The 72,089-nt window shown below is 40.9% G+C and overlaps 1 protein-coding gene across 1 annotated transcript; it reads right to left on the bottom strand.

The window, feature by feature from the left end:
* Nucleotides 1-17,501: 17,501 nt before the first annotated feature.
* Nucleotides 17,502-42,019, bottom strand: E2F8 (E2F transcription factor 8). The gene is made up of 14 exons (XM_036765112.1): nt 41,735-42,019; nt 41,189-41,655; nt 37,215-37,221; nt 34,911-35,183; nt 34,398-34,554; nt 31,266-31,577; nt 30,902-31,063; nt 27,348-27,485; nt 24,530-24,733; nt 24,128-24,215; nt 23,311-23,878; nt 19,220-19,352; nt 18,618-19,015; nt 17,502-17,817 (listed from the first exon to the last, which is right to left on the bottom strand). The coding sequence occupies exons 1-14, from the start codon at nt 42,017-42,019 to the stop codon at nt 17,635-17,637; spliced, it is 3,375 nt and encodes a 1,124-aa protein (XP_036621007.1). The 3' UTR covers nt 17,502-17,634.
* Nucleotides 42,020-72,089: the final 30,070 nt, after the last annotated feature.

The raw sequence follows: 72,089 nt of genomic DNA on the forward strand, positions 1-72,089 counted from the left end.
TAAGAGGAGGAAGGAAGTGCCTAGGACTGAATCCCTCATCAACCACAAGTGTCCAGTTCAATTCATTTTGAGACTGTGCCTGCCCATTGAAGGCCGAAATCAAGCCAAGCACTGGAAATTAAAAGGATGCTCATTAGTTGGGGATGGGTGAACAAATTAAGGTAAAATGATGAAGCAGAATGTTCTTGTGATATGATAAAAGAAAAATATGACCAACTCAGAAAAATGTGGGCAGACTTATAGAAACTGACACTGAGTCACAAAAAGAGAACCAATAGAATAATTTAGGTGATGATCTCATTATCAATAAAACAATCAGTAATCATTTGTTAAGCATCAGTGGGACAGGCATTATACTTGGTTCTAGAAGTACAGAGACCAAAATGAAACTGACCCTGCCTTAAAAGAGCTCACAGTCTATCTGGAGAGACAATCAGGACATATATAAGTAAAATATATGAAAGAAATAGCAAACAACCTTGAAATAATCAGAAACCCGAATAACAAGTCACTAATCTAAAATTTGTGAAGACGAGGTGAAATTTATATATTCTTCCACTTAGTAGAGAGGTGATGGATTATAGATATGGCTTGAATCATATATGATCAGATATGGGTAACATGTTTGTTTTTCTTAATCATATTCTATCTATCTATCTATCTAGCTAGCTAGCTAGCTGTCTGTCTGTCTGTCTGTCTGCCTGTCTACCTACCTCCCCATCTAGCTATCTTTTAATTTATCTACCTCTTTAAATATCTTTATGGAGTGTTCAATTTGGTGTCTGGAAGTACTGAATTCAAATCTCGACTAGGATACTTACTGCCTGTGTGGCTCTTACTTCCCCTCTCCAAAATGAGGATCACAATCACTGGAACCACAAAGCACTCAAATGAGGCTCAAATAAGATAACACTTGTAAAAAAGCTTACAAATTGTAAATTGTTTTACAATTTTACTCTGCTTATTTGTTCTTCATACTTGAAGAGGACCAATGATATCACAATGTTGAGGTCCAGGTACAGTGTGTTTGACAGTGGATGATCAGTCCAGTACAAGCTTAAAAGGCTCTACCACAGGTCAGGCACAAATAGTCCATTTGAACATTTACGATGGAGATGTCCCTAAATTTGCACATCTCATGTCCATTGTGCTACTGCAATTCTGTTTTTTTATTTTTATTTTTTGGAGGGAGGAAGGCAGGGCAATTGGGGTTAAGTGACTTGCCCAAGGTCACACAGCTAGTAAGCGTGTCAAGTGTCTGAGCCTAGATTTGAACTCAGGTCCTCCTTACTCCAGGGCTGGTGACCTACTCATTGCACCACCTAGCTGCCCCATGCAATTCTATTTTGCTCACGGAGTACAGCACCTTCTTTGATGAGGGCTTGCCATGTTGGATGGTCCTGTGCCAGCATTTCTGGTATATAGATACAATTCTTTAGAGAGACCTTGAGAGTGTCCTTATACTACTTCTTTTGACCTCCGTGTGAGTCTTTGTCTTGTGTGAGTTCTCCATAATATAATCTTTTAGGTAGATATACTGTGCTTGTAACAGTGAGAATGAGGATGATGCTTTAGCTTGGAGAGAGCAGGGCACAAGATGGGATGGAGAGAACTCTACTAGGTTTAATGACTTCTCAGATTCCCTTCAAATGCTAACAAAAACTAGCATTCATTTTACATATGAGGAAACTGAGGCAAACAGGGTTAAATGACTTGTCCAGAATGGTAAGTATCTGAGCTAGTAAGCTGGTAAGTATCTGAGGCCAGATTTGAACTCAGGTCTTCCTGACTTAGGGCCCAGTGCTCTGTCCACTGAGCCACCTAGCTGCCCAGTTCTAGCACTTTATCAATCTGCTGTGCCAATGTCAATTGTAACTCTGTGACTACAGAAGGATCATAAAATCCATTGCGGACTAGGTAAAATCCACCTCCTAGTTGTTGACATAAAACTACCTAATTTCTCAATAACTTAAGCTTGATTACTACTCAGGGAGTAAATGAATTTGGTCACACAAAGATTTAGGCTCAAAATAGCTACCAGCCCTACACTGATTTTTATCCCCTGTTTAAAGAAGGCAATGCCACACTGTCAATAATAAACGGAAACGTTTTCAGTGAGCGTTATCCTGAACTTTACTCCTCTCATCCTGCTGTCCACACCCCTCCCCTCCACCACATATCTTTACCATTACAGAGATCATAATGTATGTACCCCTTGGTTGGAGAAGTTTCAAAGAATTTCAGAGATGGTAAGGGGAGTAATATCTTAGGGTTGCCTTTAAACAAAAGGCCCAGAAAGCCATTTGTCAGTCCATTAATGTTTCCTGACTCCTTGGTCAATTTTACTGCCAGAATTTTGAAAGTCTGGAGCACACACAGCAGCTGAACTTAGCCCTAAGTGCCCGTCCCTTTTCAAATGTACTGTGTGGAACTCAGCCACTAGCAGCTGTAGACATTTGACCCAACCTTCCCAGGTTTCTATGAAGAAAACTCATCTAAAATCTGTCTTGCTAATGGTATACCACATAAGTCAAAGTACCTAAACCCTGCTACACTAAAAAAATGTAGAGTCCCCCTTCTTGGAGCTCCTAAAGCTAGAAGATAATTGTTAAATACATAGGAGCTGGGGCATGGGTGGATCCATAGCAAAGACTGACTCCAGTTTCTTGACTGAAGCTCTAATCCTCTTGAGTACACATGGTGTTTCTCTTGGCTAACACACCAGGGAAAGGATTTAGAGTTTATTGATGCTATTATTGTAAAAAGCTGTAATCTAAATGGAGTTAAAGGTTGGGATTCTAATCTCTGTCTTGTGAACTTTTTATATCCTGACTTTGCCTTGTAACATCTCTATTTCTTTTTGGCTTTGTGGAATGGAAAGTATGACATGACACTAAGAAAAGATTCAGCTAAAGCTGTGGGGTCAAGAAAACACAAAACCTGGATTAATTGGAGTTTAAGTAATGGAGTATTGTATATAGTTTAATTTTCTGAGCAACTGAAGGTTTATTAGAAAAAAAAATTTGTTTCCACTCTTGATAATCTTTCCAAAATCTCCAATCTGCTTCCATTAATTACTGAGGACTTTTGAGTAACTTGATATCTAAACATCAGTTCTCATTAGAGCTGTAACTAGAGTAATTAGGACCTCTCATCAGGGCACTAAAATTAAGAGGATGCTAGAGATTTGAGAGTTAATCAGGTATATTGAATAGGGAGGGTGCTGGACATGACGTTCTGGATTCAAATCTTGCCCCAGATTCTATCTATGCTCTGGGTAAATAAATTAATCTCAACAGAAATGTTCTTCAGTTTCTTCATCTGTGAAATAATGGATTGACAGTTTCTCAGGTCCCTTTCAACTCTATTATCCTATGTTAGTATTGGCATTCCTTTGGAAGGTAAAAGTCAGTTAGGCAAAACCATTAGCAAGAATAATTAAAATAGGAAGCTACCAATGAAGGTTTTATTTGACTCCTTGGCCCAGTCCCACTCTGCTGCAATCCTGGCCCCTCAATGGCAATAGAAGTCATGCTTCTTAGTGGAAACATTGCAGTATGCTAAGGTGTTTCTTGCCATGGGTCATGTTTTTTACTGCATTTTTCTAAAAGTGGATTTGTGAGAGTATTTTATGTAACTTTTCCTGTGTTACAAAATCACTAATTATTGCTCACTATTCACAACTGTCAACGGAACTCTAGATGTTGTAGGAGATTAATTCGAATGGATATAGAAGCCTTGATATCACCTGGAAGCCGTCTTTATAATCCCAGCTTAAATAGCACCTCTCACAGGAATTTTGGATTCTGTTTGTGGGCCAGAGAATTTGGAGACTGATAATTAACTACCTTTTTTTGAAGGAGTCTTATGGGAAGCATTGAGAGAGAATTGTTATTTCTAAGAAGACTGACAGGTCTTTGGACAAGAGTCTGTCAGAGATTTGGATAGCTAACTATCATCTTTGAGAGACTCTGACATTATGTGGCTGAGCCATTTGTTGTAAAGACATTCCGTCAAGACATGTTGAGGAGAAATCTTGAGGGAAACTGAGAGACTTTAAGCCTGAGGCAAACTCAATTGCCCTATGTCTCTGAGGAGAGATGAATTGTTGGACTATCCTTTCCATATTTTGGAGAAGCCAGCTGTTGCCGGTGTAGGTGAGAGACTATAGTTGAAAGCTGTCTTGTCCCTTCCCTTCTAGAGCGCAGATGTGACTCTGGCTGTAACCTTTCTCAATCCTATAAGTTATGTAAATATTTACTTATGTTTTTGTATTGTTGGCTCATATCAATAGTTATATGGATATTAGGCATATTTCCAAAAAGGAAGAATTACAAGACCCATTTGTACAAAAATATTTACAGCAGTACTTTTTGTTGTAGCAAAGAAAACACATATGTGAGTTGTCTATCAACTGGAAAAAGGCTAAAGGAATTATGGCATATGAATGTGCCATAAAAATGACAAAAGGAATAAATGTAGAGAAACCTGAGAAGAGCTGTATGAACTGATGCATAGAGAAATAAGAACCAAGAGTTTACACAGTGACTACAGCAATGCAAAGGAAAACAAATTTTAAAGATTTAAGAACTCTGATCATTGGAATGACTAATCCCAGAGAGATGATGGCCTAGAGGTTCAGACTGAGGCATACATTTTCATACATGGCCAATACATGAGTTTGTATTACTTGAATATGCTTATTCATTACAGGAGGCAGATTTTTATTTCTGGGGATGGGGAAAGAGAAGAAGTAATTATAATGTTTAAAAAAGAAAGCAAAGTGTGTCAATGAAATATCTAAAAACGGATAGAAGAGACCAGAAAGCTTTAAAGGAAGACGCAGATAAGCAGAGAAGATTTAGAAATACTGTGTTAAATTTAATACTTTGTTTTTAAAATTTTTAATTTTTTTTCCAAATTACATTTAATAACAATTTGTAAGATTCATTTTTAAAAATTTTGAGTTCCAAATTCCTTCCTTCCCTCCTTTCTCCCACCTCAAGAAGGCAAGCAAAACACATGAAAAACATATTCCCACATTAGCTATGTTGCAGAGGAAAACTCAGACAAAAAAAACAAACAAGCAAGAAAAATAAAGTTAAAAAATATGCTTCAATCTGCATTTATATTCTGTCAGTTCTTCCTCTGGAGGTATATAACATTTTGCATTATAAGTACTTTGGTTGGTAAATACTTTAAAAAAAATACTGTATTCAATAGAGACCCACTGTTTCATATGCCATTCTCCTTTTCCTGTAGTGATCCTGTTTGTTGATGTTTAATAAGTTCATAAAATTAAAGAAAAGAAAATGTAAACAATTCCATCAACAGTAAAATTAACATTTGTTAATTTTACTATGAGTTCAGGGGTTGAGAGTGAGGGAAGGAGACGGCTTATGACAAGTTTTTCACGTATATATACATAGCTTTTATGCAATGGGGTAGAGTTGTTATTCAGTTTTTTTTTCAGTTATGTGTGGCTATTCATGATTCCACTTGGGGCTTTCTTGGCAAAGATACTGGAGTAGGTTGCCATTTCCTTCTCCAGCTCCTTTTACAGATGAGGAAACTGAGGCAAACAGAATTAAGTGACTTGCCCAGGGTCACACAGCTAGGAAGTGTCTGAGACCAGATTTTGACTCAGGAAGAATCATCTTCCTGACTGCAGGCCTGGCACACTGTGCCACCTAGCTGCCCCCTGGAGTAAAGACTCACGTCTAATTAATGAAAGAAATTGTACATTTTAATTACTTTTCTGAGATAATTTTCATTCATACCTACTAGATTGTCACTGAGCCTGGGGAAAGGGTAATAGCATGCTGAAAGAGAGGGGTTGGGAGTGATGTTCCTGAGAACACCTGGAAGTATTGTTAATAGCTTTCATCACATCTACCCACCCCTCACTTCATGTTTGGCTAAGTTAATGAAATGTGAGTTAGCACAAGTCTGCTACGCTATTATGAATCCATGGTATCAGCTTTTCATAGTTTTCAAAATTCAACAGATTTATTAGATCTGTATCACTAATATAGACCACAATTCTTCCATGTCTTAGTGGAAAATTTTACAAAGGCTTAAAAAAATTCAGCACATAGGGGCCAACCTTCAGATAATCAATCCTTCCATTTCTCCAGTTTATCTAAAATGGTTCTCAGATAACAGAACTAGTCTGTTACTGGGCCTCTACATAAAGCTCTCTAGCTTGGTAGGACTTTTCTTTCAGAGCTTGCATTCCATAGAGATAGCCTTTGATAACCCAGAGACACATCCACAATGAGCAGGAGTTTAGTGGAGGATCAGTTTAGCATAAAATGAAAGAATTTTAGAGCTAGAAAGGACTTGTCCGCTGTCACATCCTATAACTCCACATACATACCTTCACTCAAACCATTCCATTTACTAACTTGTTGGTATCAACTTGCGCATAACCTTTATCTTTTAAAAGCATATCCATCTCTCAAAATAAATCAGTCTCAGATACATGTCCTCTATGAAATTTTCATTGATCCCTCCAGTCCCCCATCTAGCTCCCAGAAGTGATATATCCTTCTTTGGATCTCTCATAGTAATTCTTATGTCTTCTATGCACCTGTCACTGTTGTACTGTGGTTATTTGTGTGCATATGTTGTCTCCCCCACTGGACTATACAATTCTATTTTTTTACTCTTTTTTCCCCTGAAATGTATTTTCTTTTTTCTATTAATTAATTTATTTTTAGTTTTCAACCTTCACTTCTACAAGATTTTGAATTCCAGATTTTCCACTCATCTCTCCCCTGCCCCAACCCCCAGACAGCATACATTCTGATTACTCTTTCCCCCAGTCTGCCCTCCCTTCCCCCCTTCTCTTATCCCCTTCCCTTCTATTTTCCTGTAGAGCAAGATGGATTTCTATACCACACTGCCTGTGTATCTTATTTCCCAGTTGCATGTAATAACAAATTTTAACAGTTGTTTTTAAAATTTTGAGTTCCACAATCTCTCTCTTCCTCCCCACCCACCCTCATTGAGAAGGCAAGCAATCTGATATAGGTTATACATGTGTAGTCATGCAAAACATTTCCATAAGAGTCATGTTGTAAAAGACTAACTTTATTTCCCTCCATACTATCCCATCCCCCATCTATTCAATTTTCTCTTTTGACCCTCTCCTTCCTCAAAAGTCTTTGCTTCTGGTTACCTCCTTCTCCCATTTGCCCTCCTGTCTATCATCCCCCCTCCTTATCCTTCCACCCTAATTTCCTGTAGGGTAAGATAGATTTTCATACCCAATTGAGTGTATATGTTATTCCCTCCTTAAGCCAAATCCAATGAGAGTAAGGTTCACTTATTTGCTCTCACCTCCCTCCTCTTCCCCTCCATTGTAAGAGCTTTTTCTTGCTTCTTTTATGTGAGATAACTTACCCCATTCTACCTCTCCCTTTCTCCATCTCCCAATACATTCCTCTCTCACCCCTTAATTTTATTTTTTAGATATCATCCCTTCATATTCAACCCATACACACAGACGCGCACACACACACACATATGTATATATGTATGTATATATATATATATATATATATATATATATATATATATATATGCATGTGTGTATGCATGTTTGTGTGTGTATCTATATTCCCTCCAACTACTCTAATACCAAGAAAGGTCTCATGAGTTACAAATATCAACTCTCCATGTAGGAATGTAAACAGTTTAAAGTTATTAAGTCCCTTATGATTTTCCTTTCCTGTTTACCTTTTCATGCTGTTCTTGAGTCTTGTATTTGAAAGTCAAAGTTTCTGTTCAGCCTTGGTCTTTTCATCAAGAATGCTTGAAAGTCCTCTATTTCACTGAATGTCCATTTTTTCCCCTGAAGGCTTGTACTCAGTTTTTCTGGACAGGTGATTTTTGGTTTTAATCCTAACTCCTTTGACCTGGGGAATATTATATTCCAAGCCCTCCAATTCCTCAATGTAGAAGCTGCTAAATTTGTGTTATTCTGATTGTGTTTCTACAATACTTGAATTGTGTCTTTCTGGCTGCTTGCAATATTTTCTCCTTGACCTGGGAACTCTGGAATTTTGCTACAATATTCCTAGGAGTTTTCCTTTTGGGATATCTTTCAGAAGGTGATTGGTGGATTCTTTCAATTTCTATTTTCCCCTCTGGTTCTAGAATATCAAAGCAATTTTTCTCCAAAATTTCTTGAAAGATGATGTCCAGGCTCATTAAGTCATCTCTCTTGGATCAATTTTCCAGGCCAGTTGTTTTTCCAATGAAATATTTCACATTGTCTTCTATTTTTCATTCTTTTGGTTTTGTTTTATAACTTCTTAATTTCTCATAAAGTCATTAGCTTCCATTTGCTCCATTCTAATTTGTAAGGAATTAGTTTCTTCAGCAAGCTTCTGGACCTCCTTTTCCTTTTGGCTAATTCTCCTTTTTGAAGCAGTCTTCTTGCTGGCTTTTTGGACCTCTTTTGCCATTTGGGTTAGTCTTTAAAGTGTTATTTTCTTCAGCATTTTTGGGGTGTCCTTTAGCAAGCTGTTGACTCATTTTTCATGATTTTTTTTGCTCACTCTCACTTCTCTTCCCAATTTTTCTCTACTTCTCTTACTTGAATTTCAAAATCCTTTTTGAGCTCTTCCATGGCCCGTGACTGATTCATATTTTTCTTAGAGGTTTTGGATGTAGGAGCTTTGATTTTGTTGTTTTCTTCTGGTTGTATGTTTTGATCTTCCTTATCACCAAAGTAAGATTTTAGAGTCTGATGTTTTCCCCTCTGTTTGCCCATTTTCCTGGCTAATTGCTTGACTTTTTTAGCTCTTTGTTAAGGTAGGACTATGATTCCAGAGTGAAGAGTGCACTGTCCCAAGCTTCGAGGGTTTTGCACAGCTGTTTTCAGAGATATTTCTAGGGATCTGTACATTTTTAATTCTTCCAACATTTCATGATCAAAGAAGAGTTGTTTACTCTTCTCCTGGCTTGTGTTCTGGTCTGTGAGTGATGACAAGCACTCTTTTCTGCCTTGGAACTATGAGGAGGATTCCCTTTCCACCACCTCTGCCCTGCCAGTATTCCTCCTTGCCCCAATACCACTGCCCAGGACTGCAACCCAGATCCAAGCAAGGGCAAAGCAAGAGAATCCTGCCTCAAGACCAGCAAAGAGATCCCTGTAATCCCACTCTGATCAGTGCTTCATCGCCACACCATCTGTAGGCCAAGAGCTCCAGAAGCAGCTGCTGCCACTGCTGCCCCCACCACTGCACTGCCTCTGCTCTCACCCTGGGACTAGGACTAGATGGTGCTCCTCTCATGCAGGTCCAACATACCTTTCCTGCTGACCTTCTAAGTTGTCTTTGGTGTTTTTGGGTTGAGAAGTCTGGAAGCCACCACAACTGTCAGTGATTCCATCCCCTGAGGCCTGCTCTGGCCCGTCTGTGCCAGCACTGCCCACACTGGACTATGCTCCTCTCCCAGCCTGGTGCAACAGATCTTTCCTGTCAACCTTCCAGGTTGTCTTGGGCTGGAAATTTGTTTCACTCTGTCATTTTGTGGATTCAGCTGTTCTGGAATTTCTTTAGAGTCATTTTTTACAGGTATTTGGAGGGGTTTGGGAGAGAGCTCAAGCAAGTCCTTGCTTTTACTCTGCCATCTTGGCTCTGCCCCGATACAATTCTTGATGACAGAGGTGAGGTGTCATTCAGCATTTAGCACCTCAAAATATATATGGTAGGACCCTCAAAAATCTGGATACTAATAATTACTTTGAATGATTGCTGAAGCAACTAATCTGATTCCTTCTCTTACAGAGGAGAAAAATGAGAATTTAAGTGACTTCCTCAATGTCACATGAAGAGTTAATAGTAGAGTAGCAATAGAACCCAGGGCACCTAATTAATTAGGAAAGGAAAAAGAAATATAAATCCTGTTTGGCATTTAAAACCCTTCACAGCCTGACCTCATGCTTCCTGTTTCAGCCTTCTTATTCCCATACTCCTTGCTCTTCCCCAAACTCAGTATTGCACCTTCCATCGCCATGTCTTGGCATAAGCTGTCCTTCATGCCTATAACTCATTCCCTCATTTGCTTTCTTCATTACTCAGTTCAAGCTCTACCTCCCCCTTTCCTGATTTTCCAATGATTCCCCCTACCACATCACCTCATAATTTATTTTGTGTAGATTTTGTACACACTTATATTTGTAGATTATGTTTTCCCCAATAGACTGTGAGTTCCTTGAGAGCAGGGACTATTTTTTTTGCCTTTCTATCCTTGGCATTTAGTACAGTGTCCAGCATATAATAGGAGTATGATAAATGTTTATCAACTGACCGGGTTTGTTTTATTTCTTATACCCAGTACATAGTACAGTTCATGGTACAAAGTAGGTGTTTATAGCATGATTGTTTTCATAGGGAATCTCTTGAGACTTGTCAAAGCTGATAACTGAGTTTTCCTCTTGGCATTTTCCAGAGGCACAGAGGCAGAAGGAACCTAGAAAGCATTGTTAAGTACAATTGAATTGGGGACTTAAAAAGAGATGATCTTAGGGACACAGATGGTTATATTTTCATCACTATTGAAAATTAGAAACTGGGAATTCGAAAGAAAAATGTGGGTTTGGGAAATTAGCAATGGTTAGAGTGTCGTCTGAGAATAGTATGCAGATTTGAGAACTATTACTTAAAAGGCACAAATGATGGGCATTAGGCAAGGGATGGAGTGTACCAAATGAGGACCCATTAAAAACATTTGTCCAGAGTTTTGAAAATTTGATCAAGGGAGATTTAAACTGAAAAGGCAGGGGAAGAGAACAATGAGAGACAGAATATAAGAGTGAATAGATTGTTGGACTTGGAGTAAGGACACTCAGTCTGAATCTGGCTTAGACTAGATTATCATGAGCAACTTATACGACCTTTCAAACCTTCTTCCCTAAGATGAGAACAAAAATATGTGCACTATTAACCTCCTAGGCCGGTGATGAATATTCTCTGCAAACCTTAAAGTGCTACATAATGTTATGATTATTAATTAATCACCAGCAGGCATATATTAAGTGCCTACTATGTGCCAGGGATGGCGCATAGTGCTAGGGATCTAAATACAAAGAATGAAACAACTCCTATCAGGTTATGATATGATATGTCATGATCATTATTATTATTTGACATCCTGGGATTAAAGAAAGTAGCAGGGACAATATTGGAAGAAGAGTGACATAAGATGGGACCATTAGTCCACACAAAGAGCACTAGAAATAAAAATCCTGGCCTCATCTGCCATATTCAAAGTATGGCTCCTAAAGAAGGTGAATTAGAACTTCTAATGCAAGTGTTCTCATCTTTTTTTGTGTGTGACAGAACACCCCTTTGGCAGTCTCGTGAAGTCCATGGACACCTTTTCAGAATGTTTTTAAATAATTGAAGGAAATGCTAAATTTCAGTGAAAGATTAGTGAAATAAAGATGTATTTTTTTTCCTATCCAAATTCATGGACCTTGTTAAATTCAAGAGGGCAAATTTGCCCTCCTAGGTATCACTGAGATGTGGTGGGACATACTTAGTGTTGAAATTGATTCAGTAGAATGAGGATAAACAAAAGGAGCATCAGATCAGTATTGTATATCAAGATACATGAGTAAATGAGGAACTTGATGGGGTAAACACGGTGAAGAGCATTTGGTAGAGGAGCAATGAATTAAGAAACAGAAGCAAGGCAGACACACTGTGGCAGAAAGAAAAATCAGAAAAAAATTTAGGGAAATGAATTACAAGTTTGGCCTGGAGGCCTGTGTGCTGTGATGAGGGACCTTTATCTGGATATCTGTTGGAGTTCTCTCTCTGGATAGAGCCTAAAAGTAGAGAAATTAGTAACTTGCCTTAATGATACTTTTATCCTTCAAAAGGTGTATTTGAGACAAGGGGAAATACAGTTGTGGGTCCAACTCTCATCAACAGGGAGGATCCACATCCTAAAACAGAAATGACGGGAATCTTGGGGGCAAGTGACCACTTCATCATAGAGTTCAGAGGAGTAAAGGAAATCCTGGCACTATCTGACACGCATTCCAGATTTGGTGAGAGCAGATTTCATTAGCTTCAGAAAAAGATTGGTAGAATCCAATGGCCTAATATTCTACAGAACATTCTATAGTGATGCTGGATAAATGAGGCATTATTATACCTAGAATGATAATATATAGCATTTACTTAAAAATATTTGGTTGAATTGAACATATAAAGAATACCTTGTCTTAAAGCTAAACTTAACAGTCATATACTTTGCCTTCTAGCCTTCCACAAATATATATATATATGTATATATATATATGACAACTTAAAGATTTACCAATATTTCCCCCAAATATTAAATTTCTATTTTTAGACTCCTATATTTACCACTCAACATTTAGTTCATTATATCATGGACTTAAATGAAGTTAAATTAGGCTTTGAGGCATAAACATTAAAACAAATTCTTTAATAACTGATCAGCAAGTTAATTTTTTCCTCCAGAACAATGACATTTTAATTTCCACGTTATCTATTACTTAGACCCCTAGATCAGAAAGCTGTAAGGATGTGAAGAACATTCTAAGAATCTGAAATCAAGTTATATTTCTTTTATACCAATAATGAGATTATTATCAGAGTACTTATCTACTTAAGTTTCTAAAATCTTATTATCTTCCACTTGCAAGAACACTAGTCACTTGAAAAAGTAAAATAGAATTCATCATATCATAGGAGTATAGGGTTTAGAGCTGGAGCAGGGGTGGGGGTAGGGGAGGACTTTAGGTACCAGCTAGTCAAGTCCTTTGCTTTATAGATGAAGACAAGGAGGCCTAGAAAAGTCAACCAATTTGCCCAAGGCCGCACAAGGAGTAAGTATCAGAAGCAAGATTTGAATCTGAGGGAGCTTATGATAAAATTATACTTTGTTTCTCAAAGAATACTGCTTCTGTTTTTGAGGTTACTTTCCCCCGCCTCTTCTGATCACATGCATTTTATTGTTTCTGTGGTATTACAAAATGCTTCTCTACCCACTTTACATTTACTTTCACGTAGGTAAACAATTTTCATTCTCTGGATGGGCAAGAAATTTGTTACCAACTTTGGTATATATGCCAGCTGGGTCTACATACCCTAAGTATGTAGGAAGCCTTCCTAGATTCACCCTAGCCCATGGTGATCTCACCTTCCTCTGAACCCCTATATCGTTCATTTGGATGCTTTCTGATACTTCTGTTATTGAACTATTAGCTTCTGAACTGATTTAACATTTACTGTGTTTATGTCCTATTTCTCTAACATGAAGTAGTAGCATAGAATAATAGAGAGCTGGAAACTAGGATGATGTGAGTTCCATTCATGTCTCTGATAAATATTGGCTCAGTTATTGCTACTGAGTGCTAATTTTACTACAAAGAATAATGTATTACTTTTAACAAAACCGGCATTTATATATTGGTTTAAGGTTTACAAAACCTTTTAATATGTTATCTCATTTGATCCCTAGGAGGTCGATGTTGTTATTATCCCCATTTTATGGATGGGAAAATTGAGGTTGAAAGGTTAAGTGATTTCGTCAGGGTTCCATAGCTAGTAGGTTTCTGAGGTAGGGTTTGAACTCAAGCCAGTTAGTCCATCCATAAATGCTTATAAAGTGGCTATTATGTTCCAGTCATCTGAAAATATAAAGAAAGATAAAAGAGAGTACTGCTATGAAGGAGTTCACAGTTTAATTAATGAGGGAGACACCCTTCAAAGAGCCATGTACAAACAAGCTATATACAGGTTAAATCAGAAATAATCCATGGGGGAAGAGCCTAGAAGCAGGAGAGGCTGGGAAAGGCTTCTAGTGGAAGGTGGGATTTTAGCTGGGTCCTGAAAGAAGCCAGGGCAGCAGAGGCAGAGATAAGGAAGGAGAAAATTCCAGGTATGGGGAACTGCCAGAGAAACAAAAGGAGGGAGATCGTGTCTTGTTCCAAGGAACAGCCAAGAGGCTGTTGTCACTAGACTGAAACATGCATCGTGGTATGGCAAATCTGCCTGAGATTCCAGGTTCAGTGTTTTAATGCATCAGATTTCCTTTAGTCCTTTGGTTTCCTAGAATTTTAAGACTATTAGCTTCAATGTTGGTTGTTGTTGGTCAGTCGTGTCTGACTCTTCATGACCCTGTGGATCATACTGTCCATGGCAAAGATTCTGGAGTGATTTGCCACTTCCTTCTCCAGTGGATTAAGGCAAACAGAGGTTAAGTGACTTGCCCTGGGTCACAGAACTAGTAAATGCCTAAGGTTGGATTTGAATTCAGGTCTTCCTAACTCCAGGCCCAGTGCTCTGTCCACTGTACCACTTAGCTATACTTAGCTGCCCCTAGCTGCAGTGAAGACACCAACTTTCATGATTTCCTCATTGGGAAGCCCCCTAAACGAATGAAATCAGAGGTCCAGTTCTGATCCTGATCCCACTAATTTGAATGTGACATTTATAAAGGTAGGCACTGTCTAATACACCCATATCTTTGTATGCCTCACAGCACCTGATGTGACTAGAATATTTTGGGAAGGTGATCAGTAAGCATTTATTCATAGGATTTAGGGGTGGAAAGAACTTTAGAGATGCTCAAATCCAACTTCATGATTGTTTAAAATGAGGCTGGCAGGGGAAAATGACCTTTCCTGGGTCACACAGCAGTGGCAAAGCTCTAATTCAGCTTCCTATGTCTTCTGGGTCCAAATCCAGGAACTTTTCCTTGATATCACGCTGCTTTATAGGGAGTGTAGTGATCGATATATACTAGACGCTATTTGCAATAAGAATGAAATTCATAAAAGCACCTTTTGTTGAAATCCTGCCCCTAACGTTCACCAGCTAAGTGACTTTACAGCAAGCCACTCGGCCTTGGTGAGCCTTGATTTTCCCATCTCTGAAGTGCAGCAATACCTATAGTGCCTCAGTTATTTGAGGATCAGAAGAGACACTATAGGTAAGGCACCTTATAAGATACAATGTGTTACTAAATTTCAGCTATTATTTAGCTAAATAACCCAAATATCAGCTGTTCTGAGCTAATAGAATCCTAGAATCTCAACACTGGAAGAAGGAGTCATAGAATTTAACCATCCAACACACCTGCCAGAAGTGAGAACCCCCCTTATACCCAACAGCTAGTACCTAGCCTTGGCTTCTCTTGGCAAGGCAAATAAAATAAAATAATACTATATCATAAGACTCTTTCATCTCCACAAAATCTTTGAGAATGCTCCAGTTGAGGATATCCTTGACAAAAACATGGGGATGGGTAGACTTATTCAAAGGTGACTTACTTTAGTAAGCTACATCTGAACAGTCACATGAGTTCCTGGAATGGAAATGTCAAGAATAAAATATACCACTTAAGAATATTTTAAAGCTTTTAACCTAGAATAACAATATTCAGCCTTGTAGGCTTTCCTCAGAAGTCCGTCTCTTTTACATTAAAATTACACATGATCCCATGACAAGTATAATACAGAGATAATTTTGTTTAGTAACCAGTCGAGTACTGACATCATATGATCATAGTTTCAGAGTTGAAAGAGACCTTCCTTCTTTCTTTCCTTCCCTGGAGATTGAGTGACATACCCAAGATCACACAGATAGAATGAGGTGGAGGTAGGTCCTCTGACTCCAAATCCTGCCCTCCTTCCACTGCTCCTAGCTGCCTCTCACATCAAGAAATCCACAGGCAAAGAAACAGATGTTCCCCAAAGGTGTGCACTAGTATCACTGAAAATGTCCTCTATGAGGCCCAAAGAAGGCTTTCCTCTTGGTGTTCTCCAAATGCTCCTACTTTCAGATGAAATCCTAATTGCATCAAACCTTGGAAAACTACAAAGCCTCTTAAATGAAATGTACAGTATCATGAAGATGGGTTTAACCATCCACACTGGAAGAATGAAGTGGTTGATACATATATACAGGTGATTATGACATTCAGCTGCACGGACAATCTATCAATAGATGTATTTTCAACAATCCCAGTAGATGAATGAGCTGGATCGGAAATTGGGTAGGAAATAAGAATCGATAGTATTTGGGAAACCATATAATGTTTTTAACAATCTGAAAGTTGTTCTCTACCAAAAAAATAAAAAACAAACAAACCCCCATCTTTTTCTCACTAAATTGCCAGTAATTCTATATGACTAAAAATCATGGAACATCATGATCTTAGAGTTAAAATGATACATGGTTGCTCCACATCAAGAGTACGTTGAAGGAACAATGGGAAAACATGGATAAGAAAGGCATAGGATGAGGATCGGAAGGGTTGTAGCCTGTCATCGGAGGAAATATCCAGAATAGATTAAATAATGGATCTTTCAAAGTGCCATTCAAAAGTACATTGTAAATGTTTTTGGGGGTTATTTAAATAATGTTCTTTACGCCTGGTTTCAGCCTAATAAGAAGGTTCAAAAACCACTGAAGAATGTGTACAATCACTGATGTGCAGACCTTCCATTGCTAGGGGCTCAAGTAGGTATACCCTTAAAAATTTCAGCTCATTTTTTTCCCTGAGCCCACAGAGACTGTCAGCAAATATGTTCCCTTGGGCACGGAGGGAATTAGTTCCTCCTGTTCAATTCTACATTCATGTCCAGGAACAGCATGAGACCTTTGCAGCAGTACTCCTCTGGAGCACTGAGGAACCAAAGGTTAGACTGGAGAATGGCCCGCTTCTTCCTTTGCCATACAGCCTATGGCTAATGTGCCCAGGTGAGCAATTTTGTGTCCTGCCCTCTCTCTCCAGTCTCCCGCTCCAAACGGTGACACCACCATTACTGAATACAAATGTAATCTTCCATAACCTTTCCATTGGCTTATTCCTTCCCTCCCCAGGCTTTCTCATGCAGGATAGGAGGGGAATTTCCCAACACTGAAGACTGTACTCACTGCAGTATCAAGGACATAAATTAACACTTTACATCATCTTCCAGGTACTGGAGATCATGTCATTAGCAAAACTACTTCCCAGAAGGTCCAAATGAAAACATTAAGATGTTTTAGAAAAGTTTTAATTTGAACAATTTATGATTAAAAATACATTATATAAATAATTCCTTCTTTCATAGACTTGATTAAGACTCATTCCTACCTTTACAAAAGACATTACTGTGAGAACATGGGATCAAAGACATTACAAAATATAGCTATAGTCCCACCTATTTAGAAATACAATATTATACATTGCACTTCTTGTGCAAAGTGCAGCAGAATGTTGTTCTGATACGCCAATATAATTTAATTTTCTATAGAGTAAGTTGTAACTAAGAACAGTTACTCTGTGGAATATCACAGGTACAAAGTATTTCGTTGAAATAAGGAATCTTTCCCAGAAGGTAATGTACCTGAGTTCAATATTTTTCATTAATTTTGTAGTTATTAAAGGCTGTACTTATACAAATATATATATGTATACATATACACACACATTAAAATAAGAGTCTGCTCTGCATTAAGCAGTCATTAAACATATTTACAACTTTTCTGGGGTAGTACCTGCTCTCCAAGTAAGTATGTTAACATCTTTTGTGCTAAGCTTTTTTCCTATTAATTCAAATCTTTATTAAACGTCAAAGTTTGGTTCACTACATTAGTGGACATCTTCTGTAGACACTTCAAGCTTTCGCTGTGGGACAAAGAGAGATCCTAGAGAGGTGTTGTGAGCACCATCCAAATCGTCACAAGTTGAAGCCAGAAGTTTAGTTGGTCCTCCTGGTGTTCGGAAGAAGTTTTCAGTCACTAATTGTGATCCTTTGGGTGTCACTGGGACAGGCTAATTGAAAGAAATGGAAAAGAAAACCAGTCAAGATGAAATATATGTTTCCCAGGAGCTTAAAAAAAACAAAACAGCCTGGTCTAACATTTAAAAGGTTGGGAACACAGCATATCTAGAAAGCTGCTATGTAAATCATGACACGTTTTTCACCTGGTATTCACTGAGGCAAGGTGATATACAATATGTCTAGGCAACAGCACATTATACACTGAAACTTTGGGCTTGGGAGGGTCTGATAATGTACCCTGGTAGACTTGATAAAGGAGGAGAGAAGGACCTCTTTATGTTTACCACACCTCTTAGATTGCCAGGTATAGGCCTATATGCTTAGAGTGTGGCCAAGAAATGCCATAGATTGATTGTGAAAAGGCTGACCAGAAGGCATTTTCAAAGAACCATAGTATAACCTAGTAGGAACAATGTATCAGTCTCCCCAAATGTAGCTTTTTAGACCATATGTGCAGAAGACATTCTTTACATTCATAAGTGGCTATTTTCATGCACAAATGGGGAAAAATAAACTCAGTGGTATCCAATGGAGCCAATACATCGCTCCATCTTATGGCAGATGCTAGGTTATCACCATTCCTTATGTATCACATGTTCAAAAGAGGAATCAGAACACTTGGCTTTCATAATGATAACTCCTAAAATCAGAATGAAAAAAACTATAAAAAATGCCAACTAAGAAGGTCTTCCAATAAGAAAATGACTTTGGGGTCTTATTAGCATAGCAAACGATGATTCATCTATCATTAAAATGAAAGGGAAATGTCTTTAGCAGTAAACAGTTCTACCTGCTGTCCTGCAGCCCCAGCGATGGATTGTCCATTGAGCTGACTACGCCCAGGCACAGGTGATTCATGCTTGGTGATCTTTCCTTGTTGCACACCTGTATTCTCAGATGGAGTGCTAACAGGCTCTATTCCTGGAGACGCTGGAATGGAGCCCACGCCAGCATTTGCAGACACCTGTACACCCGAAGATATCAGCCCTAAATGCTGCAGAGTAAAGTTTACAATGGCTGAACTCGGGTTTTGGACAGGAACGGAGTGGCTTGAGGAAGGAAGGGATGGACTGTTGACAACAGGCCCGGCTCCTACAGAGGTTGGTGAAACCATCAGCTTCAAAGGTGTCACATGAAAAGTGGGAAAATTCACAGTGCTCAGGTCAGATGTTGTCACAGGAATGACACCTGGAAGACAAAGGGAAAAGACAAGCTATGAGAAGGAAAGGCATATGACTGAGAGGCTAATATGGCTTGAGTACACTTGTGATACACTTGCGTATGAACAGGTTTTTTGCTTTGTTAGTATTTTACTTTCCCCCTCCCCCAATTACATGTAAAAACAATTTTAACATTCTTATTTTATATGAACAGGTTTTAAAGCAAACACACCTGTAATTGGCGAATTGTAGATCCTGTTATTTGGAGAACAAGCCCCTGCATTTTCTTTAGGAGATAAAATAGACTCTGTACCAAGCGACGGGCATTGTGTGAGAGGAATAAGGTATCCTGATGGAAACAAGGTCTGGAAAACAAGAAGAGGTTATGCTACACAAACAATAAACAAACAAAAAAATCACATCTGCTTTCTACTTTAACCACTGGGATTCAGCTGTTTATTATGGGTGGAATTCTAGAAGGACAATTATTTTGGAATCGTTTCTTAGTCCTCTGGTGGTTACCTAAGGAAAACAACACATTCTATTCTTGGAGGTCCTTAAGTGATTCTTAGAAATTCTTCCTGTCATTTCAAAAAAAAGATGGGGGTATCTGCCCAAGATGGGCAGCTAGGTGGTACAGTAGAGTCAGGAAGACTCATCTTCCCCAGTTCAAATCTGACCTTAGACATTTACTAGCTGTGTGACTCTGGGCAAGTCACTTCATCTTGTTTGCCTCAGTTTCCTCACCTATAAAATGAGCTGGAGAAGGAAATGGCCAAGTACTCCAGTATCTTTGCCAAGAAAACCCCAAATGGGGTCATGAAGAGTCTGACAGGACTGAAAACAACTAAACAGTGTCTGCCTAAGACACCACCTTTACTGAATAAAAATGTGAATTTCCTTTAGAACCAGTAAAGCTCATCCTCACAAAGTGCTGAAATCATGACTTGGCCTATCAAACTTAAGGAGAATTATCAGCTTCCAAGGGACCCAGACAGATTTAAATGAAGGTGACAGCTGAACTTGCCAAATCATCTATTTCAAAGATTCTTGATAGGTTACAAGGAATAATATAAATGAACAATGATTATAATAATGTTCTTAATCCCAGAATTTACTGATATTAGTTAAAAAAGGTTCAATGAAAGGTGGAAAAGGAAAAAAAAAGTATTTTTTAAAATGGGGTCCCTCTGTGAGGGTCAGGACAAAAGCCTCCAAATTCTCCCCAAACTAGGAAGTTCTTTCTGAAAATGGTAAGTCTTGACCATTGCATCATCTCCCCTATGTCTGCCTTATCATTACACTGCGCCAGGGTGAGAAAACATTTATGAGTCAATCAAATGCTCAAAAAGCCCATTTCAACCTGCACGTGAGCAAAACCAGCAAAAATTAAAGGCAATCCCTGTAAATAAATGACCGTTCTCCTGTCTGCCATATGACCCCTTTCCTTTTCCACGATAATCATAGAAATAGAATAGAGTAGCAGCCCAGGAATTGGAATTGCTGTCTAAGGACCTGAGTTCTCGCCCTTCCATTTCCCACTCTAGCTACAGGAACTTGGGCAAATCAGGACCTTCTTTGGGCCTGTTTCCTCATTTATAAAATGAGAGGGGTGGCCTAAATCTCTAAGGTCTACTAGACCTTTTGCAGCTTGAAAGGCCAGTGGGGACAGGGACTGGGAGTTTGCCTTTCTTTGAATCCCTGGTGTTTAGCACAAAGTAAGTGCTTTTGATACATTACGATTCTACAATCCACCCACCGTATAACTAGCTGCTCTTGGGCAATTAAGCTGACTCTGAGTGGTGGGTTTACTATAATGCTTCATCAGGGTAGAAGTGGCATACTGGCTTCATAAGAGACTACGCCAGCCAAGCACAATCTCTGGCAAGCCCCATTAAGCTGAAAAGGCTTTCACTGCGGATCTGGCTACCAGCTGTGTGTCTTGATTATACACTACATGGCTACCAACTATATAACTTTTACTAGAGTAAGATGATGTTTGATTTTGGGGAGCTGCTAGCTGTAACAGTAGAGAGAGAGCTCTGCTAGGAGTCAGGAAGACCTGAGTTCAAATCTGACCTCAGACATCTACTAGCTGTGTTACTGAGCAAGTCACTTAACCTGTTTGCCTCAGTTTGCTCATCTGTAAAATGGAGATAATAGCACCTATCTCCCAGGGTGGTTGTGGGATGAAATGAGATAATATTTATAAAGTACTTAGCACAGTGCCTGGCACATGGTAGGAACTATATAAATGTTAGCTATTACAGTTAATTAACATAGATAGTTAAGGCTAGAAGGAACCTGAGAGGTCATCTAATCCAAGTTCCTAATTTTACAGATGAGGAAACCTAAGTCCAGTGGAAGAAAATGACTTACCCAAGATCCTAGAGTTAGTTAATGGCAGAAGTGAAATTCGATTTGTTCCCTCTGTCACCCGAGGACCACTCTAGCCAAGCTGGGGAGCCTCATGGCTTGAAGGTTGGACAGTGAATGACTGATTTTTCAGCCACAACAGCTTATAAACACTGTCTTCTGATGTATGGAGGTGTTGCAATCTGTATGGGTGAAGGCAGGACCCAAACTGGTGCAGTCACATTAAAATCACAGAATCTCAGGGTTGTGAGAGCCTCGAAGGCCACCTCCTCCAAACTGTACTTACACAGCAATCCCTCTGCACCATTCTTAATAAGCGGTCATCCAGTACCACTTACAAACCTCTACTGAAAGCAAATCGCTGCTAGCTAAAGAAGAGTCTGTTCCTATTTAGAGGCAGCTAGATGGCTTCGTGGATAGAGCGACGGGTGTGGAGTCAAGAGGACCCAAGTTTAACACTCCCCTCAAACACTTAGTAGCTGTGTGACGCTGGACAAGTCACGTAACCTATTTCTCTCAGTTTCCTCAGCTGAAAAATGGGGATAATGATACCACCTGCCTCTTTGTAAAGCACTTAGCCCAGGGCCTGGCACAGAGTAGGCACTCTAGAAATGCTTATTCCCTCCCCCACCTCTTTCTCCTCTAAAGGCCACTTTGGCCCTAAAAGTCTATAGGGCTGCAGGTTTATCAATGTTGGAAGAAAACAGTAAAACCTTGGAAGATTATGAAACAGAAGTGATAAAATCCTTAAGCTATTTAGTAACATGTTACGGTCCTGTGACCTCATGTCAAGGTCTTTGAAGTTCATTGAAATATTTCAGACCACTGTCAAGTACGCCCCAGGAGCTTAAAAGAGTGGCTCAGGGGATAGAGCACTGAGTGTGGTGAGATCCCAAAGAGTCAAAGAGATTCCCGATTTAGTTCCTTTTCTGCTTCTCTTGCTCAGGAATTAAATTAACATCAGAATATCAGGAAAAAAAGATCCTTTTTAAGAGTGGTCATTGTGAGGGCCGTAGTCAAGCTAAAGCAGAACAACTTGTTAACTAGAGCTGTACCAACAACAGATAATAAATACCCTGCAGCTTGTGTGTTTTAGAGGATTTCAAACCTACTTACATACACTGTTGTCCACGAAATATTCATATGTCTTCAGAAAATTCCTGACAATGTAACCATAATAGAAGTATGACACTCATTTTATATGGGAGCCCAGGTGGCGAGGTTAAGTAATTTGCCCAAGGTCAAATGAGAAATTGCTGGAAGAGCCAGAACCGAAAGCCAATTCTATTTCCATGTAGTGTTTCCCGCTGGATTATATCATCTTCCACACAGAATTTAATCTATCTACGTAGGAGAAGTTAACCTAGCATGCTGAGATCCTTACAAAATCCACATATTCCAATTCCTAAGGCTACCAAGACCCACTCTTAATTTCCTATCTATACATTTCTTTGTAAATGTAGTTTTGAAGTGAACCAATGGTGAAAAATTTTTAAAAAAAGGGGGGGGAGATTTTCTAATTTCTTTCCCAATCACTAAATACGTAAGTGCTTCTCTGGGTTGTGACTCAGAAAGCAGCTTTTATAGACTGTTGTAAGTGCACATTCACTTGGTACTACTCTAACCCATAAATTCCTTCAGCCTATTAAACAGGTGCTGGTGTCCCATATAACTGCCCGGAACATAGTTAACTTCCAGCCAGTACTGGGATTGCTTTAAAGCCCAAGAGTAATTCCTGCTCGCAAAAGTTAAGGATGCTTGTGTGGCGATTCCAGGCAGGAGATTAACTGTTGGAGGTGCCTGGGTCTCAGTTTAGGATGCCAGGAAAGGCACTTCCACTTCTACTGAGAAGCTGCTTCTGAGGCTGGCAAGGTTGGTAAACAACTGAGCCCTGGGCTAACCACCTGAGGGAGCTCCAGGGTCTGCACAAGGAAGGACTTCACTTACTGCTGGGACATTTTCAAGTCCTTTTAGATCCTCTTTAGGTTTCTTTTTGGAGCTGTTGTCCTCTGGTGCATTCTGTCTCTTCAAACATCTTTCAGTGGTGGGTTCTCTGTCTTCGTTCCTGGAGGCTGGTCCTTCGGAGGTGGGCAATGCTTTCCCTGGCTTAGCGGGGACATCAGCCTTGACCACATCACTAGTGACTTTTTCCGTGGTCATTTTTGTAGTTAAGAGATGGGAATTAGTATTATCGGCAGAACCTTTAATTCCAGTCGCATTAGTACAGGGAACAGTGTGTACTGAGGAACTTAGGTTTTGGGGTGTCACAGTTTGGGCCGGGGGAGGATGCAGATAGATTGCATATGAAGTACCCGAGGGGGCATGAGGCACAATTACAGGCACCGCAGAAGATAAGGGGCTGTGGATCAGAGGTAGGACCCCTAGTGGCTGAATGAGAGATGGCATCTGAGAGGAGGATATGGTTAGGTTGGGCTCAGCATTTGCTATGAAGTCAAGAGATTGACAGTGCACCGGAGGTCTTGTCAATTGCATTTTCACCTTCTTTTTTAGTTCACTAAAAAACAAAATAAAAACCCACAGGTTGACAAACAACAATAACAACCATGAAATATTTTATCATTTCAAGTTTTGGGGTAAAAAAATCAGTGCTTTTTTGGGAGCTTGTGTTAAAATCCCAATATTATTTGGAAGTAGCTAAGCAATAAAAACATCTTGCCAGTTCCTAAGTCTAATCAACATTCTTGGATAAAATAAGCAATCCCTGTAAATCAAAGAAAACTAATCCAGTACAATGTTAACTTACCTAGATTGTTCTTCTAATTGCATTTTGCAAATAGCTGCAAGCTGGGCCATTTTACTTGGGAAGGGTGCTGACTTCAGAGAACTCTCGGCTGGTAAAATAGAACGATGTAGATTAAGGCAAAGAATAGACATGTTCTTCCGTGTGAAACCACCATGACAGGAATTGTATAAAAACATTTCATGTTTTTGTCCCAGAATCATTAAGGAAATGAAATTCTACAAAATTATCTTCCTACCACTTGGTTCACGCATGATTTACAAAGTGAGAACAGTTGAGTGAATAAAGGTTATTGTAACCCTCTAATTTATTGAATTGATCTGATAGATATTAAACCAATTCAATAAAAATGCTTTGTGGTAGAAAGACCCTATTATTGTGAGTGGTACTTTCTCAAATACCTACCTTTATTGGTCTTGATGGGGCTACTGGGAGCAGAACTTATCTTTCTCCGGTCATTTTCTATACTCTTTACTAGTTTTATTAGAGATGGATGTCTGGTAAAGTTTGGTTTCCCGGTGGTAGAGAAGAGATTTTTAGCACATTGTTCTTTAGAAGACTGGGGTGCTTCCAAATCAGATGAGTCAAAGGAAGTTACAGGGCTCAGAACTGAAACACAAGAGATCAGTATATTAAAATGTATACAGTGGATTAAATACATATGCACTGGAATTAAATCTATTCCTCTGAGCACATCTTAAGTAATAATTAGTACAGACTAACATCTCAAAACTGTCATCAGTGGAGAGATACAGACTAAAAACAGACGCTGACAGTGGAGTAAAGTTGGCTGCATGTTGTAGAAAAACAGCCAGGCACAGTTACAAAGGTCACTGAGCTGCAAAATAATAACACTGATGATGCCTTCTATTCATGTACCTTCTGAAATGCTTTCATGATGACATTTCATTCCCTGGGCTTTGAAAGTGAAGGTGGGATTGTATTTTTAAATTATGTTTGTTTTTCTTTGATTGCCTAGAAACAACTTCCTTGAAGTAGGCATTTAATAGGAGACACCTTAATAGGAAGTGGTTGTTGAAAAGCTCAATGTTTTTCAACCATCTTATATATTTTAGGAGATCATGCTGGAAAAGCCAAGTGATTATAAGGTGGGGAGGACATATAGTTGTAAGGGCAGCTCCCTAGGATCTAGCAATATGTATCACAGGCTACCCAGGGGCAACGAGCTAGGCTCAGAATAAATGAGAAGATCCTGCGGGGTGGAATTTAGGAAAGTGAGCAGTGATTTCAATGATCACTGTCACATAAGCCTCTCTTTAAAAGCCACTGTTCTCCTAGGGAAGATATATGGTTGAGAATCATAGACTGCCACAATCTTCAAAATTATAAGAATGTCACAAGATGTAATAATGAAAACAAAGAGACTATATCAACAATGCCATGCCCAAGTGATGGAAGAGATATGATGGGAGGATATGTATGGCTTAAAAAAAAAAAAGGTTGGGCTGGTCATGTATTATAGACAAGAAATTAAAGTCTGAATACCGTGCTGGTACATTTGAGACAATGAAAGTGCAGAAGTAATCTTGAGCTGTGATGAATGGAAACTAAATGGTGGATTTACAAAACATGTGTACAAGAACGACACAAGAAGAGGGCTATGGGGAAAACGGAGATTTGCAAGTCAATCAATCAATAGCCATTTATTAAGTACCTACTACATTCCAGAGATTGTGCTAGGTGTTGGGACACAAAGACAAAATGAAACAGGACCTGCCTTCAAAGGGCATACATTCTATTCAGGGAGACAAGGTATAGGACATACAGAATACATACTGAATAAATGCAAAGTAATTTTAGGGAATACCAACAAAAAACCATAACCCACTATGATCTGGGAAGATCACAAAAGAGTCCATTGAGAAGTTGGTGTCTGAATTGAGTTTTGGAGGAAATGAAGGATTCTGAGACGTAGAGATGAGAAACACATTCTGGGCATGGGAAGATATCTTAGGCAAAGCAGAGGAATGAGAGATGCGGTGTTGCATTCAAGGATCAGCAAAACCGTAAAGCATGGGAAAGGGATTAATAAATCTGAAAAGGTGGGTCGGGCCAGATTGTCAAGGGCTCTCCATGTCAAAGAAAGGAGTTACCCTAGTAGTTGTTGTTCAGCCATTTCAGTTATGTCTGACTCTTTGTGACCACATTTGGGGTTTTTCTTGGTGGAGACACTGGAGTGGTTTGCCATTTCCTCCTCCAGCTGATTTTACAGATGAGGAAACTGAGGCCAACAGGGTGAAGTGCCCAGGGTCACATGGCTAGGAAATGTCTGAGGCTGGATTTGAATTCAGGTCTTTCTGATTCTAGGCCCAGTGCTCTATCCACTGTGCCACCTAGCTGCCTATATTTTATACTAGAGGCCATAGCAGATCTCTAAAGTTTACTGAGCATGGGAAGGACTTGGTCAAACCCGACTTTAAGAAAAATCACCTTAGTGGTTGGGTGGAGAATGGACTGTAGAGAAGAGGGACTCACAAAAAGGAGACCAATTGGGATGCTATTACAATAGTCCATGTGACAGGTGGTGGTCGTCTGCACTAAGATAGTGGCCAATATGAATCAGATACAAAACTGTTGTGAAGGCAGAAAGGAAAAAACTTAGAATGGATACAAGGGGTAACAGAGCAAGGGCTAAAGGCTAAGGCCCAGCTTGCAAGCCTGGGTGACTGGAAGGATGGTGTGGCTCTTGCCAGAAATAGGAAAGTTTGGAAGAGGGATGGGTGTAGGGGTAAAGAAGATGAGTTCTTTTTCGGATGTGGTGAGTCTGAGGGCCTGTGAGACTTCCTGTGTGGAATGTCCAATAGGCTCTTGGTGAGGTATGTATGACTAGAGCTTGGGAGAGCCTAGCTCGGGATCCGCAGATCTTGTAGTCATCTATATAGATATGTGAATCAATTGGAGATGATAAAAACACCAAAGAGAGAAGGTTGATAAGGGGACCCACGGCAAGGGGGAGATGGGGGACATCATCAAGAGATGTAGAGAAGTGGAAGAGAGGGAGCTCACAGGCGAATGGCCTCTATTTTCTGGGTAGGGCATGAAACAAAGAACTCAAAGGAGAGGGGGATGGGAGGGAGAGATATTCCAAAATATAAAGTTGAGGTATGCTTGCATAATCTCTTCAGGAATGGGTGGGTGAGGGGTTCTCTATTTGCATATTAGGTCAAAATAGTGGAGCCAAGAAAAGGAAAAAAATACACACCTGTGGAATTGGAACAGATTTCTGGCCCTGTCCATTTAAAAGCTGGTTTTCGGCCTCTTTCCTCTGTAACATGAACTTTCTTGATAAGCTCCAGACTACTCAGAACATTTGCTATATCATAAAGCCTTCTAATTTTAGCTGGAATCAAGTAAACAGAGCAATTAATAGAAGATTCCTTTAGTCTGTTTTTCAAAACATTTTTGCATAAATGAGCACTATGTACATTTAAGATAGCCATACTGTCAAACAAGTAAACATGAGACTACTTTTCTAAGTCATTCTAGGGACAGTATTTACTTGCTTGTTTTTTTAAACCACCTCATAAGATATGTGATCCCGTAAGGTATTCCCTCCAGTAAGACTGTGTGATATAGGAGAAAAGACATTGAATATGGAATTAGAGAACCCAGATTTAAATCCTGACGCTGGCGCTTCTTACTGGTATAAACTTGGGCAAGTCACTTGACTTTTAAGACTCAGTTTCTATGAACCTGTAAAATGGGAAGAGTTGGACTGGATGGCCTAAGGTCCCTTTCAGGTTGGCAAGTATAGTTTATGAGGCAGATGGCAATACTTAAATGCTCATTTTACTCCCAAATTCATCACCTGGCACCTAATTTTCCAGGAATGAGAAAATAATAGGCATAACTTCAAAAATATTTTGAACATAAGGAGGATTTGTTGAGCTTTAAATGAGTGGTACTAAATTTTGAATGAACAAAAGCACATCTTGATGAAAGAAACTGGCATTATGAGGTAATCCCATCAAGAATTATTCTACAGATTTCAATGGCTTAATTCTTGAGGGATCTTTCAATATATCCTGGAGAATTTTACAGAGGATGGAAATAGGGATATGAGCAGCATCCGCTTTTTGCTTTTCTTTGTAATCACAATGTACACTTTTATAGAGCTTTAAGATTTACAAATGCCTTATGAGGCCATAAGGCATAATTTCATTTTAAAAGATAAAGACACTGAGGTTCAGAAAGCTTAGATGAAGTAAGGATGGTCAGCTAGCTAGGGTCAGATGGGCTTTGAATTTCTGTCTACTGATGTCAGCTTTCTCTCTAACACACTAAACTCCCTCTTGGTCATTTCTAACAACGGCATAGCACATGACCTAAGATGCAGATGCCTTATTAAAAGACCAAGGCACACTCTACATTTTTGAAAAGCCAGCCTGCATTGGAATATAGTTTTTTGAAAAGGCCTGCATATGCCTCCCCAGTGATGTGCCAACATAGCAAATAGTAGCCATTTACAAACTTAGCTGCATCTTCATAGCTGAGCCAGAGGGTTCTAAAATCCCTGGGGATTTGGCAAATTATACTCATTTCAGAACTAAAGGAAGAATCTACAACTGTGTCTAGACAAATAAAATGAAATGGAGAGTGGAACATTGTCTGTTGTAGCCCATCTGTATAATGCAGGCTACAATTTTTCCTTGTGGAAATGGCAGATTTTTCAGCCCAAATGACCTGGATTATTGTCTGATTTTCCATTTCCTTCTGTCTTTATAGGTACATTAACAGGTAGGGAATCTCTATACTTTCTACTTCACAGGGTTTTGGGGAAGATGATGCTTTGCAAACCTTAACCAAGCTATATAAAGGTAAATTGTTATTATGATGGTGATAAAGAGTTAGATTTATCCTTAGAATGGTAGAGATATTCTACATGAACAGTTCAATTATGTGATAAATATGTTTCTTGCTAAGCTGTCAAAGATAAAAGGATTGTCGGGTGCCTTACAGAGAAGTAAAAATAAAACTAATATTTATATTGCTTCTTAAGTTTTGCAAAACACAATCATTGGATCCTCATGAGAGGGATGGGCTGTTGCTGTCCCAGTTTCACAGGATAAGACTTAGGATGGCAACTGACAGATGAAAGGGAGCCTCAGAGGCGATTAAGTACAAGGGATCGGAGACCAGAGAGGTTAAGTGACTTGCACGCCCAGTGTCACACATTTAACTACTGTCAAAGGCAGGATTTGAATCCAGCTCCTCTGACTCCAGATCCAGCTGTTCCTTCCACTGTACCAAGAACTTTTCTAGGCAACCCAAAGATGCTTATAATTCTTTTAGCCACTAAAATGAATGTGAGTCTGTTTGGCCATAAGCCTGAAAAGTACCCGAGGAAGGATGACAAAAAAATAAATAAATAAAAGATTTGTCCTCAGAATGTTAAAGAGAAAAAATATGCATGTGTCTTGTTTTAGCCAATTTGTTTTATGTCTCTCTTAAAATCCCGGGGCTTTTGAGGACAAGAAGAGAAACAGGCAGCACTGTGTGAGCCTTGCTTTCCCTCTCAGAGTCCACTGGCTTTGGTCTGTCACTCATGGTCGGGACTCTGGGAACATATCCCCCTCCTTGTTTCCTGTATTCCGTGTCACTGTTAGTCTATAAGACAATAACTAGTCATTTTCATTTACAACAGACAGAAGGGGCACTGAGCTAGGAGTCAGGAGGCCAATGTTCTAATTTCAGCCATTCCACTACCTACTATGTCAACTTGGTCCATCATTTAACTTTTCTTTGAAGCAATTTCCCTAGATGTAAAATGAGGAGATGGAACTAAATTTTATCAGGCCCCTTCTAGCTTCTAACCGTCTCAGTTTCTTCAGTCATGGTACAGTAGAAAGAAAACTGGATTTAGCATCAGATGACAGTTTCAAAACCTATCCCTGCTGTTTGGTACCAGTGTGACCTTGGCCGGTCACAATCTCTCTGGGCCTCAGTCTCCACTTTTGAAATACCAAGGGGTTGGACTCCAGGCCCTTCCAGCTCTAAGTCTATGATCCTATGACATTTATCTATGGCTGATATCAGGTGTTGTTCTGCATGCCACCTAAGAAAGCTGGAGGCAGGAGGGCCCATCAGTAGAATGGGATCTCTGGTTGGCATCAAAGAACCACCTGAGAGAGATGTGACTCAGCCATGGCTTCCATGCTTCTCTCTTTGCTATGCTCCCCTCTCTACAGTTTGCTGGGATTCCCAGTGGGCAAAAGAATGCAGGCAGCAGTGGCCATCCTCTGTCCTCTGCTCAGGGACTCTGCTGGCAGCAACTACCCCCTTTTCCAGCTCATTTTAAGGCTTCAGTAAAATGAAAGTAGTTTCTCCTCCACAAAAGGGGGTCATGGGGCAGAAGTGAGGATGAGGGTGGGGGTAGGTGCTAAGGTTTCCTGAATATGCTTGAGCTCCTCTCCTAGAGGCTTCCTGGGTTTAGAAGAAATTAAAAATATCGTTCTTTGTTTACTTTGAACACTAAATATCCTGGCCAAAATCTCTTTTCTAGAAATAAGACCTACTATGTTTTTGAGAACCTTAGAAAACAATTAAAGAACTATTTATGGCATCAAACATAAGTATCTCTGAAAAAATCAATCCTAGTTTGATTTAAAGCAGCAATATCATAGCTTCCAAGGAAATTTAAAAACACAGCCTGAGAGTGATTATGTGCCAAGTCTATATTAACAATTCTCAAACTGGATTCAAACAATCAGTAAATCTAAGCACACAAAGACATACTCACGTTAGTGGTACACTTACTTTTAAACTTGCTTTTATCCAAATCTTCTACATGGTCCTCACCAATTAAAATTTTGGCGGCAACTTCAAGGCTTACTATCTGAGGGGTCGATACGAGAAATAGCATCACAAATTTCTGGCTCATCACTCTTAAAGACTTGTCTTTTCGACTATTTACAGAGGCTATGCAAAAAAAAGAAATGAGATTAAAAAATTAAAATCCATGGAGAAGCTGAACTATATATGGTAAAAAGTTTGAAAATAAAGCAACTTATCACATTCATGACAACAGTAAAATTTTGAAAATGACCTGACAAGAGTATCTTTTAGCATCCATTTTCTTTATAAAGAAAAAGAATGCAAACTGCTCTTTTCGAAGTCTCACCTGCTCGAAATTCCACTCCAGGAAGTTCCACAAAGCACATATCAGAATGTCCATTTTGGCCAGAGCTGGGTTTCACTGCGGCTTCTTCATTTTTGTCGCTATTAAAGTCAAACTCCTGCTCATACTCTCTCTTCTTGATCATCATGATCTGTTCTGCATATTTGTTCTCCATACCAACACTTTTCAGAGTTCCAAGGGTTTTGTTGAGATTATGACGCCCATGCCAAGTATATCTGTTTTTTGCCAGGCGACTGACCATATGCAAACTTTCTAGGACATTTACAATATCATAAATGCGTCTACGCTCAACATCTACAAAAAAAGGACAATTGACCATTACTTTCAAATTACCTGAAGAAGATTCTTTAGGGTACTTTAAATTGAGTAGCTTTTTTTCTTCATCAATACAACTGCAATTTTATTGATGAAGTTTTAGCTAATATAAAAGAATTAACTTCAAGCACATTGACCATGTGACTGGGAAAACACATAAAATAAACATGTGTGGGTCATATTTTCAGCCCATATTTGACAACTATGGTTAACATTGGGTACAAATAATTCTGTGATATTAATATGTTTAGACCATTCAATATATTGGAATGCCACAAATAACATAAAATCCACATTTGTTCAATACCTTTCATTCAGGTGCAATGGCTACTATTCTTAATTCTAAATGGCTACTATGGCCTTTAAAAAAAAAGAATTAAAAAAACACTCTGCATCGAGACTAGTAATGACATTAATACAATGAGATGACTAACAATCAATCTGTGACTGTATTCATTGACATTCCCTCCAATGATGAAGAAAGCAAACCATCTATGCATGCCATTCCTATGAGAGTTTTGTCCATGTCCTCCCACATGTTCATCACAAGAGGTCCACCTATGTGCTGCAGCCTTCCTCACTTTGTCTTGGCATTGCAAGGATGTCAAAGGAGCGTGGTCCGATGGTTATCCTTCATTATCACCATGTGACCAGCCCATCTTCTTTTTCTCTCACGTATTTCTTTGATGGTATCCTTTGCTCCTTTGTAGGTCTTTATTTGTAATATTCTACAAGCCTGTTCCTGTCCACCATGTGCCTCTCCATTGCCCTTTGAGTGATTTTCAGTTTTAATTCTTTGGAGCCTCTAATGTTCCATAATTTGTAGTCAGAGGACATCACCAGAAGAACAGTGGCATTAAAAATGCTGATCGCATCAAGTTCCAGAACATTGTAGAGCTTCCTGCATGACATCCGTAATTGTTTAAAAAGAGTTTGATCTAACTATCCACACAGGAAAATCAAGTGGATGAAGAATGCTTATTGTCCTGATTATGATATGCAGTTGGATGGACAGTCTATAGAGCTCATCCATCAGAAGATATATACATATATATACACATACATACTGTACAAACACTGCAAGTGGACAATGAGTTGAACTCATAATTGAACAGGAGGAGGAAAGCAGGCTGGATTGCCTTTGGAAAATGGCAAAGTTCTTTTAATGATCCCAAACTTCTCCCTGAAACAAAGGTCCATCTTTTTAATACAAAGTGATATTATGGACAAAACTATGGACAAGTTGAATAATCTTTAAATGCGACATTTCAGCTGTTAGTATGTTTAAAATGTAGTTTAAAGCTTAAAAAACCCTTAAGATTTCAGCTATTTTCTCTATAAGTTGATATTATAATCAGGAGTACATAACCATATAATCATAGTTAGTAGTTATGTTGATTTGTATGGTTGTTACATGGAGAATTTTTCATCCACTTCAGTGGCTCTAAATATAGCCAGATACCCATTTTTAGTTTTAAAATATGTCTTAATAATTTTGCATTTATATGAACACATACAGTACATGTTTAAGGGAGGGAGAAATGGGAGGGCAGGATATAAAAACACATGAGAAATGACCCCAATAACTTTCCATAGCACACTGTGCCAAGGTGAATGAACTTGACAAACTCATTAGTCTTCATGATAACACTGAGGTTGTTTAATTCCCACTTAAAAAAATATACTGATAAGCAGATACATAGATGAAAGCTAGAGGTAGTGAAATCACTTGTGAATGCAGTAACCCAGAGGCTGAACCTGGATAAGATTTCATAGTTAGAGCCTCACTCATAGGATCCTTGACTTAGAGCTGGAGTATACTTAAGAGGCCATCTAGTTTAACACCTTCATTTTACAGATGAAGAAATGGAGACCAAGGAGGGGGGAAGTGACTTGCCCAAGGTCACATAGCTAGTAAGTAGCTTAGGCAGCATTTGAACCCAGGTCCCATGACTCCAGGTCCCTGATTTGCCACTGTATCACTTTCTTCATGAAACTATTTTTGCTTTTGCATGTTGCAAATCTTTCTTTTAAAAATCACACGCCATAGAACGATTTTGGAATGTCCTTACACCTTCACAAATATCCTACCCCATTTGCCTCTTCACAACATGGGAAGAAAGTTTATGTTGCGTTCTCCAAGGCTATACTAACGGAGTACAAGATGGGAAGAATTAAGAGTATAAGCCTGGCAATCAACTATGTAAATGGGGTCCAAAGCTGAGTATCTAAGTTCAGAGAAGTCCCTCATCAGAATTCCAGGAAGGAATTTTTCCTCCATCAGAAAAACAGGCAGAAAGTCACACAAAATTCACACAGTTCTTAGACCATCGACAAACATTAATTTAACATAATCATATGCTACGTATGCGATGCCGGCAAATAAAAACTATTCGATTGTTATCTTAGAAACTTATCATTTCAATATGGCCATATTCAAGCGACAAAAGATTATTTAGATTAGAACAGATTGCCATGAGTATGTATTTGTTGTTCACCCATGTCCAACTCTTCATGACCCCATTTAGGGGTTTCTTGGCAATGATACTAGAGTGGTTTGCAATGTCCTTCTCCAGCTCATTTTACTGATGGGGAAACTGAGGCAAACAGGGTTAAGTGACTGCCCAGGGTCACACAGCTAATAAGTAGGAGAGGCCAGATTTGAACTCAGGAAGATGAGTCTTCCTGACTCTAGGCCCAGCACTCTGCACTACATAGAGGCCCCATATAGATGTCTATATGTAGTCATTTTAATTATTAAATATTCATACACACATACGCACACATTTAAATACTTACTGAGTTCTTCTGCTACTTCATCAAGACAAATGTCATTATTCACAGCAGGGTTAGGATAGTTAGGATATCGTGCTAAGAACTTATGACACAATAATCCTAAACTTTTTTCTTTCCGACTTGGTTGAGATTTCTCATATTCATCTCCAGATAAATGTTCCTGCACAAGAAGAAGAAAATTATTTTAAATATAGAAGTATAAGGCTTGACAGATTTATGAGAGGCACCTGCACTTAATGACTAATACTTATACCATGTGCTATAGCTTCAACAGCTGCAGAGCTTTGAAAAAAGAAATATACTAGCAAACCTTACTTGGCACATTTGAAAGGCAATCTAGTACTAAAAATACCAGTATCCCAGAATCCTTAATTCTCTATTTTCTTTGGCTAAAACCTTTTGTCTTATTCTGAATTAGCTACGTGAGAATGGTCTCTTAAAATTGTTCCTGCTGCTATTCTTTCAATATCCTCACTCGTGTGGTCAAACAGTATCCTAAGCCCTTAAAAAACCTACATGTAAACAATCTTTGGCCTCAAGGATTCCACTCCTATTGTCAGACAATCCTCTTTTCTGATCTCTGTTTCGGATTTCAGGACTAGCAGCACTGATCAACATTTTAAGGTTCGCTGTTGGCGTCCATGGTTCACCTGGAGAGATTTCCTTAGGCTTTGTGGGTGTCGTTAAAGGTCCAAAGTTGGGTGGAATTTCTGCTAATATTGAATTTGGAGTAGTGGACTCCTTCTGTGGCGTTTTTGTCCTTTTATGTGGCTCAAAGAAATGATTTTCCTGTAATCATAAAATTTAAAAAAATTACATTCATCACAACAAATAACCGTCTTTTGTCTTCATGAACTTAAAAAAGACACAGGAAGGAGACCTGAATTCTAGTCCAAGCTATGCCACTCCCTGTATAACCTTGGGCTGAGCTCAATTTCTTTATCTGCAAAATGAGACGACTGGAATTGATAAAATTGTGGAATCTCAGAGGTGGAAGGGACCTCAGAGGGCATTTAGTCTAACATGTACCCAAACAGGAATCTCCTTTTCAACATTCTCATCAAGTGTTCATCCAGCCTCAATTGATGACGTCTAGTGAAGGGACTTACTACCACTAATGGGGCCCATATCTATTTCTTGTCTGAGGTCTGTTCCAGCTCTAAACTTTTTTGGTCTTTAGGTTTATAAATATTGTCAGAAAATAAAACCCAGGAAGATTATTAAAAAAAAAGTGGAAATATCCATCAACAAGCTGCCAGTATGTTAGGGTCCTATGACCTCTGAAAAAGACCCGTCCAAAAAAATAGGGAAGGGCCAAGAAAGATTCAGAGTCAAAGGACTTGAATTCAAATCCAGCTCTGCATCATACAGCCTGTATGACCTTGGGTAAGTAGTTTAGCCTCTGAGTCTTCATTTACTCATCTATAGAATTAAGGCATTGGACCAGGCCTTTTCCAGCTCGAAATCCTAGGACCCAATATATCATCAAGGAAGGATGTCGCTGTTATTGACCCCGTAACCAGTCTCATTAGACAGTCATTTGCTGAAGTCTGTGTCTCACACTTCAAAAACAGCTCCTAGAATAGACCAATGCACAAGACTTTCCACAGAGACACACAGAGCACAGGAAAAGTCACGAAGGAAACCAGACTCCCTGGAGCTGAACTGCTTTGCTTTAGACACAATAAGCTCTCTAGTCACAGGGTAAGGGCCTGGTTAGGTAAGATGACCCTAGAGAAGCCTGAGCTATCTCTATTTTGGTACATTGGCCTATAGGCAGGAAGCCTTGCTGTACGAGAGAGATTAAGACCTTACTTGGCATATTGACAGCAGATGCCTTCTTCCTGTTCCCAGAGCTCAGCTACCATGCCTCCCTCATTACAGTAACAATGACCATTTAATGCCACCATTCCAATAGCTAAAAACATCAAAAAGACCTGGTAATCAAACATTGCTTCAAACTTTCTATATCTAATGATTTGACCCACTTCAAAAAGTTTTCTTAGTTTGAAATGATTCAAAACTATCATAGCATAGTTCATGATGAGATAGATTGATTGGTTATTCACAATATCAAACAAACCTGAGTCCAGGCCCATGGAGCAATGGAGATACGGAATGAATTAGGGCTGGCCCAGGGTCATCCTTGAGGCCAAATCCAGAAGAGGACAACAGACTTCCTGACCAGCAGAGGGCAACAGAGCGCCTGCCAGGGGTATCAGATGATGCCTAATTCTCAGCTATTTCATGGCCCACCATTTGCATCCAAACCACAACTAACACTGGTGGTTTCCTAGATTCCTGCCTTTAGCAATTCTAATTCCTACCTTTCTCCCTTCTAATGCTGAACACCATGACTTCATCAGAATTAAAAATGCTGGTGCCCCAAAGAGAATGGCAAAAAGAAGAGAATGCCCAAAAGAGAATGGCGAAGCTCATTACTAAGGGTGACTCGGGAGCAAGAAAGACCAAAATGATTTCCCTAAAAAGCAACCATATCATTCCCCACCTCACTAAATGTCAGTGACTCCCTTTTACTTTTAGAATGAGATATCAGCTCTTCCTTTTTGGCATTTAAGGAACTTTACAGCCTGGTCCCACTTCCCCTTTCCAGTTTTATCAGACATCCCTCCTTTGGAGCACTCTCCAGTCCAGGCAAACAGCTCCCATTGTGCCTCACACACAACACTCCATCTCCTATGCACTAGCTGGTCCCCATGCCTTAATGACACTCCCTTCTACTTTCACCTCTCAAAATCTTCCAAAATTCAGCTCAAGTACTGATGCAGTGAAGTAAGCAGAGCCAAGAAAATAACGTACACAGTAACTACAATGTACAGAAAGAACCGTACACCAAAAAATTAACAGTTGTTGTTCTGTCATGGCCAACCCTTTGTGACCTCTTTTGGGGGTTTTCTTAGCAAAGATACTGGAGTGGTTTGCCATTTCCTTCTCCAGTTCATTTGAGCAAACTGAGGCAAACAGGGTTAAGTGATTTGCTCAGAGCCACATAGCTAGTAAGTGTCCAAGGCCAAATTTGAACTCAAATCTTCCTGATTCTTGGCCCAGTGTTCTATCTACTGCACCACCTAGCTGCCCTCATATCAATAATAATGGTAACCAAATTATATAGACCAAGCAAGAATCATTCAATTGAGAATGTTTTCAGACTTGTTTTCAATGTAACGATGAGTTTTGTGCTGATTATTTTTTTCTTTTCTAAAAAATACTATTTGTTCTATAGGATGGCTCTCTGGGAGCGGGAAAGAAAGGGGTACTTGGGGTAACCGTGACCATGTAAGAAACAGAAGATATCAATAAAACCTTATTTTTAAAAAGCATTCATTTATTTTATATATGCAAATGTACATATATGTGTATATATATAGATATATACATATACGTGTGTGTGTGTGTGTGTGTGTGTGTGTGTGTGTGTGTGTGTGTAAGCTTTGTTCCCTGGTAGAATGTAAGCTCCCTAAGGTTAAGGACTGTTTCATTTTTGTCTGTTATCTTCACACATATAAGGCACATGCAAATGTTTACGAATGGGTTAACTGCAGTAGCATAAAACATATCATCAGTGATATGCGTGAAAGAAGATGGCCTGGTCACGTAACAAAAATGAAAGGTAGCCTACATCTTGCACAGGTGTCCAAGAAACACTAAATACTAGAGGATAGCCTCCAGCACAGTGGGTGTACCCCCTAATGTAGAATTTGTTGAAGTATAGGGACAAGAATTACACAGGATAAGGTGTGGATGGGTTATAATCTGCACAGGTTAAGAGGTGAGATCAAAGCCTCGTCAAAGTAGCTATTCTAAATTCGAAATTGTAGGATGCAAAGTCCTGTAATAGTGTATTATATTGATGATCACAGACTCACAGCATGTTAGAGCTGGAAGAGGCTTTGGTGTAGTGGAAAGAAGACTAGATCTGAAGTCAAGGACCAGGGATGAACTCCCAGCTGAGTCACTGACTAACCGTATGACCTTAGGCAAGTTCTTGGACATCCTGGACATCCTCACCTGTAAAATAAGAGGGATGGCCTCCTATAGTCCTTTCAAACATGAAATCTGTATATGACCTTCTCTAACTCCTTTGCTTTACTGAGAAACTGCAGTAAAGAGGGGGTGAAATAACTCCTGGAATCCAAACCACAGGTAACAACTAGCCAAGGTAGGGTGGTACTTGGTTCATCAGACTGCCAATTCAGAGCTCCTTCCCTATTTCTGTCAAGGGCACCACCATGTTCCAGACACTCAGCTTTGCAACTCTGGTTCCCTTCCCCCTGCCCGATACATCCAACCAGTTGCCCTATCTTATCTGTAGTCACAATATTTTACAGTTTCCCTTTTCTCCATTCTCGGAGCCACCACACCGGCTTGGGCCTTCATCATCTCCTGCATGGCCTATACTGATAGTCTCCTCGCTGGTCTTCCTGCCCCAAGACTCTCTCCCTAGTCCAATCCATCCTCCACAATCACCAAAGTGATTTTCCCAAAGAGAAAGACGGACTGTGCCATTCTCCTACTCAGTAAATTCCAAGGGCTCCTATTGTGTCTAGGGACAAAAATAAGCTCTTTTAAAGCCCTTTACAACCTGGCCCCAGCCTTACTTTTGTAATCTTATTATACATTACACGCCCTCCCACACTCTGCTGTAGCCCAACTGGCCTTGTTCTTTCTTACATGGGATATTGCATCTCCACTCTCTAGAGAATGCACTGGCTGTCTCGATCATGTTGGGAATGTACTCCCACCTCTTAGACTCTGTTTTTTCCTTCCAAATTCTGCTCAAGTGCCATCTTCTCCATGAAGCTTTCCCAGATGCCCCCATCTCCTATTTTCCTTCCTCCTCTTCTGGTTGACCTTGAATTTATTCTGTTTGCTTATTTATGTATAAGGGGGCTCCCTTAATAGAATACAAGCTCCTTGAGGACATGGGCTGTTTCACTTTTGTGTGCCTGGCACACAAGAGGAGCTCAATAAATACTTATTGATTGATTACCATTATTGGTTCAACACAGAAATAAGTTGTTCTTACTCCTCGGTAACTTTACATTCCTGGATTAAAGAGAATACATATGAGTTCAGTTGGACATGGCAGTAATCCTTGTCAGCATCCACATCAGAGATGCTGACCAAGTGAAGTGAGAAGAGTTTTCATGAGAGAGACAAATCATGTAGTTATGGCTTTGATTTCTCCAACTCTGGGAATTAGAAGGAAGTGGATGGTTGCTATTCTATTTCAACTAACGGCAATCAGAAGCATTCTGAATCTTCCTGTTTTATGGGTAAGTTTAACTTTTGGGAACAAGCGGGTACAGCTATTTGCATAATTTTTGTGGTTTACAATGCATTCATCTGGATAGTACATGAGTGAGAGCAGAAAAAAAAATGATTATCCTTGGTAAAAGAAATCAACTCTGCAATCATGTGAAACCGGATTCATGGTAGAGTACTCAGCAAAACCTCGGTGTTGTACAACCCTCAGAAACATCAAACTGAAAATGAAAATACAGTTTAAAACTGCACTAAGTCTTTTGGGACACCATGCATATTATTTACTTCTTACTTCTTTTCTAGGATAAACATTTTCACATGTTCTATTCTTATGGTACCTTTTCAACCACATTTTTCTTAGTCTTTGACCTAAACTACTGAAAATGATAGAATAATTTCACAGATCTAGGATAAACTGCCAAAGGGCTTCCTCCCCACCTCCACCCCCTTTTTTTTGCATCGGCACAAACAAATTAGTTTTTTTTTAACACCTCTGTCTTCACAGAGAAATGTATAGAAGAGGATGTGGCCTTAATAAAGCATACATACACACATACAAAAAAACCAACTCCACCCCCCCCCCAAAAAAAACTCTATATAAGTCTAGGCACCATTTTCTTGAAAAGAAAAAAACCCCTGAAAGTCAGAGTAAAGGCAAGAAGGCATTACACTTAAAACTGTAGCAATGGATATGGAAATCACAATACCTTTTCATTCTCCATTTTGTAAACTCTTCATATATTTTCTTAAAACTCAGAGATGCTGATTTTCTCCTAGAAATTCTGATGGCTCAAACATGCCAGTGTATTTTATTTTTTTTGAATAAATTTGTAATATCCTTCAAGAAAAAGAAGAAAGTTAATAGAAAAGGGAAAAATATAATGCATAAGAGAAGATAATTTCTTGGAAATTCTAATGCAGTCCCCATATATATCACATAGCCCTCCGAAACAAAAATGTAAAACAAAAGATAACGTGCCACAATTTTACTACTGGTATAGATATGATAACCAATGAAAACTTTTCAAAATTCTGATGGAGGTATAATTACACGGCAAAGATGGAAATAATTTCAAGTTATGGCTATTTCCCAATGATAACTTTTCAAAAGTCTGATGAAGGTGTGATTAGGTAGCAAACAACAATTGAAAGAATTTTAAGCTAGGACTTTCGATTTTAAAAAAATACATCGAGGGCCATAGTGGACACAATTTTATTAGTGTAAGGAATTGGAGGAAATTCCTTCCACTGATGCAGATATGTTGGCAGTTCCCTAATTTGTTGCTAACATTCACTACTATTACTTTTTTCAAATAATTATACATCTCACAAGATTGCCTTTTAATTCGTTATCTTAACTTGTTGGTTTGCTGGTTCCTGGCCCAGCCATTTATTTACCCGGGAAACCCAAAAGGTGTCCTGCAGAGAGCCTCCAGGCCTCCCAGTGGCCACTAACGCGGGTCCAAAGAACTTCCCCCTCCGCCTAACTGCCCCTCCCCTCGGCCCACCTTGGGGACAGTTCCTTGACAGCTTCCTTGTGGTCTCCAGGGTAACAGACCCGGACCAATGAGAGGCCAGGCCGCCGACCCGCGATTGGTCCTGGGGGCAGAGGGCGGGCCCCAACCTTCAGACTCCGATTTAAAAATTTGGCGGGGAAAACCCGGGCCGCGGCGGGTGCCGCCCAGCCGAGCGCGGGGATTGCGAGCGGGAGGGTGGGCAGGTCGGCCGGCGACCCCGCGCAATGGCCAGCGCCAGCAGACTCCTTCCCATTCCCCCCGGCCCCCCCGGGAGCCCCCGGCCCCTGCCCCGCCCCCCTCAGCGCGGGAGCCCGGCTCCTCCTTCCGCGGGCGCCGGAGGGGTAGGCGGGAAACCGCCGGCCGCCTTCCCGCCCCCTTGGGCCGGCCCGGCTCGGTTCGGCTTCCCGGTCCGGGGATGCCGGGGGTCCGGAATCCCTGCAGCGGCCGCGGCGGTCCGGCTGGGCCCGGGAGCCCCCTCACCTGTCAGGGTGGGCGGCCCCCGGCAGGAGGGAGGGAGGCCGCCTCTGCTGCTCCTGCTGCTCCTCCTCCTCGTCCTCGTCTCCGGCTTCCCGCCCGAGCCTCGGGATCCAGCGGCCGGCGCCGCCGCCCGTCGGTCAGTCCAGGTGTCACTCGGAGGTGGGTGTGGAAGGCGGAGCGGGAGCGTCTGTCGGTGGCCCGGCGGGAGGGTGGCGGAACGGCGGGCGCGTGACCTTCCCGGAGCCCCCGATTTGAAATTAACCCGCTGTCGGCGCGAGCTGCTAGGACGGGTTGGATCTGGGAGGGCCGCTCCTCAGGGGCCCGCCCCTCCCCGCTCGGGCCCATCTCGGCCAATCTGAATCTCCCGCCAAGAGTCTTGAGCCAATCAGAGGCCGGCACCGCCTTCCCCGAGAAGTTGGGAGGCAAGTTAAGAAACTTGTTTTTTGGCTCCACTCTAGTCTAGGAGGGATTCGCCGGGTACCTGTGAGCGGGATGAGATCAGGAGCCCTTCTCCTCTCCCCTGCCCTCCCCTCCAAGGGTCAAGCCAGGTCCTTCCTGTAGTGGAGAGCGCCCCACCTGCCCACTCCACCCTTCTTACCTTTCGGAGCTGGAGCAGAAGGTAGTGGCGGAGGCTGCGCTCTCCAACACCGTTTCCGAAAACCAGGGTATTTATGACTTGAAACTTGAGCCCCTGTTGCCAGAAATGGGGGTCCGAGTGAGTTTTATTCCAAAGATGAGCACTTCATCACCGTTTCTGAAAATGGGGATATTGATAACTTGGAAATCTGATCCCCTGTTGCCAGAAATGGGGGCTCTGCAGAGCTTTATCCAAAAGATGAGGGTTTAGATGTGGAGGGAGTTTAATGTTGAAAACCCGCCAACTCCTCCGGACTTCCCTCCTCCTTGCATCTTCCCCTCCCCCCTTCCCCAGCTGCCTGAGTCAGGAGGTAAACCTTGAAGGTCATCTAGTTTCCCCCTGCCCCCTTTTACAGATGGGGAACCTTGTCCCAGAGAAATAGGAACTTTTATAGATGTATATGTAGAAATGCTGGAGTTCGTTTCTTTCCCTGCCCTTAACTATCTCTCCCTCTCCTCCTCCTCCTCCTTTTCCCTTTCCCTCTCCCGCTCCTTCTCTCTTCCCCTCTCTCCCCGCTCTCCTTTCGTTCGCTTTCTTCTTTTCCACTCTGCCTCTTTTTTCTTCTCTCCTCTCCTCTCTTTCTATCCTCTCCCCTTTCCTCCCCTTCCTCTCTTCCTGTCTCCCTCTTTCCTATCTCTTCTTTTCCTCTTTCCCTCTCTCCTCTTTTCCTCTTTCCCTCTCTCCTCTCTTTTCTCCCTTTTCCTCTCTCCTCTCTCTCGTTTCTCTTTCTTCTAGGTGCTGGCGTTTCTGGTTTTGCTAGGCGGTTCCTATTGCTCAACTCCCCTCAGATCGGAGCAGCCATCCATTTTATGTTGTTTAGTTCGATCTTTTCATCTTATTCCGTAACCCTCCCCTATTTTGTTATCTCTTCTCTGTAAGCCACCTAAAGACTCCCTGGCCTTGCTACTCCAGTCCAATTGGCTTACTTTATGTGGCAACGAAACACTAGTTATTTACTTCCAACCAAAGTATTATATTGTCCCCCACAAGATAAGGGCCACAAGACATCTCAGATACAAAGAGTTTCCACCACTTATGTTCAGCCTTAGGTTGAAAATTCACAGATCTTGCTCCGAGGAACCTTTTCTTCCTTCCTGATTTTCTGAAGATTGCTTGGGAGAGTCCAAGCAAATGGAATAGAAACATTTTTAGGGACTTGTAGGAGACATATAATCCGACTGGGAGATATTTTGCTGAAGTACGCATTTTGATATCACACCAGGTTTTATGGGATTTCTGTTTTAAATACATTCCCCTGGCAGTCTGCATTTCTGATTAAAAAAAAAAGGTCAGTGGGTTATATGCTAATGAAACATTATTTATAAGCAGAATGCAGTAATTGGCATTTTTTTTTGCCGACTTGGTATATAATTTTACAGTAATTGCTTTTAGTGCATCTACTCGAACACTTTTCAGATACCTCAAATCAAGGCGTGTGTGTGTGTGTGTGTGTGTGTGTGTGTGTGTATGTGTTTGGTCTATACTACGTAGGAATAGATCTGAATTTTAACTGTTTTTCTGTAAATTTTAACCAGTTTTTCTTAGGTAAAGAATAAAAATTCTGGTATGAAAGTTACAAAATAGCACTAATGTGCTTATGGGTAGGATTTGCCTCCCAATTAAGCACAGAATTCATACTCCTAATATTGCCTTGAATGTGTTTTAGACTTTTGACTTATCAAAGTACTTTATGTTTGTAATCTTCCAACAGTCCCAAACAGTAGGTAGGGTAGATAGTATCTCTATTTCACATTAGAAGAAGCTAAGGCAGAGAAAGGTAGGAATCTGTTTAATCATGGAAGAACCCGATCTAAAACTCAGAAGTTTCGATTCATTGCTCAGGGCTTCTTTCACCAGATCATACTTCCTTTGAATCATTCGGCAGAAAACAGGAAAGACCAGGTTGGAAATAATTTCTCTTCTAGTGATCATTTTCAGGACTCAGGCTATGGTGTGATATTACGTAGTGAAAGTCCAATGGGATAAAACAGTTCTTAAATAAAGATGGAATTAGTTTTTACTGTGGAAACCTATTGCTTTTTCTGACCAAAACAGGACAAATTGAAACTGTGGAAATTTAGTTGGGGTTTTTTAAATTAGTATTTAGAATCTGGGAAACTTTTTTCACTGCAGAGAATCTTAGATCACCAGAGATATGAGGGAAAAGAGATTTTCTAGTCCATGTCTCATTTTGTAGTAGTGGAAGCTGAGTAGGGCGCACTAACAAGACTGGATTTAGAGCCGGGGTTCTGGATACTTACTTCCTGGGTGATCTTGAGCAAGCCACTTAAACTCTGGGCCTCAGTTTCTTCACCTATAAAATAAGGGAGTTAGACTAGCTTTAAGATCTTATAATCTTAAGGGAAAGTGACTTCCCCACAGCCATACAGTTAGGGAGAGCTGGGCTTTGAATCCCAAGCCAGACCTCATTCTGCAACATACTGATGCTACATTTATTGGTAAGTAGCCAGATGTATGAGGCCTGAGATTGTATCCAGTTGTGTTTTCCAGTGAGCAGTTAAAGAATTGAAAGAAGGTAAACTGTATCCACTTAGACTATAACACTTGGCATCTTTCTATGTCTTACTGAAGTTAAATCAACTTTTCCCATCCATTGCAAGGCACTCATGTATAACACAACATTTTCGTAAAATAAAAATATGTAAAATAATTCAGTACCAGATAAAGAGTTACTATGCCTAGTATGGGGCGGGGGGGGGGGCAGGTCTCAGCTATAATAGCTAGGTAACTTTTTTGAAAATATATTTTTGTCACAAAGCAGTCAGGTTAGCTATCAGAAGAGCAAAACTGAGGAGAGGGGTAGCTAAAGAAACTTCTCTGGTGCGACTCTCAAATTTTATTTTTGAATCTTGCAACTCTTAAAAATTCTTCCAGGATTCACCATATTCCAGATCCTGGCTGTAGGATTAGAAGGGCCTTAAAGGTCATCTTATCTAACCCACTCATTTTACAGATGGGGGAAACTGAGGCCCAGACACATGAAATGATTTGTGCATGGCCACACAGTAAGCAGCAAAGCTAAGGTTTGAATCCAGGTCCTTTGCAAACCTCTCACACTGTGCCCCGCCCCCAACTTCCTACCCCAGCTAAATGAGCAAAATCCTATGCATTGGGGCCACAAGGAATGGCTTTTTCTACTTCCTAGTCTCCTCACTACTCCCACCTTGTCTTAACTAAAAAAAAGTCCTGGTTACTTTATAGGTATATGATTCTGGGAAGTTTTATACACGGAGAGGAAGGTAGGGGGAATGTAAGGGGTAGAAGAGGTTAGGGGGGAGATGGACTGACTTATGCCATCACTGTCACTAATCAGCTTTGTTACATTTCTAATACCAGTCAGAAAACTTGCCCCATGATTTTTGTGTGTTTGTGTGTGTGTGTGTTTTGCAAGGCAATTGGGGTTAAGTGATTTGCCCAGGATCACACAGCATGTGTGTCAAGTGTCTGAGGTCATATTTGAACTCAGGTCCTCCTGACTCCTGGGCCAGTGCTCTATCCACCGAGCCCCTAGCTGCCCCCCTCCCCCATGATTCTTAGTGTAAAAGTTAAATCCTGATAGAAAGCTCACCCGAGATTAATTCAGCACCCCTGGGAGGTCTAACTCTGCCTTTACCATTTGTCTTAGAAAATCTTAGAAATCTTTCTCAGTTTCCCCTTGTTGAAAATGGGAAGAAAATAATCCCTACCCACATCAAGGGATGTTGTAAGGGTGATTAAGATTCCACTTATAACGTGTTCGAAGTTCCCCACGGAAAAGTGAAATAAAATTATAGGGGAAATTCTTGCATATAAAACCAGGGTCTGAGAAGGTGTTGGGTATGTGACTTAAAGTCTGTATCATGTTTGTTTTTAATGTTTGAAGAGATATAACAAACAACTGACTTTTAAAAGTTTGCAGAATGCTGTGTGTATATAATTTCATATGCTGTTGTGTATTGTCCTTATACCAAACTGTGGCACATTGTACAGAGTACATTGTATCTAGCTTTTTGTATCTATTGTATCTATATTGTATCTAAATATTGTATCTATTTGTATCTAGTTCTTTGTTACTATGTATAACACATTGAAACTGGACCTTTATGACTTTGTTTCATTTACAAATCACTTTAAAGCTTCCAAATGAAGGGCCAGGCTCCTCTCTAAATAACACCGAACAAAAGGCAATGTACGTGACAGAAGACTGAATTTGATTATGCTGAATTCACATATTTATAGATTTATGTGTAACTTTCAACCATGAAGCCAATTGTAAATCATAGAGCACTACATACTAAATATGAGGTATTATTATTCATTACAAAATTCTGTGATATCTGCCAAGTTCCATTACATATGAGAAGAGAAAGCTGTCAAAAATCAGTATCTACGTAAGTGACCTACGATGAAATAAGTATTAAATTCTCTGGTTTTCTCTAAAGTGACCCTCTGAAATTGTCTCAGAATATCCAAGGTGCCTTTGAAATCTAAAAACAATTTTTCTGTGAAATAATTTTGCCTATGGTAAGTAAGCAGTCGTGAGCAGGGATCCATCTCCATAGGAAGGCAGACAGATTCACTGTGAATAGAATGTTTAAGTATAAGTAACCCCATGTGGTTGAAGCCTTTATTCTTGTATTTTATATTTTCTTTGGACAAAATCCGGCGTTCTTACGAGAAGATTTGCGAGGCAACATGACAGACTAGATAGGGCAAAGGATTTGGATTCAGGAAAACCTGAGTTCAAAATCTGCCTCAGATACTTACGTATATCGGTGTGACCCCAACTAAGTCCCTTAGGCTTTCTAAGACTCATTCTCCTTATCTGTAAAATCTGACTGTTGGCCTCCTTTATCCTTTCCATCTCTAAATTTTTGCTCCTGTGATTTCAGAATTGTAATCTCCAAAATTTTTATTGCTCTAAAGGTGTAATTGGCAAATGTTGGTTCCAACAGCCTTTTGAAATTATACTGTCAATTCCAGATTTGCAGCCCAGTCTGTCTTTTGGAACTACCTTCCTGTTATCCTTACCCCCACTCTATAGTGGCAGAAATGAGTAAAAGACCACAAAAACTGGAAGGGAAATTAAATTAAATTGGAAGCCCCCAGCAGGATCCAGGTTTCTGATGAAAACGGGGATACTGTATAGAAAATTTAATACAACTCGATCTTTCAGAGGTCAAGTGCATGAAGAAGGTAGACTGAAGCTAAGTGATTTGCCCAGGGTCATATGGCTAGTAAGTGACTGAGGCTGTATTTGAACTCATGTCTTCTTGACTCCATGCCCAACACTCTATTACACCACCTAGTTGCCTCTAAAAATAATATCTAGCATTTATATGGAGCAGCTAGGTGGTAGAGTGGATAGAGTACTGGTCCTGGAGTCACAATGGCTCACCTTCCTGAGTTCAAATCTAGCCTTAGACACTCACTAGCTGTGTGACCCTGGGAAAGTCACTTAACCCTGTTTGCCCCAGTTTCCTCATGTGTAAAATGAGCTGGAGAAGAAAATGGCCAAAAAAAAAATCCAAATAGGATCACAGAGAGCTGAACACGACTGAACAACAGCAAGCATTAACATAGCCCTTTAAGAGTTGCAAAGCATTTACAAATATCTCAATCTATCCTCACTGCAACCCTGGGGAGTAGGAGCTATTATTCTTATTATACAGATGAGGAAAATGAGAAAGAGGTTAAGTGACTTGCCCAGGATCACACAGCTAATAAGCTTCTGAGGGGGAATTTGAACTCAAGTCTTCTGAACTGCCAGTTCAGCATTCTGTCCATTATACCAAATAAGCATTTATTAAATGCTTACCACACGCCAGGTACTAGAGCAAATGCTTTGCAAATACGCCTCATTTGATCCCCACAAGAACCCTGGAGGGTAGGTGCTATCATTATCCTCATTATACAGGTGAGGAAACCAAGGCAGAGGTTAAGTAATTTGCCTAGTCACATAGCTAGTAAGGAGACTAAAGCTGGATTGGAACTCAGGAAGATGAGCCTTCCTGACTCCAGGCCCAGATTTCAACACACACACACATGTATATATATATATATATGTGTGTGTGTATATATTATACATATGTGTATATAATATACATGTACTAACATATGTGTGCATGCTTGTATAAATATTATGTATATATTAGGAAGAAAAGATGGGCTAGTCACATGGAGGGGGTGAGAGATAACAGGGTGTCCCTCTAGTGTCTCTTCAAGGTCAGAAGAAAGCTAGAAAGGCCTCTAGCGTGTAGTACAAGCTCCCTGAGGCAAGACGAGAATGAGTCACATCGTTGGAGGGAGAAATTGTAAATCGGAGACCACGGATTCATTTAAGCATATTCTGTTACAGACAGGGCTGGCTTTAGAATCAAGAAGATCTGAGTTCGTGTCCCGCCTTGGAAATGTACTGGCTCTATGACCAAGATCAAGTAACCTCTTAGGACACTGGGCCACCCTCTAAGACTTTATGTTACAGATGAACTGCCAATTTGCATCGTTGAATTTGCCATCCATTTTTTCTTATATTTTCATTTTTATATAATTTGGTGACTATATTAATCAGAACATTTGATTTACGAAGAACATTACGTTCTCAGGTTATGACCCTAAACATCAAAACCACAGAAATCATCATTCCTCCATCCTTTCCCTACTCATATCCATATCATGTGAATTCTTTCATTTCACGCTCTTCCTCAGTTTTCCACTGCCACCCCACTTTGCCACATACCTAGACAAGTGCAATAGACTTCACTGGTGTCCTTGCCTTTGGCCTCTGGCCGGATTGACCCTGATTTTTGCCGCCAGGCTAATAATCCCAAGTAATTAACTACAAGCTTTGTATAGGAACAAAAGACAATCACTCCCTAACTGAGACTTTCTTTCACAGCATAATGAATAGAGGTATCAGCCCATGGATGCAATGAATGTTGGCATTTGACAAGAGTTTCTGGCCTGGGAGGAACATTTAGCTCGGGCTTTATGAGGGGAAGACAGGTTTTTGATTTTTAACGTAGCCGATTTTAATTTTGCCAAGGTTCTCTGGTCCAATCATAGCACGATTCGTGCTTGTTTTATTGAATGCCTTCCCTTTGTTAATTATTTCATATTCATCCGGTATATAGCTCCCTTTTTATATGTTTATATGTTGTTCCACCCACCCCATTAGACTGTAAGCTGCTTGAGAGTAGGAACTGTCTTTTGCTCTTTTTTTGGTATCCCCAGTACTTAGCACAGTGCAGGGCTCATAGTATGTGTTTAACATGTTTATCAATTTATATCAATCTAGATCTTAAATCTCACGGGTGAATTTCCCTATTTGGGGATTACCTTCCTTGGTTTCGTTCTTGTTTCCTTATGAAACTGGGCTCTGGCTCAGGCTAGACAAAAATCTCTCCCTACCCCAAATGCTGTGACCTTACCTATCGAGTGCCACCGGGACTTAATGTAATGCATTTGATTTTTTTGAACCTAGTTCCAGGATGACAGATGACTACAAGTCTCATTCTTAGTCCTGTCTCTCAAGAAGAATGCGCTTCAGCCTGGAAGGGGATTGGTGAGGGATTTGAAACCCCAGGGACGTGATGAGATGGAAGAGAATGCCAACCTACCCTCAGTGAACTCAAACACCAGGTCTGGACGAGCAGCCTCCCAGGGGGCTGCAAGAATAGGAAGATCTGATTGCATTCATTAGGAACTCATTGGACTGGTCTAACTTCATTTCGTTTTATAAAAATGCCTGTTACCTCAGGGGAGGCCCATCTGGCTCTCCGTTGTAAAGTTTATAAAGTTACCTGGGGTAGGGAACCTGCAGCTTCAACGCCACATGTGGCCCTCTAGGTCCTCAAGTGCAGCCCTTCCACCAAATCCAAATTTCACTTTCAAGGGCTGCACTTGACAACCTAGAGGGCCACATGTGGCTTTGAGGCCACAGGTTCCCTACCCCTGTAACCCATGAATTCATTGCTTTGGGTACTGCTGGTGTGGAGACTCTCCTCACCCATGCCATCGATATAGAGTATAACTGCTTTGAAACAAGGCGTTTGACAATGTCTCTCATGATATCCTTTCACACAAGATGGAGAGGTGTTAGCTGTGAGTTTGGTAACCTAAATTTTACATTCACTGAATGGCAATATTCAAGAATTATGACAACCTAGGTGGAGATAGGGTTCTTCAAGAGTCTCACAGAGATTTATATTTGGCCCTGTTTTGTTCACAATTTTTATCAGTGACTTGGGTGAAGGAGTGGTTGGCGAATTACAGAAAATGACATTTTATGGAATTTCTATCTATCTGTCTGTTTGTCTATTTCCCTATCTTTCCAATTCTTAACAGAGGAGGAGAGAGGTGGTCAAAATCGGGTCCAGGGCATGGCAAGGGTTTAATGATTGGATATGGTAGTCCCAAGGTCACAAAATAAAGTTTGTTGGGGAAATAGAAAGTAGACACAATTGTTTGGCTCCTAAAGATGTCTCATCCCTTGCTGGGCACCATCAACACAGCCTAGTAGTTTCTGGATACAAGGGACTATCTTCCTCTGGGATGTATGGAAGGAGGAGAAAAAGGATTTTCAGGGAAAACAATCATGAAAAAGGGTTGCTGCTGATTGTAGTGCCAGCCGGACCTGACCACAAATAGTTGACTGCTATGGAATACATGAGGTATGGCCCTCTTGGAATGGGAGGGAGGACTTTTCGAATTGAATCTGGCCTTGTCACTACTAGTCTGGTGCTCAGGTATAGCTTATGACTTTTTCTTGAGGGGAGTAGGGACTTTCCAATAGGTGAGTGAATCTGGAAGTCTCTAGAATCTCCTGCGGCCGTCAGGGTCTGTCCTTGCCATTTGTAGTCATTCTCTAGCATACCCAAAGCATGTTCCTCTCAGAGTCTGTTTAGGGTGCCTTGTGTGCTGTAAAGTCTGGGGTACCTTTGGAGCCTGTAGGCTCCCCTCAGCAGTCTTATACCAAGGAGGCTTCAATGGCTGAGTTTGCTTGCAGAGAAGCATCACTGCCACCTAGGAGTCCAGAGACCCAGCCTATTTCCCCCTCTGCCTGGGACAAGGAGCAGAGCCCTGATGCTCACTGGTAGCTGAGCAGGAGAGCAGTCTTACCCCTTTTCTGCCCCCACTAGCATGCTGCTGCTGGGCCTGTAAGGAGAAAGCTCAAGAAAGCAAGTAGTTTGTAGAGGAAAATGACTAACACTAAAGAAGAGTCCAGATCCAAAAAGAGGATCTGAACAGGCGGACCATCACTAATCAAGTATGAGAAGGGAATATTACATAGGGCAGCAAGGAGGATTTGACTCCCAATCCTGCTTCTGGACCGGGGGAAGGCAGGAAACCTCCCTCTCAGTGCCAGTTTCCTCATCTGTATAATGGGAATGATACTTGTAGTAGCTCCCTCACAAGCCTTTGTGACAATCAGATGAAATGATGCATTTGAACCATTGTGGGAACTTAAAGGTAACAAGACTCCGAGTAATTGAAAAACCAATAATGGTCCATAATGAGCCAGGACCTCCCTTACCACCAACCGAGAGGCGGGGACTGTGAGGGCAAGTGCTGGCATTGGCACACGTGGTTTCTCTAGCAGCCCTTTGTGCCTAATCGTTTTTCGTCGTAAAGGGGGAGGATTCAAATTGGAGGGAGGCAGTTGTTTGTTTTTCCCTCCGAAACAACAAAAACCATCAATAAAACGTTTGTTAAAACATATGAAAGTGTCATATAAATGTCAGCTAGAACCATGTGAAATTCATTAGGATAACTATAAAACCCTACACTTGGGCTAAAAACAAATCGACTACTCCACTATGTTTCCTATCTGACAATGAAAAAGGTAATGGGGAGTGCCAGCCCAGTGAGTCAGGAGCGTGACGAATGAACAAAGATTAAGTGCTGACTGTGCTCAGAGTGGGTGTGTCCTAAGCTGAGATTGTGCCCACTGTGACTCAGCCACATGGGTCATGTCAGAGAGAATGGCACAAGATAAAAGGGAGGGGGAGTGAAGGGAAGGAATGATTCGAATTCGAATTCACAGCTCTCCTCCTGCCATGGGGATGCTAGATCCATGACTGGCATCCTAAGCCAGAGGGCATGGCCTCTAGAGTAGTTTACCTGCTTCCCATTTCAGTGTTGAGAGCTGTAGAGGCAGACGGAAACTCAGCACTGTTTTAGATTCCTGAGCAGTCCTAGCAGAGGTGAGCAAAACAAACCTGGCTGGCCTGTTGTGGGAGGTCCCCTTCAACCCTGTGAAAAAGAAGCCATGGGATAGGGTTGGATTCTTTGCTGGAGACCCTCTTATTCTGTCGCAGGGCCACACTTGAGGACCTAGAGAGCCACATGTGGCCTCAAGGCTTCAGGTTCCCCACCCCTGCAGAGTAACGAGGAAGAAGTCTAGCTTTTTTGTGCTTTAGACAGAATGATCCTTTTATTTATCTCCTGGCTTCTAGGTTTTGTCCTCTTAAGAGGACATAGCATCTGTCTAGTCCTGATTGAGGACGCTGGGTTGAGTATATTGAAATCAACCAGTTTTAATTTGGTTTTTTTTTTTTACCATTTTGATTTAAATTTTATACATTATGTCCTATAATTGCATCAGGAAAGTTCTAAGTAGGATGGGACTGAGTTATGAGATTTGTTGTAAGAAAATGCCAACCCATGACATTTCTAGACAATATGAGAAAGTGATACCCCCCAAAATGAGAGGGACAGACGTGCTCTGAGAGCCAGAGCCAGGAACAGAGAACATCAGTTGTTACCCCAGACTGCCCTCTGGTGTTAGGCAGTGCAAATTACAGGAGGGACTGAACACTGGAATGACCATCCTATTCCCTGGGTCCTGATTACTGAATAGGAACAAACTGGCCACAATGCTCCCATCAACTAATCAGGCAGGAAACATTTATTAAAAAACTTACTTTGTCAGGCCAGGAGGTGGTGTAGAACAAGAGATACAAGGACACTCTCAAGGTCTCTCTTAACTTTGGAATTGATTGTGTGACATGGGAGACACTGGCACAGGACCACTCAGCATGGTATACCCACATCAGAGAAGGTGCTGTGCTCTGTGGGGAAAGCAGAATTGAAACAGCTCAAAGGAAACACAGCATGTGCAAATTTAGAGAATCCACCCCAAATGTTCACACAGACTATTTGTGCCCAACCTGTGACAGAGCATTCTGAGCTCTTATTGGTCTGATCAGTCACAGTTGGACATATTGAAACTTGACTCTAGCATAGAGATGTCATTTTGGTCCTCTTTGAGAATGGACAACGACCAACCAACCAGGTGTTGTTTGAAGCAAGCAGGACCGGCAGCAGCATCTGCCAGTAGCGAAGTAACCCTGGACGAATTCCTTAGCTGCCTCACAGTTGCCATTTTACTATTTGTCAATACCATCTACTTACCAGGGTTCTCAAGAGAATACATGTGAAAGTGTTTTGCAGATGTTAAGACCTTTTAAATGTTAACTGGCGATTATAACAAAGACAATGACAATGACAATGTACCAAGGCCCTGTGGTAGATGTTAAACACATAAAAAGGAAACAGTTGTTCCTACCCTCAAGAAGAAGGAGGGAACATAGTGTACAACTGATAAGTAAATGCAAAAAGGCATACAAAGTAATTTCAGGAAGTACTAGCCGCTGGATGAGGAGAGAGCATCAGGAAAGACTGACTCATGTGGGCTGAGCTCTGAAGGGAACTAGGGGACCTAACAGGTGGAGTGCTTTACAGGCCCTGGGGATAACTCCGGGCAAGAATGTGGAGATGGAAGATCGAATGTTATGTAAGGGGATTCCTCTAATCAACAAGTCTAATCACCTGGTCAAAATCAGAGGCCTTAGAGACTGGGTTATGACAGCATTCCATGTGGTGCATTAAGATAATGGTCATTCTGGTGATAAGAGGGATATCACTGGGGATGCTATTCCAGGGTTTCATTTGTATCCTCTGTCCTTCAGACCAAGAGTGATGTAACACAAAAAGGTAAAAATTTAACTGGAGGGGGTACAGTGGAGAAATTTGAAAATATCCAAGGATCCTGATTGGAGATAGTGTGAGAAAGGAAAGTGGAACCAGAAAATTTTCTTCTGGAACAGAAAATCAACAGTTAAGAATTTGACAAGCACCTATGTGCTGGCATTGTACTAGACACTGGGAAAGAAATAATCCTTCTTTCCAAAAAGTTTTCAGTCTAATGGAGGAGACCAGTGTATAGAAACTTTGATAATTTGCAACTGCACTAAGATTATTGGGACACCCTGTATAAATAAACACAGTGGAAATAAAAAAGGAACTCAAGCGTGAGAGTAAAGCTTGACAAACCAAACAGTACAACCTGGTACTCACAGAGTCAATAAGCATTTAGTTAAGCACCTACTAGTTAAGCACTGTGCTAAGTGCTAGAGATACAAAGAAAGGGAAGAGACAGTCCTTGGTCTCAAGGAGTTCACAGTCTAATGGGGGTGGGTATAAGGGGGAATAAGTCCTTTTTAAAGGCCTACAGTCACAGTCGTTTATTCTCACAACAACCCTATGAGGTACGTACTGTTGTTATCCCCATTTTACAGTCGAGGAAACTGAGGTAGACAGGCCAAGTGAGTTGTCTAGGGTCACACAACTACAGCGAGTGAGTGAGGTGTGATTTATTGAAATCTCCACTTTCTGATGCCAGGTCCTCTATCCGCTGCGCCACCTAGTGGCCTCTAATGGTCTAGCATCATCTAATGGTAATCTTCCATAAAACCTTCCAGATATGCCTCTTTTATTTTTTTTTAAACTGGACCAGTTTCTATACTCCACAGGGATTCAGAATGGTAAATAATTGTCATCCTATTAACTGGTCCATCACTGGGTGGTAATGACATTCGGGGCTCTGTTACAGCTATGCCAGAACCAGCCTCTCCTGCCCTTTTTAATGACTTAGTACCAGGGCTACCTTGAGGGAAGCTGAAAACTAGAATGATGTCAGACTCAAATTCAAATGGGGCCATCAATCCACATATAAGAATCACTGCATATTTAGTTTTAAAATGTAATGTCACCTATATTTCATTTCAGTTTTATTTATTTTGTTAAATACTTCCCAATTACATTTTAATCTGGTGCAGGCTATATGTTTCACACCTCTGGACTAGAAGATTTTGGTTCTTTTCTAAGAAGGCCTACAGGATTGCCTTCCTTGGCCTGACCATTGTTTAGATCCAGCCAGCTGGGATTTTAGCTTTCAAAATGAGTTATGTCATGAACCTATGATTTAGTGAGGGCATGTTTTTTACCTTGACTATGCTAAACACATCCCAAAAGTACTGAGGATGGAGCAGGAAATTTGTCTCAGCTTATAACTAGATATGGCGTGCATCTGTTCTACTCTCCAGAAGTGCCAGGAGCACAACTGGACCTATGCAATAGTTGGGTTGTATAGAACCAGTCAGCTGATCCCCAGCACTAAGAAGAGAAGGGAGGAAGTTATTTTTAGGCTAAACATCTTTTCATGTTTCATCATTCAGACCCGTAAGAGCTTGGTGTCCTGAGTCATTGGTCTGGGCCCGAATAGATAACTTTTTAGTGGTTTTGACTCTCACTGGGGTAGCATGGGCTTTCTGGAGGATTATTTCCCTATAGTTTTGAATCAGTTTCATGAAATATTCAAAGACCCCTAAGTGCATCATAATTGAAACTCACAATTAATGAAGATCTGGTGAACTGATTTCAAGGTTTATGAATAAGTAGGATATGAAATGGAGTGTTAGGATTCGAGGGTCTGGAAATGTATGACAGTATGTGACAAAGAGGACATTTGTACATGATAGGTAACTGAGTTCAAGGTGGCTTCTCACTCAGATGGAACCCCATGCCTAGGTCTAATTACCCTAGATGGAACCAGTTCCTCTCTTATGGATGGATGGAAGAGAATCCACCATTGTGGACCCTCTTCAGCTCTAACTGAAGGTGGGCCTTAGTATGTACACATTTCATATCAGCTTGTGCAGATCGTTAACCATGTTGCCAGAATTAATTTATCATTAAGAGGTATAGTTAATCTCTTTAAAAACCAACGCACCAGGGCAAGAGTAGTTCATGTCAAGTCCTGACTTGTGGTCCAGAGGGAGCTGGGAGATCCTACCGCAACTTTTTGTCCTTCCTGAAGCCAACAAATTTGTTGGTTGACAACCTTGGCTATAGAAGAGATTGTCAAAAATATGTTTGGTTTCCCTCCGTGTCACCAGACAGGAGGTTATTTCCTGTGAGGTAAAGGTTGAGAGGCAACCAGTCCCACAACATGTACGAAGGCAACCTTGATTTGGGTAAGAGGTCTTCTTAGTGAAAAAAAAAATGGAGAAGGACTGACAGTGCTTTTTTTCCTTTTAAATTTATTTATTTTTAGTTCGCAACATTCAGTTCCACAAGTTTTTGAGTTCCAGATTTTCTCCTCCTCCCTCTCCTACCCCCCTCCCCACCCAAGACGGCATGGTTCTACACATACCTTCACATTAAATATATTTTCACAATAGTCAAGTTGTAAAGAAGAATTATAATCAATGAAATGAAGCAGGAGAAAGAAGAAACAAAAAAAAACAACAAAAAAAGAGCATATAGTTTGCTTCAGTTTGCATTCAGACTCACAGTGCTTTTGTTAGACAGGATGGAGGGCCTCAGCCATTGCTTCCCCCAACACTATTTCAAATGCCCCTCAAAATATAGCTAGCCCCAGGGAGGCCTGCTCCCTCACTGCACCTCCATGTTTCTGGTGGCCTCTAGGGACAGGGGTGGTAGTAGGGTAGCTTTTTGTTGTGTACCTTGCAGTCCTCTGTTTTCCTGTGCTCTGCTTCCATGGGAGTTCATGGGGAAGACATTCCTGGGAGACAGGTTTAATAGAAAGCTGGGTGGGCAGGATAGTTGTTGCTAACCCCACCCCCCCTTAGGGTTAGGAGAAAGGATAGATCTAGGCAGAGTTCAAGGGATAGGGACCATTGGAAGGGGAGGCTAAGAAATAAGAGGCAGAGGGGGACAAGGAGCACTTTAGGGTGCCAGGGATTCCAGGGAATGGGGGCTGGCTTCTCTAGGAAGGAATAAGGATTTCACTTGATCAAGTGATTCTAGGAGACAGGAGCTGCCCAGTTCTTAGGTAGCCTAGGCATCAGCAGGGGTCTGGAGAGCAGCCCCCCTCCCATGCCCACAGAGACAGGGGCCCGTCAGGGACTGACTGCTTTGCAAGTACCTTCTGTCCGGATCGGAGCCTTTCAGCTCAGGCATAGCTGGGGAAGAGAAAGAGAGCCTCAGACCATGAGGGTGGGTGCCTCTACTTTCCCCATGGGGGCATTTACTTTCCCTCAATTTTTTGCACTGCCAATTTTCTCAAACTTTCAGACAGCAGCCTAGAGTGAGAGGAGGAAGGAGCTGAAAATATGAATAGAGAGTCAGCCAGTGAGTAGAGTTATGTCGAAGGCAAGACTGGATTTTCACAGTAACAACCAGGCTTTTGCATCCCCTCCATCTTGGCTCCAGTTTGAGAGCAGAGATTGGATTGGAGAAGGAGACTGTGAGCCAGGCACTAAACTCCGTGAGAAGAGAAGAAAACTTGGAGTGAGAAAGACCTAGGTTCAGATCCTTATTAATGGTGTATCCTAGGGCAAGTAAACTTCTCTGCCTCAGTTTCCTCATCTATAAAATAATGCTTGTAGCATTTACCTCAATGGTCAAATAAAGATCAAATGAGATAACATGTGCAAACTGCTTTGCAAACATTAAAATACTAGATAAATGTAATATGTTAGCATGTCATTATCACAGTAATAGCTGCTTATTACACTTACTATTTCCTATACGAGTGCTTAATAAACATTCATTTGTGGTCTTTTGGCTATGATCAATTATTGAGGGTGTAAAATTTGTTTAGGGGGTGCTGGGGGTGGGAATGAAAGAAAGTGTAACCAATACAAGGGAGGGCAGCCTGAGGTACAATGTTTTGGGGAGACTGGGGGAGGGATGTTGGGCAGGTCTCTGTAAGTTCAAGGACATAAAAGGGTCATGAGATGTCTAAGAAAAAAGGGAAATTTGTTCATCTTGGAAGAGGGTTTCCAGAGAACACAAAGGGCAGAGCATGACAGGACCACAGGTAGATGGGGACAAAGGATCAGGCAGTGGAAAGGGATTTTTGCCTTGGCTGTCTGCAACTCTGAATCATAGGTATTTAGAGAGGATGAGCAAAGAGTTAGCTAGTCACGGATGGGAGGATCTCACATCTCTAGCTCCTCAACTGAATTTACCCAAGGTGCTGTGATTCCTAGCTATGGCTCTGCATCTGAGGGATTGCCTGGGGTTAGGGGTAGGAGAAGAGGGTGGTAACTCGTGCTGGTGATTTAAAGGATGGTCACTTGGGCTGAGTGTGTGCTCTTCCGGGGAAAAGTAGACCAGGATTTCAAATCTATCTAAGCAGGGCCATGCTAGGAGTGGAGATTTCTCAGAATTATATAACAGACTGAAATTAAAGTGCAAAAGCCATGGATTGCTGCAAAGGTTTAGCATCTGGGAATTATGAACAAGATAAGGAGGCATTCTACCTTGAGAGCTAGTGGAATTATTACATATCTGATTTGAATGATCTCCCTTGGCCTTGATTTTTTATGATAGCTCTATGTGGCCCCTACTCCGCCATGTTCTAATGTATTAGTGGGTGCCATCATGCCCTCTCCTGACTCATCCCCATTAATGAGTTTGTGGGTTAGGATACTCCTGACACTGTAATTTTTTTTGAGAGATGTGATTATTTTGGTAATAATTGTAATCAGCTTAGCATTCATAGACCATATTACCAATTCTGTTTTATAATTAACTTTTATGTTTTCCTTAATGTTACAACTCAATCTGTGCATTTCAGTGATAGCAGCCCATATTTATCTAATTTAGCAAAGATTCAAATGTGCTACAGTGAGTCACATGTTTTATGATCAACATCCTTTGCTAATTGCACAACTTATTTTGAATTTAATCATCAGATGGTAACCTTCACACTTTCGTGTTTATGCAGTTTGTTTTTGTATGTTAAATCTTATAATGATTCATTCATGGTTATAAAATCATGGAATGTTGGAGCTGGAACCTTATACAGAGTTTTGAGTCAAACCTTCACAGAAGTAAAGAATTTGAGAGTTGGAGGGGACCCGAGAGGCCATTTAATCCAACACATACCCTAATGGAATCCCTACTAAAAACATACCCAAGTGTTTTCATGTTACAGATGAGAAAAGCGAAGCTTCCTCTCTTCCTCTTCTCTCCTTATTAATCTTTGTGATCTAACTTCCAACCTTATCACTCAACTGAAACTACCATTATGTGATCTCTCAAATGTCAAATCCAATGGATTTCTCCTTCTCATCCTTTTTTGACTTCTGCAAAACTTGACACTGCTAATTATACCTACCTCCTGTCTATACTTTCCTCTCTGGGTTTTAGTAACATTATAATCTCTTATTACCCTTTCTACCTGTCTAGACATTCTTTCTCAACCTCCTTTGCTGGATCATCATTTCTGTTCCCCCAGCTAGGATCATACCACTCGTACAGCTGCCATCTTGGTATAGGCCCTTATCCTCTCAAGCCAGTGCTATTCCTTATCTGTAAAATGAAGATAAGAATAGCACTTATCTTCCAGGGTTGATGTGAAGATCGAATGAGATGATATTTGTAAAGCACTTTGTACAGTGCCTGGCACATAGTAAGTGTTAGATGTAAATTTTTTTTTCCTGTTCCAGATCAATATATTGGAGAACCAACAATGACAGCTTTCAATGGAATGGGCTGCAATACTGCTCATCATTAAATGTGTTCAGGTGGAGAGGCTGCATCACCCTCAGGCAGAGAAAAAAACAGCAGCTCCTTGAGGGCAGAGACTATGTCATTTTGGTCTTTGTATCTCCCAGGGAATAGGATTTTTGAGAGTGGGTCACCCTAGCTTGCTCAAGCTGGAAGTATAGATGGCCCTCTCAGGCCCAATCCCATTACTGACCAGCACAGAAACTTTAACCTGTTTCGTTTTTTGGACCTGGTCTTGTTTTCTCCTCCTTAGGAAGCTTAGGCAGCAGTTCCCTGTATTGGTGCTGGACTTAATGCAGACACTGGATCAGCTTTAGTCCCACTATCTCAAAACTCCTGAGCTCAAGCAATCCACCTGTCTCTACCGCCGCAGTCGTAGGTATTATAGGCATGCACCACATACCAGGCAGAACCTTTCACTTAAAAACAAAAATACAACCAATCTTTGGTTGAATATTTACATTAAACACTTTTTTAATTACTTTATGTTTTTTTTCGATAGCACCAAATAACATGAGATGGGTTTTAAAAAAATCTTTTCACGTCAATTTCAAATCCAGCATTATTACAAACAAGTTAAATAATGGAAAGGTAATATGGTACCATCGATTTGTCAGCAAGCATTTATTAAGCACCTACTATGTGCCAAGGTACAAGGGATTCAAATACCAGAAAGGAAATGTTCTTGCCCTCAAGAAACTTAAATTATAATGAGAGGTGGTAGGAGAAAAAAGTATGTTCACAGATCAATATATACAAGACGCCTGAAATAAATGCAAAGTGATTGAGAGGGCTCAGCATTACCAACTAAGTCAGAAATGGCCTCTGGGAGGATACGGCAGTTGAACTCAGCTTTAAAAGGATATCAATGTTCCCAGAAGTGAAGATAAAGAAGGACAGTATTCCAGGCCAGGAGGAACAGCCTTCGCAAACAAAAGCCTTAAAGCAGAAGGTGGAAGATCGTCTTTGGGAAATAGCAATTAGGCCAACTTAACTGGGCCTAGCAGGGGTGGGGAATCTTTGGCCTCAAGGCCACATAAGGCCCTCTAGGTCCTCAAGTTTGGCCTTGGACTGAATCCAAACTTCAGCATCAAGGCCACATATGGCTGGACCTAGAGGGCCACATGTGGCCTTGAGGCCAAAGATTCCCCACCCTTGTGTGTGAGGAGCAACATGTAGTTTTCTTGTAAAGAGAGACTGGAGCTATATTGTGAAGGGTACACTTGCCTTGTAAGATGCTTCCAAAACAATTTTCATTTTTTTCCTTCATTTACATAAGCCATCACTTTTAGGAGGTCATTTCCGGCGATGACATTAGCATTTTAAAACTTCGAGAATTTTAATTTTAAAACTATTGTGTTTGATTTGCTAAGTGCTTCTGTAATTTTGCCAAAACCATGGGAGCTATTTTTATTAAGTGTTTCATTAAAAATTCAACATCAAATATTGATACAATCAACTGAACTCGCTCAATTACCATTCAGATTTAAGTTAATTAATTTCAACAATGAAGTGTAGGGTTTTTTCAATCACTCCCACTAAGTCTCCACCAGGCTTCTTTATCCAGCCATTCTCATTCATTTTTCATTTAATATGGTTGTAATGACTGTGTACTCCATTCTTTTGGGTCTGTCTCTTTTTTACTTTACATTATTTCATGAAGGTCTTTCCAGATTTCTTTGTGTTCCTTACACTTGTAGCTCTTAATTGCATTTTGGAATTCTATTACGTTAGTGCAGCACAATTTAGCTCACCATTTGGTGATTATTGCTGTTGTTTTGCAATTATATATAATATAATTACATATTACATTATAATTATATATGTATATACATAATTCTGCAATGAAAATATTTTATTAGATAGTGCTTTAAGGGACCTATTTTTTAAAATTTGTAACATAACACATTATTCCGCCTAATCACTAGAAATAAGATCATGGATCTTTAAAGTAACCACAGAGGTTACTGGTGCCACATTTTACAGATAAGGAAACTTTGATGGCCAGAGAGTTGTCTAAGGCCATTTATGTAGTAAGTGGCCGAACAGGATTCAATTTCCGTTTTCTTTCATTCCAAATCTAGGGATTTTTCTGGCTGATGTGCCTCCTCCATAAAGAGAGAGTGTTTCATGAGCAGGCCTGAAGCTATGCTTCTTTACAGAGTCTGAAGAAGGAGTGGACAGGGTCCTGCCAGAGGCCAAGCCATACCAAGGAAATCCATCTGGGAGGAAACAGGGGCAGCTGCCTCGGGCTTCCCACATAACAAGGGGCCCATCATGGAAGTACCTTAATGCCATATAGAATATAAAGGCTGACATGATACCTGTCAAGGCCTGCCAACAGCTGACAGGTTCATAGGATCCAATCCCTCTCACAACCAGCCACCTTGACAATAATGTGCAAGTAACTTTTCCTAACGCAGAAACAGCTCTGAAAGACTCGTTGCACTTGAGTGATCACAAACTACTCTTGCAAATGGGCCTTTTCAAAAATGAAGCTGTTCAAAAAACAGCGATGGACAAATAGGAGTGAAAACTGCTTCTTCGGTTATGCTATCATGACTGCGGGAGCAGATACATTTGGCAGCCTTGGCTTCATAGACATGATGTGCATATAATTATGCATTATGTTTTAATAAATAATTTAAATTTCTTTAAAAAATTAATTATTTTTTAAATTTTAATTAATTAATTTAATTAATAATTTATAAAAATAAATCAGATAATAACACAAATCTTCTTTGTTCCTAACATGGTGCCTCCTCCAACTCTTGTTGGGGTGCACCCTCACTTAGCTCTTATGTTACCTAATACAGTTTTCCCAAATGCCTTAGTGCAGTTTCATAAACCTTCTAAATAATTAATATGAATAAATGATCAACATAAATAATAATATTAAGCTATTAAAGCTTATAGCTGTATGTAGGCTTTTGTGACGACCTGTATTATATGTTTGTTTTTTCTTGCAAGGGATCATTGATCTAGAGGCGGAAGGGGTCTCCAAAGCCCAGCCAACTCCTTTAATTGATAAGAAAACAGAGATCTACCTAAGGTCACTCAGATAGAAACATCAGAGGTAGAATTTGAACCCATATCTATCCTCTTGCTCCTTTCTAGCCCACCCCTTCCTCCACCATTCCAGTCTTCTTACACCTTACAACACCCTCCCCACAACATACACTTTGATTTAGTGACACTGGCCTCAAGACTGGTGTCTTGAATAAGACACTCCATCTCTAGACTCCAGGCATCTTCCCTGACTATCTCACGTGCCTGGAATGCTCTCTTACCTCCTGCCTTCCTTGGCTTCCTTCAAGTCTCAGCTAAAATTCCACCTTCCACAGGGAACCTTTCCCAATCCCTTTCAATACTAGTGCCTTCCTTCTTTGAAATATCTCTAACCTATCCTTTTTACAGCTTCTTTGGGCATAGTTGTTTGCTTTTTGTCTCCCTCATTGGATTTTGAGCTTCCTGAGGTCAGGGCCTGGCTTTTGCTTTTCTTTGTATCCCCCAGAATTTAGCGCAGTGTCTAGGACCAGGTTGTTGTTGTTTGTCCTTCCTTTTCAAAGAGGACCAATGACATCACAGGTGATGTCTTGACTGGATAATGAATTGTATTTAAGTGAGGCAGAGTTGCACCAAGTCATCAGCCTCACTCTTCCTGAGTCATTGACAGTGACAAGACAAAGGTCAGGATGACTGATAATGACACGGGACGCAGAGGGTGACCTTGGCCTTCAGTGGAAGGCCATTAAGACCTTCAATGTCTGACCAAGCTCTAAGCACTCCATGGCACCTGCTTCAGTCGCCTTCATGACTGTTGGAACAAATTTTTCTCTTCTGCCCATTCTGCTGGGGGAAGTCTTCACACGCTTGGGGTAGACGTCCCCCTAACTCCCTGCTGGGTTTGAGGCCTGCCGGTTACCCTCAACCTGGTTTAGCCCATCTGCCAATATAGCTTACTGGGTTCTGGCAACTGGGCATGCTACAGCTTCTTGGAGCCACAGGAGAGAGTTGGGCGAATCAGGTGGACCCCAAAGGTATATGAACAGTCCTCACCAGGGGAGTTAGTCCTCCTGAACACCCCATATGCCCCAAAAGTACTCTACTATGGGATAGGTGCTTAATAAACGTTTATTGACCGATTTCAGAACTAATACTTTCTACTGTGCCACACTTCATCTGTGCAATTTTTATTACATCACCTGGCAATTGATCCTAGCCTTGTGCATTAGAGATCATCCAGTCACTGAATCTCAGCTGGAAGGGACCTCTGAGGCCTCATAGCTCAACCCATACCTGAAGAGAGATCCTTCCCTACAACGTACCTAACAAGTAAGCTTGACAGTCTTTCTAGCTTTCATTCCACTGGTGTAGATGTTTTAGAACCCTGGATCACCCAAAGCCATGATATCCAGTCCCTTTATATTAACGATGAGAAAGGGCAGCAAGGTGGTATGGTGGATAGAGTGCCAGACCCGGAGTCAGGATACTTACTAGCTGTGTGACCCTGGACAAGTCACTTAGCCCCATTTGCTGCAGTTTCTTCATCTGTAAAATGAACTGGAGAAGGAAAGGGCAAACCACTCCAGTATCTCTGCCAAGAAAACACCAAATGGGTCACAGAGAGTCAGAAATACCTGAAATGACTGAACAATAATAACAACAAAAGAAGAGAAAATGGATGCCAGAGGGGGAAATGACTTCTCCAACGTCACAAGGTGCTAAGGATCTGCCTGAGTACAGCACAAGGCTTTGCATGCAGTAGACGCTTATTATTTTGTTAATAATGACAATCATAAGTTCATAGATTTACATTGGGAAGACACCGTAGAAACCATGGAGCCAATACCCTCATTTCACAGGATGATGACTCCAATAAGGATGTGACACCTTGAGAATCTTCTACCATTATTTTCCTCAAAGCTTTGAAGCGGCTGGAGTCAGCCTAAATGTGGTGATAAACCCATTTTGGGCTGGTTTTTTCCCCCAAATCTGGACTACGAGTCCATGAAAGACATGTGAGTTTGGGCTTTAGTGGGACTATTAACACAAAGGGGATTTTGCCTGACTCAAAAAGTCATTGTGTTTTCTAGATAATGTGGGGAATTTAGTGTAGAAAAAAAATGAGCTAGTGGTCAGTAATTATAAATAAGAAAAAGAATCCTGGAACGGGGTAAAGTAATAGCAATTTATGACCAGTAGGTGGCTCTCTCTGACTCACTTGGTGTCAGTCATAGCCACTAAGCCTTCATTTTTTATTCATTAGGCCAGTTAAAATTAAATCAGAAGTCATATTATTGAAAGGCTGGATTCAATTTTATTTTAATTCCATTTATTTGTCTTTAATTGTTACATGCTCTTCTGAAGATGGTCAGATTAAATCAATTTGTGCTGGGGCCTCCTGATACAAGAGAAAAATATATTCTAGTATCTGAGATTCCTAAACAAATTAACACCTCCGGTGGTTAATAATAGGATTCTAGCTTTCTTTCTGAGGAAATGCTAATTAAAAGTTAATGCAAACACAGAAACTGGGCTGGGAGAATGAGGAAAGAGCTGGCCTTTTAACTGTTTCCTTGCTGCATAAGGTCTAGTATAGGTCATACACTATGAGGGTCATCCCAATTACTTCTATGCAAGATGGGTTCAGACAAAAGCATGGGGATCTGTGGCCCCGTCCAATCAGTCAGTTAAGTGTTTTTAAGCCCTTACTAAGTGCCAGGCACTTGCCAAACCCTGGGAATACAAAGAAAATGAAAAGCAAGATCCCTGTTCTCAGTGAGTTCACATACAAACAACTGATATAGGGGAGATAGGCTCAGAGGGAAAGTAGTAGCAGTGAGAGGGGTGGGGGAAGGAACTTTTGCAGAAGGTGGGATTTAAGCTGAGTCTTAAAGGAGGCCAGGGAAGAGAAGAGGCAGAGGTGAGAAGGATGCACATTCCCGGCATACAGGACAGTTGGTGAAAAGACTGGGGTCCCTGAAATTTAGCCCTTCTAGAGCAACCTAGACACTTAAGAAGCAGCTAATTTTACTTTACTTTCTCCTTTAGAGAATGTCTCTTTTTCCTTCCCTCATTGGTTTCTTTCACAACCCATGTAACTACATTAACATTCTCTCCCTCCCTCTCTCCTTCCCTTCCTCCCTCTGTCTCCTTCCCTTTTTCCCTCCTTCCCTCCCTCTCTTTTCTTTCTTTCCTTCTTCTTTGTTCTTTCCTTTCTTCCTCCCTCCCTCCCTTTCTTCCTTTTCGCTTCTTTTGTTTCTTTCTTTCTTTTCTTTTCTTTCTCTCTTTCCTTCTTTCTTTCCTTCTTTTTTCTTCCTTCCTTCCTTCCTTTCTTTCTTTCTTTCTTTTTTTCTTTCTTTCTTTCTCTTCCTTCCTTCCTTCCATTCTTTCTCTCCTTTCTTCTTTCTTCCTCCCCTCCCCTCCTTTCCTTTCCTCCCCTCTGTTCTCTTTTTCTCCTCTCCTCTCCTTTCCCAAGGAACCAAAGCACTGTCCTAATTACTAGGGAAAAATTATAAAAACTTATTCTAAACATCAGATTTATAGGATAATGAGATCATCATTTTATTTCGGGGAAAGATTGTGGCAGTTCTCACCAGGCCTCATTCTCCTTTCCCTTGCCATTGAATATTTCCTAACTTGAGAAGAGAAAAACTGCAAAGTGAGAAGAGCACTGCAGCAGCTGCTCAGGTAATGGAGGCAGGGCATGAAATGGGTTGTTGACTTATTTTCATTATAATCTTCCAGATGGAGCAGAAGGAACTTCCAAGGGAGGGTAAAATTTTTGTCCTACTGAGATATCTTAGGTGCTCTAGGAAATTCAGTGCTGGGACGGATGACAGCCAGTGATGGGGAAAAGAAGACTGGACTAAGCATCAGAATAATTGAGCTCCAGGCTCAAATGTGTCACCAGCTTGCTATGTGACCTTAAATAGGTCACTTCTGTCTGAACCTTGGTTTCCCCATCTTAAAATAAGGATTAAAAATCCCAGCTTAGTTCATAGGGCTGCTGAGAGGTTCCAAAAATGACGTATAGAAAGTACTTTGTAAACAATAAAGTGTTTTGCAGAGGTAAGGACTATGACGTGAATCACAACCCAAGACGCTGCCTCTCTAAAGAGATTTATTATTATGAATAAGAAAACAAAAAGGATCCTACTGTGGGAAACCTGGCTAAAATAACTGCAGCCATTTGCAATCCCGGTCTATCTGCCAAGGCATCATCCATCTGTCCTTAAAGATCTGAGTCTTCTGGGACATTTCACTTTTAAAATCCTGAGAAAGAAGAAGCAGTCCAAGGCTAGTCAAAGGGCTTCCTAACCACTGAAGTGTTAGAAACTCAAGAAAATTCAGTGGCTCCCTATTGCTGTTATGTGATGGTCCTTCTGACAAGGCTTGGACTGGCTATCTTGTAAGGGGGGCTAAAAGACTAAAGACCTTGGAAGCTGTATTTCTTCCCAGCTTTGGGAGAGAGGAAGCTAACATTTGATCAGGATGGAGGGAAGGGTTTTCCAGTATAGTGGGAAGTTTTTTTAAGAACTTTTTTCTCAATTACATGTAAAAATTTAATTTTTAACATTTGTTTACAGCAGGAGTTTTAAAGATTGCTCTGGAAAAGAAAAACACAGGAGAATGGGAAAAGAAAATCAAGGAACTGACCTTTAACATTTCCTTGCTGCACAGGGTACAGTTGGGAGAGGAGGGAAGTGATGATGTCTCCCCTCCCCCAAGAACCCCCCACCCAGAACTGCAGTGTAACTATGGGGGTGTTGGTGGTAGCAGTGACATCATCAATTCTTCTCAAACCCAAACCTCCAATGGAGCTTCCAAGAGGTAAGAACCAAACATGTAAGACTGCTGGGTCTTTTTAATTGCAGGTACTTGATCAGGTGTCTGGAGGGCTGTTTCAGCAATCTGGCTAGCAGCTGTTGTGGAGGTGAAGAGACCAATACAAGCCCAACAACAAGCACGCTACCAGCACGCTGCAAAAGCCCAGGTTCTTTCGATCTGCTTTACTAAGGAAAGCAATGTTAAGGGGTTAACAAGTTTACTTTAATTCAGCATACAAATACCATTCACTTAGTTCAGGGGGAAAAGCCAGCACCCTGAACTTCGGAGCAAATACAAACAAATTACAAACATCGACAGACAGACCAAATACAATTCATAGTTACCACATCTAGGTTCAGCCTGGGAGCTCATAACAAGGGCTGGCCCAGAGTCACACAAGCCACTATGGCTGTGGGTAAGAGCTCCCAAAAATAGAAAGGCAACCCCTGGTTTTATATCTTTTTCAGGTCAGGGGTGAGTCACACATGCGACTCATCCACGTGACCTGAAATCGTCACAAAGAAGTGACAAACCCACGTGGTCTAAAAGGCTCTGATGTCCCAAACATGCCACTCAAACCCATGTGTAAACTAGGCCCTCTCCTGAGGCAAGGAGGTCACCAAGGACTCCCAAATCTAATCAAGGAAACAAAGGCCAAACTCTTCAAGGGCACTTGGTTGAACTGGGTGCTAAGAGCCCATTTTATTTACCAACACAAGGGCTGAGGGGGAAAAGCTAAGAGGAAGGAACTGGTGGTCCTTATCCTCTGCCCCATCTTTCTTCAGCTGGGTGAGGATGATACCCATCTTTTTATTGTGCCGAAGACTACACTTGACTGATCTAACCTTATTTTTCACAAACATCTGTTATGAATCCTGCACTTTATCTATCCCCACGTCCCTTCATTCACAGATTAAATGCACAGGACAACTCAGAGCTACACAGGAGAAGTGGTCTTTCCTAGCTCAGGGCTGCAGTCCCAACCACCCAGCCCATTGTTAGAGAGTTTTTACTCTAACTGGGGCCAAAATCCTGAGCCATTCATATATTTCCTAACTACACTTTCAAGGGCAGAACCACTTTCAGCTTGGGGGCTTTAAATCTGCCCCAATACGTAATAAACCTAAACCTATTGCAGCCCCTAGTGTTCATAAGAATATACCAAATTTCTCTGTCATCTAAGGCCCTTCATGATCTGGTCCAAACCTATCTCTCTAGACTGATGACACATTACTCACTTCATGGGCTACATATTTCGGTCAGACTAATCTACTTGCTGTTCCTCTCACATGATATCCCATGTTCCTCTAGGATCCCCATGTCCTAGGGCCACCCTCCATGCCTAGAATGCTCTCCCTCTTCATTCTCACCTCTTGAAACCCCTAGCTCCCATAGAAGGTCCCTTCCTGATCTCCCGTCCCCATGTTAAATTCTCTGCCTCTCCATGAAGTGACTTCATAGTTACTGTGAATGTATGTCCTTATCTATGTACATGGTCCTTCCTGCGTAGTAGAAGGTAAGCGTATAGAGGGTAGGGATGGGTATTTTAATCTTTTCTTCCCCATTGCCTAGCATAGCGCCTATCTCACAGTAGAAGCTTAATAAATGATTGTTAAGTTGAATTGAATGATTTGTCTCACTCATTGGTCTTTATATTGCTCTTGGATCTGTGTTCTTGATCACCCCCCTCAGTTTTGGGCTCATAGGGTTTAAAGCTCGATGGGGACCCCCTTATTTTACCGATGGAAAAACCAAGACTGACTCTCTCAGTGTCACACAACTAAATGTAGCAAAGCCAAGATTCAAAACCTGGACATCTGACATAAAATCCATCACCTTGTCTGCCTCCCGACACTACCGAGGAAAGCAGGGAAGAAAAGAATGAACTGATACACTAAGGCAATGTTTCCAAACTGCCTTAATTGGGGGGCCTTTACTTTCTAGGTATAGACATTATCCTCAGTATTTAAACTCCAAATGTGTTTTGATGTCATCCCTGTCTATACTGAGAAATAAAGAGGCAGCTAAGTGGTACAGTGAGCGGCTAGAGCATTGGACTAAGAAGACCAGAGTTCAAGTGCTGCTTCAGACACTTACCTGCTATGTGACCCTGGGCAAGTCACTTTTCCCTTAGTTTCCCCATCTGTAAAATGGGGATAATAATAGTACTCCTACCTCCCAGAGTTGACATCAGGATCAAACGAGATAACACAGAGTGAGGAACTTTGCAAAGTCTCAAGTGCTACATAAATTCTAGCTATTATAAATATTATTTCTTCTACTCTGTCCACTTTAAAACCAACGTTTCTGCATTTTGTGGACTATACAGATGTCCTCACTTCTTTCTTCCTTGGGGCAGCTAGGTGATGAAGTGGATGGAGTGCTGGGCCTGAGTTCCAATCCAACCTTATATGCTTCCTAGCTGTGACCCTGGGCAAGTCACTTAACCTCTGTTTGCCTCAGTTTCTTCAACTGTAAACTGGAGAGCAGTTAGGTGCTGTAGTGGATAGAGCGCCAGGCCTGGAGTCAGGAAGACTCATCACCTTCCTGAGTTCAAATCTGGCCTCAGACACTTACTAGCTGTGTGACATTGGGCAGGTCACTTAACCCTGTTTGCCTCAGTTTCCTAATTGGTAAAATGAGCTGGAGAAGAAAAGGGCAAGCCACCTGAGGTCACAAAAAGCTTGACATGACTGAAAATGACTGAACAACAGAAAGGGGGATAATAACAGCCCCCGTATCTCAGGGTTGTGTCAGATGAGATAGCATTTGTAAAGCACCTGGCACATGCTAGCTGTTATTATTACTCATTCCCTTCTGGGCCTCTGGTTTTGTTTTATGTGGCATCTCTCGCTATATGTTTTCTTAACTAGTCTTTCCTTTGCTCTTTTTTGATCCCCAGCAATTCTTTAATTTGTAGAATTATTGCTTCTGTTAGTTTCATTTTTCCCCACCTCAGACAATTAATCTCCCTCTTATATTGTCATACTAATTCCTTAGTATCATGTTTACCAACATAATTTGATCATAATTTGGCCACTGAAAGCCATTTAATTTTGAAATATAATAATGAAACTAATGAAGGTTTGTTTAGGGGACACTTTGGGCATCTTCTTTGTGTGCCACATCATTTGGGAAATAACACGTTGGTGAGTCAAATGCATAGCCAACATATCACTTTCTTATTGCCTTTTGGCCAGGTTGTAAATCAGTGGCCTTTTTGTTATCTGTGTACCAAACACCCTGCTTGCTTCTTTCTTCCTTATGTATCAATGAGATATTATGGTTCAGGCTTCTCCTTTTTCCTTAAAGACTCAGTCACTCAGCTGTAATAAACCTCCCATTCTAAAGCTCACAGGACTCAAAATAGAGTACATTTGCACCTGTCACTTCCATTCCTAGCCCCAGCTCTGTTAAAACAAACCCTCCTGTTCTAAACTGTCATTTTAACCAGGTCACAGGTTTCAGGATTAAGCATGTCAGGACTCATTTGCTCTTCCTCACCAAAAGTTCTTGCCAGGGAGTCATAGATTTAGAGCTGGAAGGGCTTTCAGAAAATCTCATCTGGTCCAACCCCTTCATTTTACAAATTAGGAAGCAGGCCCCAGAGAGACGAAGGGCCTTTCAGAAGGTCGCACAGGTGAAAGTAGAAGGGCTGGGATCTGAACTCAGGTCCTCTGACTGCGCATCAGTCAATCAACAAACATTTGTTAAGCCCCTGTTACCTGTCAGGCACTGGGGATACAAAGAACAATTTTGGGAATGGCATTTCGATCTGCTGCTACAGATGGTGAAAGTAAGTTAGCAGACTGGGTGTGGGAGTATGTACCTGTAATCTCCGCTAATAATAAATAAATAAATAAATGTATATAAAGCCTACTATGTGCCAAGCTCTGTACTAACTACTTTACAAGCATTATCTTATCTTATTCTCACAACAACCCCGGGAGATAGGTGTTATTATTATTTCCATCTTATAGAGGAAAGTAAGGCAGAGATTATCAAGAAGACTGAGGCTGGCCAATCTCTTGAGCTCCAGATACTGGGCTATGATGCTCAGGTGACCACATTAATTTCAACATTAATACAGTGACCCCTTTGCCCCCCAAATGGAGGTCA

Source organism: Trichosurus vulpecula, chromosome 6 (assembly GCF_011100635.1).
Source record: "Trichosurus vulpecula isolate mTriVul1 chromosome 6, mTriVul1.pri, whole genome shotgun sequence".
Lineage (NCBI taxonomy): Eukaryota > Metazoa > Chordata > Mammalia > Diprotodontia > Phalangeridae > Trichosurus > Trichosurus vulpecula.

Bases quoted from the DNA above. Each gene is read 5' to 3' on its own strand.
- E2F8 (XM_036765112.1), bottom strand. From the start codon at position 42,019: ATGGGCCCGAGCGGGGAGGGGCGGGCCCCTGAGGAGCGGCCCTCCCAG. The intron at 34,555-34,910 runs GTAGGTTTTTTA...CTTCTTGTGCAG, and splicing joins AGGCCAAAGATTGTTTACAT to GAACATTTATCTGGAGATGA. The intron at 24,216-24,529 runs GTAGGTATTTGA...CTATTTTACCAG, and splicing joins CCCCATCAAGACCAATAAAG to CCGAGAGTTCTCTGAAGTCA.